The following is a 72,089-nucleotide window of genomic DNA, read 5'->3' on the forward strand; positions in this document are numbered from 1 at the left end:
TTTTCCAAAATTATATACTGTTTAGGAGGCGTTATTAAGATTGGAATGATCTGTTCCGGCTTATACCAATTTCTCCTCCTGAAAATGTGACCGGCTGCATATCTCAGAAGTAAGTTCCAGTAATTACATTTATCAGTTAGACATTTGAAACACTGAGAGAAAAAGCTACCCCATAACGCCACTCTCAAATTTGGTGTCTCTTTGCCACCTTTGTTTTTAACTTTCTGCATGATCTCTCTTTTAACTCTCTCTGCAGATGAGTTCCAAATAAACCTATATATGATTTTATTGAGCTGTCTCATTACCGTGTTTGTTGGGAAGACTAGGAGGAGTAATAACAACTGTGGCAACAATACAGATTTCGTGATCAATATTTTCCCTTCCAGGGTTAGCCTCCTTAATCTCCAAAAAGCTGTTTTTTGAGTTAGTTTGTTCTTAATTTTTTCCCAGCTTAAAGCTCCATTGTTATTCTCATCAAACATGACACCTAGTATTTTAATTACCTCCACCGTTTGGATCTTGATGTTGCCCTTGATCCATTTGCCTATTGTGAGGCACTCACATTTTTCCAGGTTGAGCTGGAAACCTGAACCCAAACAGAAAATTTTAGTTAATAACAGCATTTTGTTGATCTCAGCTTCTGATGTACATAACATGACCACGTCATCCATATACGCTGTGATTTTCGCTGCCACTCCACCTCCTCCTGGGAGAAAAACTCCTCTTACCGATTTGTTTCTCCTCACCAGTGCCAGTAGCGGTTCCAGGGAACAAACGAAAAGCAGAGGGGAGAGCGGGCAGCCCTGTTTGACCCCAGATCTCAAAGGGATCGGCTCTGACAGATAGCCATTTACCAATACTTGGCTGGTAGCCTGTTCGTAGAGAGAAAAGATATTTTTAACAAAATTAGCAGGTAGATTCATTTTTGTTAGTACGGTCCAGAGAAGATCATGAGAGACTCTGTCAAAAGCTTTTGAGAAGTCTAATGACAGGAGAGCAATTTTTTGATTTCTTTCTTTTTGATACCATATCAAATCCCTCAAAAAGTTTAGGTTATCCTGAGCGCTCCTACCCGGGACACCACAAGATTGACTGATGTGGATGATTTTTTTTGTCACTTCTTTCAATCTTTCCACTAGAATTTTGGCAAAAATTTTATAGTCACAATTTAGCAGTGTAATGGGTCTCCAATTTTCAAGTGACTCCAGATTACCTTTTTTTGGAATGAGTGTGACAATACCTCTCCTCCAAGAAGCAGGCAGCGTGTTCTTTTCTGCGACCAACTGAAAAACAGATAAGAAATCATCTTTTAACAGATACCAGAACTTCTCATAGTATTCTCTTGGAAGACCGTCATTCCCTGGACATTTATTCTTTTCACAGCTCTTGATAACTTTATAAATCTCTTTCTCCGTTATCTTACCTATTAAGATTTGTTGATCCTCTTTCCCCAAACCTAATTCCAAGTTTTCCAGACAATCTGCCATTATGTTTGAATCCACAGGTTTTTTACTGAATAGATTTTGATAGAAAAGATGCGCCAGGGCGATGCGTGGAGTGGACCGAGCAAGCTCTACTTCCATCTCCCAGTTCGAAAAATCCATTTAATATATGGTCCCCAGATCGGTGACGTATCAGATATTAAACTGATAAGAACAGATTTTTTTTTTTTTTATATTTTTATTAAGATACACAAGTCAAACCCTCAGCTCAGCTATGGGCAAACTTGCACTCATCATCATAAAAATTTTATTGATCAAATTGAAAATTTAGTAGTGATAAACCAAAAACAGTATGAGCAAAGCAGCAACCCCTAAAACACAGCAAAAGCACTTATGATAAGCCCACCAACCCCCTCACAATCAGAACAGAAAAGATGAAAAACTTATTCAATATTCAAGAGAATATTCTACATGGGAATATTCCACAACCGTTGTGCCATTTTCCGGCCCTTCCGCTTTTTGTCTCTGAAATAAAAAGGGATCATGAAGGTTAACGCCAATTTACAGACTGTTAACTCAGCCATCTCTTCCTGCTTAAAAGTCCAGATGTTTCTGCTTTTCCAAATTGCCAGTTTGAAACAATTTACAGCGATCCAGAAAACTGCCGCACGGTCACTCTCTTCAGGACTGCCCATGCCATAGAAAATGGTTTCATGAGACAAATGCCTAGCTCCAGTTACCGCTTTTAGAGCCACTCCACATATTTTCCATATCTTTTGAGCAAAAGCACAGTTCCAAAAGACATGTAAGGTAGTTTCCTCATTGCCGCATCCTGGTCTGGGGCACGTCGGAGTCCTTCCCAACCTTCTTGCATATTGAAAAGCTCGCGTAGGTATGCAGTCATGCACGGTCTGCCAAGCCAGGTCTTTCAACTCATTTGATAAGGCGCAGGAGTTCACGTTCTTCCAAATAGACAAGGACACTTCCTCAGTATAGTTTTGAACTCTACAGAGTAGCTTCTCATCTCTTTTCGCACGCTTAATCTTTTTGGGATCCAACAGCACATCCAAATCGTATCTTTCCAATTCAAACAAAACAATAGTTTTCTCTATGATAGCGTAATGGGCGGGTGGAGTCAAAACCCACGGTCTGTTCACTCTTCGGTCCAACCATCCCCTCCGTTGCAAACGATAACCAACAGAGTAGTGGAGAAAAAAGGACCAATCACAAGATGAAGATCTTGCCTTCCGTAACACATGGGTAAAGAAAAGGATCCATAGCTGCTCCTTTAGATCCGGCACATCCTTTCCTCCCTTCTCCAAGGGTTTGTGCAGAATAGAACGCTCTAGCTTCTCCGCCTTCGAGCCCCACACAAAGACAAAAAAAAGTCTTGTCAGCTTGCACAAGATCCTGTCACTTGGGGGATACACAAGGCTCAAAAAGGTCAGAATTGGCAAAAGAACATTTTTAATGATCAAAACTTTTCCAGTAATAGATAACTTCCGCAATTTCCAAAACTCCACTTTCTTCCTTGTCTTTGTTATGCATGCCTCCCAGCTGGCTCGCCCATCGTTAATTTCGTCAAAAAGTACACCCAAGATCTTTTGGGGGTCTCTCTGTGTTGGTATAGGCATGTCTTCATGGGCCCACTCACCGACAAGCAAGCATCCGCATTTCTGAACGTTAAGACTAAAACCAGTCCCCGTGCAGAACAGCTGCGTTCTCCAAACCGCCCTTTGTACCGCTCTGCTGGAATCACAGAGGATGGAAACATCATCCATGTACGCCAGGGTTTTGATTGTTTTCCCACCGCTGACAGGCAAAGGAATGCCGCTGATAACCTTATCCGACTTTAAGCTCCGTAACAAGGGCTCCAAAGCACAAATAAAAAGAAGTGGAGATAAAGGACAGCCCTGCTTAACACCAGACTGCAAGGGAATCGCCTTCGTGAGATTTCCATTCACACTTATCTTGCTAGATGCTCGTTCATACATTCCTTGGCAGCTGCGTAAAATCCTAGTTGGAAAACCCATTTGTCGCAGGACTGCCCACAACCAGACATGAGCCACTCTGTCGTAAGCTTTTTGGAAATCCAAAGAGACCACTGCTAACTTCTGTCCCCTACTGGACTGCCACCAGATCACATCCTTCAGTAGGTTAAGGTGGTCGTGAATGCTCCTCCCAGGTATTCCACAAACCTGATCCGGATAGATTAGTGTTTCTAAAATTTTCCTCAAACGGTTCACTAGCACTTTGGCGTAGACTTTATAATCCGCGTTCAGGAGAGTGATCGGCCTCCAATTATCTAGGGACTCCAGATCCCCTTTCTTCGGTAATAGGATAACGATCCCCATTTCCCAGGACTTGGGCATGCGACCATCCTTGAAAACTTCATTAAAGACTGCCACAAAATCTTCCTTCATCACCGCCCAAAAATGTTGGTACAGATCCACAGGGAGACCATCGTGTCCGGGTGTTTTATGTTTAGGGCAACTTCTTAAGGCCGACCAAACTTCCTCCTCAGAGATATCACGATCCAAAACCTCCCTATCCGCTTCACTCAGGGGGTTATCCAGAAACTCCAGGTGATCCCTCAGCACGCTGTAATCAACGTTTTTAACATCAAAAAGCTCTGCGTAATACTGTTCTGTCGCATGGATCATGCCCCGTTTATCAGTACAGCCTTGTAACTTTTTAATGTGTTGTTTGCATGCCAGGCCCTTTTTGAAAAAAAATCTCGAGCATTGCTCATCATGTTCCAAGCTTTCAACTTTAGCTCTGTTAATGATAGCTTTTCCTTTTGCAATAATACTTTTTGCCAAATCCTGCCTGGCTCTGGCTAGTTTGCTATCCACCATTACGCCACACTGTTTAAGTGACAAAAGCGCTTGAACTTTCATATGGAGCATCTTATACTCTCTTTTCCGGCGTAAGCCTTCCTGTTTGCCAAGTGCTTTGAAAGAAAAGCGCATTTCCGCTTTCATGTCGTCCCACCAATCCCGTATGGAGGCAAACAATCCTTGTTTGTGCTTTAGTGCTGTATATTTCCTCACAAATCTGTCTTCAAAAGACGGACCCAAAAACAATTTTGTGTTTAAACGCCACACACCAGGCCCTCTTTCCACTCCAGCTACTTGCACTTTTCCTTTGAGAAGTTTGTGGTCTGAAAAAAAGGAGTCTTCCAGCACCAGGTCTTTGGTGAGCAAAAAAAAGTCTATCCGTGATTGGCACTGGCTATTGGCCCAAGTGTAACCTGGATCCTCACCTCGCACTTGCCTCCAACCATCCGTTAAACCACAATCAGCCATAAACTCACTTAACAATTTTGAGGTCTTGTCATGGTGATAGTAAGTAGAGTGTCTAGTCTCCCCATGTAGAATACAATTAAAATCCCCCATTATAACAACAGGTTCCGAACCAGGAACAAACATTTTTACAGTGTCCAAAAAAACAGCTCGCTCCTGTTTCAGCACAGGGGCGTATATGTTCAGGATCCGTAGGTGCTTTCCACCCAACTCCAAGGTGGCCAGTAAGGCTCTGCCAGGGATTAAATCTTAAAAGGATAACAAAGTCAAATTTCCCCCCTTGAAAAGGATGCCAACTCCAGAGGCCTTGTTTTCATTGACTCCTGACCACAGAGATTGGCCATGAACCCAGTCCTTTGTCAAATAATTATAGTTGGGATGATAGTCTATCCCACACTCCTGTAGGCAAAACACATTGCAGTCAGTGGTAGCCAGAAAATCTAATATAGTAACTCTCCTTGCTGCCGATTTCAAGCTCCTCACATTTAAAGAGCAAATCCGCAGACATGCCATGCTTGTTATGGAGAGGGAACATTACTGCCCAAAACTTTGAAAGCATTGTAATAATCAATGGGGTTAGTCCCATAAGAAAAAAGTGGTGGTCTCACCCGACTGCCATCAGCGTGATTTCCTATCCCAGGTGACTCCAAAACATCCATATCATCCACAGCAACACTAACAGAGCCATGTCCAGATTTCCTTCTCTTCTTATTCCTCTTTGAGTCAATTTGCATAAACCCGTCCTCTCCTCCAACCACACACTCCACGACAGCAGGAGCAGGGAGCGCCTTATACAATGTAACAACTTCAGGGGGGCCCTCTGTCCCTCCTTCAACTGTCGGCTCAGCTTCCTCACAGCCATTGGGTGAATCATCCACACCTCCTTCTGCAGATGGCTCGGGGCTTTCAGGCACCTCCGTGATTTCAGCAGCCGGGGACACAGGCTGCTGATCCTCTTGAACTGTAGCAGGAAATACTGTGCCAACACTAGCTGATTCCCAGCTCAATTGCTCATCAATTTCCTCCTCCTTTTCTCTTGCAGCCTCAGCATAGGATTTCTGGCGAACAGGGCAATTCCAAAAAATATGTCCAATCCCTCCACAGCAATTGCATTCTTTCCCCTTAGGGCAGTCTCTAGCCATGTGCCCTGTTACACCACATCTTCTACAGCAATCTGCTCCCACCGTGCACCCCTCCCTGCTGTGTCCAAACTGACCACATTTTACACAGAACTTTGGCATCCCGTTGTAAAATAAAACTCCTTTATCCTTGCCAAGAAAAAAGTACTGAGGCAGGTGTTGTACCCCATCCCAGGATTCAGGATTGGGGCGCAGCTTGACTCGATACTTAAACTTCCCACTCCAAAGCCCCTCCGAATTAAAGATTTTGCCAATGAAATGCACTTTTTCACAGTATCTCCTCAGGAATAAGGTGACATCAAGGGAAGGGAAAAAGGGGTTGAACATATGCACTGTGACCACCACCTCTTCAAGGTCCATAAGTGGCATAAACCGCAGCCCACACAGATCCTCATTATGTAAATTCTGCCTCAATACACTCAAAAATTTAGCATATGGCAAGTATTCAAAGAAAGTTAAGAAATACTCATCTCTTCGGTTGTCTTTGCAGCACAGGATATCTTCTCTCTTTGCTTGCAGTGTTCCCAACAGCACATTCCTGACCATATAGCGCACATCAAATTTCTCAGCAACATCAGACTCCACAGAAATCTTAATTGAATTCTTAACTCTCGGCTCCAGCGGGCCAGGGCACACGATCCGGGGTCCAGGGGTCTCCATCAGTAAGGGGAAAAAAAACACCAACCTCTCCAAACGCGAGTCCAAGCAGTGATGATCGCTTCTAAAGGTTCATGGCTCCTATGGGTCACGATCCCTTCTCTACGCTTGATCTTAGCCAAAAGGCCGAGAAGCGATAACCCATTAAGGGCCCCAGTATGGGCCGGTTGTAGTGAGGGGAGAGGCCAGCCGGGCAGGCTGGCAGGTGCCCGCCTCCAAACGCCAGTCCAGCCGGGCACCGCCGCTCCAAGGAGAAGAGTCTTGGTGGGTTTAAAGCTGGGCTGGCTGCTTATGCTTCAAGCAAGCAGGGGAGGGAGGGCTTGCCTGCTGCCTGAAGCATTCCTCTGAGGTGGATCCCAAATCATAAGAGAGTTGTACCACTCCTTGAAGCACTGCAATACCAGGGCAATGTGTGGAGTGGACTGAACAAGCTCTACTTCCATCTCCCTGTCCTAAAAATCCATTTAATATATTGTCCCCAGATCGGGGACATATCAAATATTAAACTGATAAGACCAGATTTTTTTTTTTTAATTCTTTATTTAAAATCATATTAAAAAATATTTAAATTAAAATAACATTTCCATATATTCAAATCAACAAAAACAAAATCATCATAATTATATTTCACAATACATTTTTCCTAAAAACCTCTCCACATCCACCATCCCTTTTCCTCCATTCACACCCAACTTAACCACTTTCACCCTACTTAACTTTTCCATTTTCGCATTCCATAAAAAACTAAAAAGATCTTTTACTATCCTCTTTAACACTCTGTCAGGCGCTGGAAACACTAGAAACAAATACAGTAATATAGGCACTATCACAGCTTTTATCACCAACACTCTTCCTTCCATTGTCATATTTCTCATACTCCATAAACCCACTTTCTTCCTTACTTTTCCACTTACCTCACACCAACTCTCCCAACCATACAAATCATTATCAAATTTTACTCCTAGTACTTTGATACTTCCCTTACATTCTTTCCACCCACTACTCTCAAACCTTCTCCATATTCCAAACAACTTTCATTCACTCTTATCCATATCTTAAAACCACTTAAACTGCAAAAGATACTCGCTAGTAACCTTACCCTCCTCAAACTTTCCACATCTCTGCATATCACAGTAATATCATCCATATATCTTATCACCTTGAGACACCTTCCACTCCCCCCAGGAATCCCTACACCTCTCACACACTTATCACTCATTATCATCCTAATCAACGATTCTATCACACATATGAACAAAACAGGCGATAATGGACACCCTTGCCTTACCCCTGACTTAATCTTAATTTCTTTTGTTAACCATCCATTCGCCACCACTTTACATCCAATATCCTCATACAAACATTTAATCCAATTTAACACCACCCCAGGCACACCCATTTTTTCTAAAACCTTAAACATAAAAGCATGCGACACTCTATCATACGCTTTCTCAAAATCCACAGCCAGTACACTCACAGGAATCTTTCTATCCTTGCAAAACCATAACACATCTCTCAAAAGCACCAGACTTTCATTAATCTTTCTCCCAGGTACCACACACACCTGCTCTCCTCCCACCATTTTATCCACCACTTTCCTCATTCTCTCTGCAATCACTTTTGCCAAGACCTTGTAGTCTGTATTCAATAATGATATGGGTCTCCAATTCTTCAAGTCCATCCTCTCTCCCTTCTTATATAACAACACAATCACACTTTCATGCATAGTCTTTGACATCCTCCCACTTTTCAACACTTCACATATTACATCATACACCTCTTTTCCGATCACATCCCAAAAGACACAATAGAATTCACATGGTAATCCATCTTTCCCTGGTGTTTTCCCTTTCTTCATTCCTTTCATACATTTCTCTACTTCTTCCATGCACACTTCCCTACTCAGCCATTCACTCTCTTCTTTCTCCACAACATTATTCAAACTATTAAGCACATCATCCTCTATGCTTTCATCTCTTACACTTTTTGAAAACAAGTTTTCATAAAAACTTCTCACCACTTCACTCACCCTTATATTCCCTTCTATTTCATTTCCACTCCCATCCACTACTTTCACCATTTCCACCTTATTTTCAAAAATTTTCTTAAAAGAATTTTGTACATTTTTCATCTTCTTTTACAATTCTCCTTCTCTGCACCAAAATATCTCTCCCTCTTTGTTTTAAACACTTTTTCACAATTTCTCTTGCTTCCGCCAACTCACTTTCCACATTCACCCCCCACTCTCTTACTTCATTTAGATACATAACTCTTTTATGCCATAACTCATAAAACTCTCTTTCTCTCTTTACGCACTCACAACCTTTTTTTTATAAAAAACCTTTTACTCACACTCTTCAACCAATCCCACCATTCAGTAATACACTTAAAATCATTCTTCCTACATTTCCATTTCACCAGCGCGCTCCTATATTCCTCACATATCTTCTTATCTTTCAATAATTCCACATTAAATTTCCATACACCTTTACCATACACTCTATCAGATGTCATACTCACGATACATTCCAACCTTCCATGGTCCGTAAAGGGCTCCCGATGCACTTTAAAATCATGTTTTTCCCATCCTTTAGACAAAAAACAAAAATCAATGCGTGACTTACAATCCTCTTTATCACTAAAATATGTAAAACCTTTTTCCTCCCCCACATCAAATAATCCAAAAAATTTTAATAATGCTCCCAACTCCTTCCCCGACACATCAATCCCCACCATCATCCCCACTACAACCCACCCTGCACCTATCCCCATCTTTAATTATACAATTAAAATCCCCCACCATCACCATTAACTCTTTACCCCCCAAAAACAAACTTATCTTTTCCCATAACTCCAATCTTTCCCTCCTCTCAACCGATGCATACACACATATATAACCCTAAACACAATTCCCCCTTTCTCACACCACACAATAACTGCCCTCCCCACCTCTATTTCAACTTTTTTAATAACTTTAATATTTTTATTTCCACATAATACTCCTACTCCCTGATTTTTCCTCTTGTTTAAAGACCACACCGCTGTCCCCTTATTCCAGTCTTTTGGGTCATCTTCCAAATTACATTCTTGTAAACAGTGAATGTCCGCAGTATATGAGTCCAAAAGTCCTTCCCTTCCGAAACCGTATAAGACTACTTGATGATCTATACTGTCTAGACCAGTCAGAAATTTCAGCAAAGGTCCCACTTTCCTCCACATTTCTTGAGCAAAGTAACAATTCCACATTATGTAGACCGTTGTTTCCGTCTGTTGGCAGTTCTTCCTGGGACATTTGTTTTCCTTGCAATAACCTCTTCTATATTGAAAGTCTCGCGTTGGTAGGCATTCTTGTACTACCTGTCAGGCCATATCCTTAAGATCGTTAGGCAAATAACCAGCATTAACTTAACTCCAGTTATTTCTTCATTCTCCAACCTACTCCTCAACCTTTTTACACTTTCCACTTCTCCCTTTTTTAATCCTTGTATTTAAAGGTTCTGATACACTTCTCCAGCAAAGCATAATGTTTAGGGGGTACTAATAAAGTGGGCTTGTTTAAATCCAACTTTAACCATCCATATTTTCTGAACAGATGTCCAACGGCGTATCTCACAAAAAAAAAACTCCATGTATTTTGTTTCTCTATAGTGGTCAGACAGTTACAGAAGTAGTGTGTCCATATATATTTCAACACATTCGGTATCTCTTTTCCCCCTTTTAATTTTCCTTTGTACATTATTTCTCTCCTCACCTTCTCCGCTTTGGAGCTCCAGATGAAGGTGAATAATTTATGTTTAGAATTTCTTCAGGGTATACCATCCCCACATATAGCAACCTAGGCAACACAATGTTCTTAATTATCACCCTCTTTCCTTCCATTGTCAAGGACCTCAAGCTCCAGAGTTCTAATACTTTGGTAACTTTATCTTCTAGAGTTTCCCAGCTTCTTTTTCCTCTTATACTTTTGTCGAAATATATTCCTAGGATTTTAATCCTGTCGTCTTGTGTTTTACATTTAATTTCTGCTCCTTTCCAGATTCCTGTTATATATAACAGTCACATTTTTCTTTAGTTTGAAACCCGACCCTGCACAAAAGATTTCAGTTTGCCAAAGGGCTCAGATATTGTCCTTCTATCCTTGCTCCTAATACCACGGACATTCACCGATGAGATTTTTAGATTCATTTAAAAGTCTCTTAGGCTTTCCTTCCTTCATGACTTCTTTGTCGCTTTTCGTCTTCCTTTTAATCTTTTTGCCCTTGCGCTTCTTGTTTCTTGGGTCTTGGGTATTATTTCTTCGCCCTCAGCTTCAGCCACACTTACCTGAGGGATACCTAAATTTTCGCCTCCCTGCCCGCCTTCAGGCACACCGACATTTGTGGTACTGGTATTGTGGCCCATCACGCCCTTCATTGCTTCCACTCTCCCAGGGCTTACAAAGGCTTGTGCCACATCAGCCTCCGAAGATCTATCTGACTGAACAGATTCTGAGTCACTGGTGTACTGCTCAATCCGGCTTGTCAGAGAGGGAGAATCAACTGCCGCAATTTTGCGTTTTAAGGAGACAGGGTCTGTTTCCATCCCCTGCTCCTTTTCCGCACCTCTTCCCCTCTCATACTCCATTCTACAGACCCCAGACACCTCCCCCTCAGCGACTAGGTACTCAGGGGTAACGGTCATACTGATTCCCCCTTCATCTACACCTCCTGCCACGTCCACAGGGGAGGGATCTGGTCTTACATGGACTACAGGATCACACGCACCAGGCACCTCCCTTATTGTATCCGCCCTGGGGATTTTGCCGCCAGCCACATCAGCATATGATCTGACAGGGCCAGGATCTGTCTGTCCCATTCTTTCTTCCGACAAACCTTGCCTCAGCATTGGGCACTGACGGGCAATGTGGCCAACTTCCCCGCACATATACAAATGTTTGGCTTCTGTGCATTCTGCAGTCTGGTGACCTTGTCGTCTGCAATTTTTGCAGGTGACTTCTGCGTCACACTCGTCCTTGGTGTGCCCGAAAGCAAAGCATTTCCTACAATATCTGGGTTGTCCCGGGTACCACAGGTAACCCCTCTGGGTACCAATTGAAAAGGACTGAGGTGGGTGCTTAATATCCCCAACACTTCCTTCATGCCGTTTGAAAAGGACATAAAACTTACGTTGTCCATTAAAGGTCCCATACACATTCTTCATCTTCACTCCTTCAGAGACAAACTTACAATATATCGCCAGGAAAGCCCGTATCTCAGCGTCCGAAACAAAGGGGTTATACATATGAACCACCACCGGCACCTTTTGTTTAGACTCACTGCTGAAGAAAGTAACTCCCTCCAGCAGTTCGTCCTGGATTTTCTCGTTCTTTTGAGCAACACGTTTGCAGATCCTCCCTTGTCTGAAAGGTAACGTCATAACAACCAGACCTCGGGAAACACTGCACGCAAAAAATTCTCTCTCGCTCCATTCCAAACAGGCCCTCAATGATCTCCTGCTGCACCACACAGAACTCGAAATCCACCCTCCGAGGCTCGGCCATGGCCAGCCTCAAAGTATATGAAGCATCTGGTGCACCAAAAAATGCACCCTCGCTCATCCTCAGAAAAGCTTACCAAAATGCCGAAGCAAAATGGCTCGCTCGATCCCTTCTCACGCTTTCGGGTGGCGTCTACCCCAATAGCAGCATGGGAGGAACCCGCAGGAACCTCCCAAGGCCGAGGCAGCTGGCACCCTACTTGCTAGCACTCTCAACGCATTTACAAGCACACTTGATCTTAGCCAAGAGGCCGAGAAGTGATAACCCATTAAGGGGCCCAAGTGGGTCGTAGTGAGAGGAGAGGCTGGCTGTGTTTCCCAGACGCCCAGGCACACCTAGCTGGCAGGTGCCCGCCACAGCATCTGTCTGTTTTGCATGTCCCCCCCCTCCAAAACGCCAGTCCGCTCGGGCACCGCCGCCGCTCTAAGGAGAGCGCATTGGTGGGCTTAAACCTGGGCTTATATGCTTCAAGCAAGCAGGGGAGGGAGGGCTTGCCTGCCTGCCTGAAGCATTCCTCTGAGGTGGATCCCAAATCCCCAAGGCCAAAGGTTTGCCAGTCAGATGTGACATCTGACTGGCATTTGCAGCCATTTCTTGCCATTTGCAGCCATTTCTTGCCATTTGCAGCCATTTCTTGCCATTTCTTCCTGAGGATTTTGTCTTGTTCTGTCTTTGGAGTACCATATAAGAGAGTTGCACCATTCCTGGAAGCACTGCAATACCAGGGCGATGAGTGGAGTGGACCGAGCAAGCTCTACTTCCATCTCCCAGTTCTAAAAATCCATTTAATATATGGTCCCCAGATCGGGGACGTATCAGATATTAAACTGATAAGAACAGATTTTTTTTTTTTTTTTTATATTTTTATCAGAAATGCATGCTATCCCACAGCTCAGCTATAGGGTTAGATCATGCTTCATCATAAAAAATATAAAGGGTAAAAAAAGAAAACCAAAACACTAATTAGTAGGGAATAAACAAAACATTGTAACTTATTTTCTTCTTATTTCTTAATTAGGAAGTTCCAATTGGCTATATTCCACAAATTCTTTGCCATTCTTTCTCCTTTTCTTCTTACATCCCATTTGTAATAGGTATATATTAGGACCATTTTAATTCCATCATGTGTGCTAATCCCTTCTTCTTTAAACACGCAGATATTTCTCAATTTCCATAGCACAAGCTTCACACAGTTAATTATGACCCATTGCACTCTTTCCTTTTCGGGGCATTCAGCCCTCCTGAATCCATACAAGACGACTTGATGATTTATGTTGTCAAGGCCGGACAGAAATTTCAATAAAGGACCAATTTTTACCCACATCTCTTGTGCAAATTGGCAATTCCACATTATATGGACTGTTGTTTCCACTTGTTTGCAGTTTCTCCTAGGACACGTATTCTCTCTACTGTATCCTCTTCTATGTTGGAATTCCCTTGTTGGCAGGCATTCTTGTACTACCTGCCAAGCCATATCTTTTAAATCATTGGCAAGATAAGCGGCATTCACTTTGGTCCAGATTTCTTTGGATTGGTCTTCTGTAAACCATGCGACTCGGCTAATCAGCTCTTCGTTTTCCAACCTCATCCTTAGCCTTTTAGCGTTCTCAGCTTCTTCTTTTTTAAGGCCTTTAAGCTTAAACATCCTGATACATTTCTCTATCAGTATGTACTGTTTAGGTGGTACTAATAGCGAGGGTTTATTTGGCTCTACTTTAAACCAACCATACTTCCTAAATAGGTGACCCGTGGTATATCTTACAAAGAAACTCCATGCATTCTTCTTATCCAAAGTGGCAACACAGTTGCAGAAGAAGTGTAACCATATATATTTCCAGACGTTAGGTATTTCTTTTCCTCCTTTTAGTCTCCCTTTGAACATTATGTCTCTCCACTTTCTCTGCTTTGGAGTTCCAGATAAAGGTGAATAAGTTTTTTACAATCTTCCTTATGACTACGATTTCTTCGGGGAATACCATCCCAATATATAACAGCCTGGGCAGGATAATACTTTTAATTACGACTCTTTTTCCTTCTATTGTTAGGGATCTTAAATTCCAGAACTCCAAAATTTTGGATATTTTCTCCTCCAGAATCTCCCAGCTTCTTTTCCCATTTATATTTTTATCAAAGTATACTCCGAGTATTTTAATTCCTTCTTCCTGTGTTTTACACCTTATTTCTGCACCTTGCCAGTTTCCCATTTTGTAACAATCACATTTGTCTCTGTTCAACCTGAATCCCGAACTTGCACAAAATATTTCCGTTTGCAGAAGGGCTCTATTGACTGAGCTTGCTTCTGTACATAGGATATTTACGTCATCCATATAGGCGATATTTTTGATGGTCTTCCCGGATGATCCTGGAATTGGTACTCCTCTTATTATTTTATCTTTTCTTAATTTCTCTAGAAGAGGTTCTATTGCGCAAATAAACATTAGAGGGGAGAGCGGGCATCCTTGTTTGACTCCTGCCTCTAAGACCACTTTCTCGGTCAAAAAACCATTAACCAAAATTTGGCTTTGATTGCCCTTATATAATTTTTGTATTAGACTGATCAATTTTCCAGGCAATCCCATTTCGTTCAGCACTTTCCACAAAAACTTATGGTCAACTCTATCATATGCTTTGGAGAAGTCTAAAGACAGAACTGCCAGCCTTTGCCTTCTTTCCTCTTGGTACCAAAAGATATCTTTAATCAAACTTAAATAATCTTGGATCCTTCTTCCAGGTATTCCGCAGATTTGTTCTTCCCCTATGACTTCTGTTATCCGCATTTTGATTCTATTGGCCAAGATTTTCGCAAAAACCTTGTAGTCTACATTGAGCAAGGTTATCAGCCTCCAGTTTTCTAAGTTCGTCAGATCTTTTCTTTGGGAGTCGACCTTTCTTTGGGAGTAACGTCACTACTCCTTCCTTCCAGGATTTGGGAATGGAGTTATCTTTAAATACCTCGACATAGACTTCTATTAGATCTTCCTTTATGATATGCCAGTTCCTCTGGTAGAATTCTACGGGCAACCCGTCATTACCTGGAGTTTTCCCTTTCTTTCCTTCTTTGACGGCTTTTGTGACCTCTTCTTCGTTTATCAGAGCTTGCAATTCATTGCCACCTTCCACACTCAACCTTCTTTCCAGAATTTTAGCACACTCTTCTGCCGAGGATGCGTCTATTTCCTTTTTAGCAAACAGGTCTTGGTAAAAACTTCTTACTTCTTCTAGTTTTTCTTCAATCTTAGTTTTACCATTAATCTCTCTGATATCCTGTTTTTTAGATTGAGCTCTTTTAAAGAAGAATCTCGAGCATTTTTCATCTTGCTCTAATTTATCCACTTTGGCTTTGTATATTATTTCTTTTCCTTTCTTTTTGATCACATCTGCAATTTCTCCTTCAATTTGGTTTATGTGACTCTCCACCTCCATACCCCATGCTTCCAGTTTTCTTAAGGTTTGTAATTTGGTGTTCAGGTGTCTAAACCATCTCCTCCTCTTTTTCATTTCCATTTTCCCTGCTTTTATAAAGAATTCACGAATTTCAACTTTAACCCATTCCCACCAGTTGGTTACTTTTGTAAATTTGTTTTTCTGTCTTTTTAAGTATCCATAGAGGCTTTCAAACTTTCCTTGTATCTCCTGGTCTTCAAGTAAGGAAGTATTTAGTCTCCATACACCCTTACCTCTCTCTTCACCAGGCAAGTCCAATCCAATTTTGATCATCTTATGGTCCGAGAACACATTCTCTATAATCTCAGTTTCCAAGATCTTGAGGTTTTCTGAGCAGAAACAGAAGTCTATTCTGGACTCATTATCTTTGTTTGCCCACGTATATCCGGGTTCATCTTTCCGAATCACTCTCCAGGCATCCACAAGATTGCAAACTTTTACTATATTGGACAGAATTCTACTTGTTCTATCCTTATTGCTGCTACTAATGCTTTTCCTCTCTTCATTTTCCAAAACAGTATTGAAGTCTCCAACTACTAATATTGGTGTTGATCCTTGTATATAATACTGTAATTCTTCAAAGAACATCGCTCTTTCTTGCTTATTTGCAGGGGCATAAGTGTTCAATACCCTGAACTCTTTCCCTGCTCGTCTGAAATGAGCCATTAGTGTCCTCCCTGGCACCAGCTCCTCAAAAGCTTTAACTTCTATGTCTTGACCTTTGATCAAGATTGCAACGCCAGTTGCTTTGTTCTGGTTATCTCCTGACCACAAGGACTCACCGAAAGGCCAATCCTTTTTCAAAACTTCGTATTCTTGTTCATGTTCAATGCCACATTCCTGCATGCAGCAAATTTCAAAATTTTGTAAACCTAAAAAATAAAAAAAAGCCACCCTTCTTTCAGGGCCTTTAATGCTTCTCACGTTAAGTGAGATAACCTTTAATTTGCTCATGATGCGCTGTCTGAATATTCAGAAATGCCTTGGTCTGATGACAACCCGCTTAAAGCCGGTTGTAGACCTCTTAATTCATGGCACGGTACATCATCACCTGGGGCAAACTTGGTTGTTTGTCTTTTGGCATTTACCTCTTCCTCCACTTCTTCTCCCCTGGCCCTTTTTGCTTCAGGGACAAGGTTTTCCCTATCGGCTACCGCGGACGGCCTTGGGGTTTCTTCTGCTACTTCCATCTCTTCCACACCTTCATTTGAACCACTTGGTACTCCTACGTTACCCTTAGGAGGACCTGGATCCTGTTCTTTCAATACATTTGGATCATTTGTATTTTCACTGCTCCGCCCCTCCTGCTGCACCTCCTGATTATGTGGAGTCTTCTGTTTTTTATTGGACCCTTCTTTTGGGACCTCCTTCTTTTCAGTATCCTTTCCAATATTCTTTTTGACTGCATTTGCATAAGACTGCCGCACTGGGCAGCCACCATACTTATGCCCATCCCTTCTACAAAAGCTGCAGACCAAGTTTCTTTCACATTCATTGATTTCGTGACCGGTTTGGTCGCACTTTTTGCAATATTTCTTCTGACAATTCTCTTGTAGATGCGAATATTGTTTGCATCGCTTACAAAATTCAGGCATTCCATTGAAAAATAGGAAGCCTCTATCTCTCCCTAAGTCGAAACTCGATGGAGGGTATTTTCATTCATGAACCCCGCCGGGGTCAGCTTTGAACTTAACCACAAACTGATATTTTCCGTTCCATATTCCTGGCACGGTTTTTAGTTTTTTCACAAACCGAACCAAGGAACAATATTTTGCCAGAAAACACTCAATATCCAACAACTTTGCAAAAGGATTATAAATGTGGACAACTAGAAGGACCTCCGTTTCTGCATACAAAACATGGACAGAAATCCCTTTGTATCTTTCATCATTTGTTCTTTCCTTCAACTTTTGCAACAAATCTCGACTTCTCGATTTCATCCCATCCAAAGTAAGAATAAGGTCACCAACCTTGTGATCCACAAAATTCTGCACCCGGAGCTCGGACCTCCTCTCTTCCGCAAAGGAAAACCGGAAAGAATTCCTCAAAGCTTCGGTTTTGGGTCCAGGATAGATGATTTCCACTCCGGTGCCAGGTTCCACGATTCCCATCGCTATCTCCAAAATTTCGTCCAGGTAAACTGCTCCAAGAAGAAAAACCTCCTTCGCAGCGATCGCTCTCCGTTCAGAAGAATCAAAACGGCTCACCCTCTCAGCACACTTGATATTTGCCAAAAGGCCGAGAAGCGATAACCCATTAAGGGCCCAAGTGGGCGTGCCCCCTTGGCCCCAGTATGGGCCGGTCGTAGTAAGAGGAGAGGCCAGCTGTGTTTCCCAGATGCCCGGGCACACCCGGCTGGCAGGTGCCCGCCTCAGCATCTGCCTGTTTTGCATGTCCCCGCCTCCAGACGCCAGTCCGGCCGGGCACCGCCGCTCCAAGGAGAAGAGCCTTGGTGGGCTTAAAGCTGGGCTGGCTGCTTATGCTTCAAGCAAGCAGGGGAGGGAGGGCTTGCCTGCCTGAAGCATTCCTCTGAGGTGGATCCCAAGGCCAAAGGTTTGCCAGTCAGATGTGACTGACACCTGACTCTGGCATTTGCAGCCATTTCTGGCCATTTCTTCCTTGCTGAGGAGGAGGATTTTGTCTTGTTCTGTCTTTGGAGTACCAGATAAGAGAGTTGCACCGCTCCTGGAAGCACTGCAATACCAGGGCGATGCGTGGAGTGGACCGAGCAAGCTCTCCTTCCATCTCCCAGTTCTAAAAATCCATTTAATATATGGTCCCCAGATCGGGGACGTATCAGATATTAAACTGATAAGAACAGATTTTTTTTTTTTTTTTTTTTTTTTATTTTTAAGATTTCCACATTTACCTTCAGCTCAGCTGATGGTCATACGTGTTTATCATCATCATAAAAATCAAAATAATTTATTTTTTTATTTTTTATAAAACAATTATTTTACAATTAACTTTTAAATTTCTTTTCTTTTTAGGTTTCGTTTTGGACTGTCCAACTCAAACAAAGGAAACTTCCTAGGTAAGTATGATTCTTCTTCTCACACTTTCTCCAATAAACCAATATTCCACATTTTCAATCCCCATATTTTATTTGCTTCTTTCTTTCCTTTCTTCTTCTTTTCTCTTAAGTAAAAGGGAGTTATCTCAGCAATTGCTAGTTTGCAACAATTTAATACGTCCACTTCTTCTTTTTTAAATACACAGATGTTTCTTGATTTCCAAATTGCCATTTTCAGGCAATTAATCATAATCCATCCTGTTTCTCTTTTCTCATCGCTTTTTGGCCCGCCCAGACCATATAATATCGTATCTTGAGTTATCCTTTTATATTCTGTTAGAAACTGAATTATAGGGCCACACATACTCCAAATTTTCTTTACATAATTGCAACTCCAAAACGCATGGAGTATGTTTTCCTCCTGTCCACATCCATGCCGCGGGCATATTGGACTCTTGCCCATCTTCCTTTTGTACTGAAAAGATCTGGTTGGAAGGCATTCATGAACAATTTTCCAGGCCAGGTCTTTTAGCTCGTTTGACAAACTTCTCATATTTACATTTTCCCATATATTCCTGGTTATGTCTTCAGAAAAAGATCTTATAGCACATATTGTATCTTCTTTCTCCTTCCTTTCTTTAATCTTTTTTACGTTTAAAGGCAATTCCTCGATTTTATCCCCAAAACTTTTTATTACTTTTTCGATGACATTATAATGTCTTGGTGTTTCTGAACACCACGGAGCATTCTTTCGCAATTTGTACCATCCTTTCCTTTGGAAGGTATAGCTAATTTCATACTGTAACATGAAGGACCAATCGTTATCTCCTCTTAAAACTGTTTTTAGACATAGTACAAAAAAGTGTGACCACAAAAACTCTTTCAGGTTTGGAACCCCTTTTCCGCCTTTTAGTATTGATTTTTCCATTTTAATCCTTTTCAGTTTTTCAACTCTTGAATTCCAAAGAAAAGTGTATATTCTCCTTGTCAGTTTTTTTAAAATCCTTTCATTTGGCGGATAGACCAAGCTAAGAAACATCAAAATTGGCAAGATGATGCTTTTAATTACTAAGACCTTTCCAGTCATGGTTAGATCTCTTAGTGACCAAAACTCAAACTTTTTCTTCACTCGCTCCAAAAGCTCTTCCCAGCTTTTCCTACCATCATTGGTCTCTTCGAATTTCACGCCCAAAATTTTCAGAGGATCTCTCTGTGTCTTGATTTTTATCTCAGCATGCCGCCATTCACCAATGATGAGACAACCACATTTGTCCAGGTTTAATTTAAAACAGGAGCCTCCACAAAAAAGTTCAGTTTCCCATAGCGCTCTCCTAATTGCATGTTCCGTTGTACATAGTATAGTCACGTCATCCATGTAGGATATTACTTTTGCTTCGGTTCCACTGCTCCCAGGCAGTATTACTCCTTTTATTACTTTGTCTCTCCTGATCATGTTCATAAGTGGCTCTAGCGCACAAATGAACAAAAAAGGTGACAAGGGGCACCCTTGTTTCACTCCCGACATCATTGAAACTTCCTCTGTTAAAAATCCATTCACTAGGATTCTACTTGTTGATCCTAGGTATAAACTTTGTATTCGACTTATTGTTTCTCCAGAAAAACCCATTGTCTTCAGTGTACTCCACAGGTATTCATGTGAAACCTTGTCAAATGCCTTCTGGAAATCTAATGTTACCAAGGCAACATTTTGTCCTCTTTCAGATATCCACGCAATTACGTCCTTTAATAAGTTAAGGTGTTCATGTATGTTTCGGTCAGGGACTCCACAAACTTGGTTCCTGTGGATCACTTTACTGATTATTTTTTTAAACCTATTAACCAAGAGCTTTGCGTATATTTTATAATCTGTATTTAACAGGGTAATGGGTCGCCAATTCTTTAGATCATTCAAATTGCCTTTCTTGGGAAGCAGTGTTATGATACCTTTCCCCCAAGTGAGCGGTATTTTACAAGTTTCAAAGACGTTCCTAATTATTTCTATTAGGTCTTCTCCCAAGACGTCCCAAAATTTTAAGTAGACCTCTACGGGAATGCCATCACACCCTGGCGTTTTGTTTTTCCTGCATTCTTTTATTGCAGTCAGAATTTCTTCTTTAGTTATCTTGACATCCAACTTGGTTTCTTCTTCTTTCCTCAATTTCATATCCAGATATGCTAGATTTCCTTTCATTATGTCTGTTTCAATCTTTTTCTTCTCAAACAGTTGCCCGTAGTATTCTTTGACTGTTTTTAAAATTTTCCTCATTTCTGTCTGTCCGTTCAAACTGTTAATAGTTTGTTTGGATGATACACACTTTTTAAAGAAAAATCTTGAACATTTTTCTCCTTGTTCCAATTTTTCCAGTTTAATTCTATTTATAATTTCTTTCCCTTTTTCATACACCTCTCTCTTTATCTTATTTTCAACTTCTGTCAGAAGTTCTTCTACCTCCGTTCCGCATTGTCTCAGATTTATCAATGCTTGTTTCTTAGTATTTAAAGTTTTAAGCCACCTCTTTTTTCTTATTCCTTCTTTTCTCCCTTTCTCTAGGAAAAACTCTTTTATTCTTGTCTTTGTCCAATCCCACCATTCATTTTTGTCAGTATAATCACTTTGTTTTCTTTTCCATTTTTTATATTCATTAATAAATTCATCTTCTATTTCAGGTAATTCGAGGAGTTTCACACTCAATCTCCAGACCCCCGGACCTCTGCTGGCCCCAGGTAAGTAAAGACTTCCTTTTAGCGTCTTGTGATCTGATAACATATTCTCCTCAAGTGTTATGTCTTTTACTTTAGTTTCGTTCCCGACTAGGAAAAAATCAATTCTAGACTTACATTCTCGAGCTGTCCAAGTATATCCCGGTTTTTTCCCATACTTGTATCTCCAAGCATCCTTTAAAGAAAGGTCTTGTATCATTTCTTCTAGTGTCTGTGATGACTTATCGTGTTGACTTTTTTTCAGAGATTCTCTTTCCTCTCCTTTTGTTATGCAATTAAAGTCGCCTATTACTATAATTCTCCCTGCTCCAGGGATATATGTTTTGATCTTTTCAATAAAGGTCACTCTTTCTTTCTTCTTGGCTGGTGCGTATATTACAAAGATCCGTAAGAGGTCATTCCCTACCTCTACATTCACAATTAGAGCTCTTCCTGGCTCTATTTCCATAAAGGACTTGACAATGGTTTCTGTTCCTTTGAATAAAACGCCAATACCCGTAGTCTTATTCTTATTGTCTCCAGACCATATGGATTTACCTAACTTCCATTCTTTTCTTAAATCCTCATAGTCCCATTGGAAGTCAATACCGCATTCTTGTATGCAAAACACATCCCATTCTGTGCTTTTTGCATATTCAAAAAAAACTGCCCTTTTCTCTGTGGATTTAATACTTTTTACATTGAGAGTATTAATTCTTAAAACCTTCATTTCACATCTTCTTTTGAAAAAAAGACTTCAACAAAAAAGCTCATCACTAGGGGTCTAATACTTCTTGCTTTTAAGAAGCTAACTCTTAGAAACCCCATTTCATATATATCATGAATACGCCATTCCTTCTTCATCTGTTCCAGTACTGTATGCAGATATGAGACACTCTTCTTCCTTTTTTTTCACCGCCGTTCCCTCCGATGATGAGGAGAAATCCATGATTATCTCCATCTTTTTCTTCTTCTGGGCGCTTTCCTTTTTTGGTCTCCTCCTCTTTATCTTCCACTTTTAACTTTTTCGATTTTGTTTTACTAGGTCTCATACTCTCCATTCTCCGGTTTCCTGATCTTTTTTCTTCTGCCACTTTCCTAAGTGACGGGCTAGCCTCCTGTCTTAGACTTACGGTTTCTTCCTCCGTTACAGGGCTTTCCCCCAAGTTCTCTACTTCATTTTCTCTCAAAATTTCTTTTCTCCCAACAGGTATCAACTCTTCGTCCGCTGGGTCTGCCTTCTGGTCCAATACTGTAGCCGCTGCTCTGGCCGAAGGTAAATTTTGAGCGGACCCTACTCCAGGTAAGTTTTTGTTAAAGGTTATATTCTCACTTTCACTTGTTTTTTGCGCATATGATTTTTTCATTAGCTCTTTGAACGGACATTTCCTAAAGGGGTGTCCACTTTTCCCACACCCGTTGCACAATATTGTTTTATCACATTCTGCCGCCAAGTGGCCAAATTCTCCACACTTCCTGCAGGTTTGTCTGGTTTCTTCACAGGTTTCCTTTGAATGATAGAACTCCCCACATTTAGTACAGTATTCAGGCATTCCACTGTAGTACAATACTCCTCTATCTCTACCCAAGAAGAATACTGGGGGGGGGAAGGGTTAATTTCCCTTCGGAGTATTGTAGTTTGACTTGAAATTTATATTTGCCATTCCAAATCCCTTCTGAGTTGTTCATTTTGCCTTTGGGGCTTATTTCCGTACAATATCTTCTCAAAAAAAGAAAAATGTCTGATTCTGGCACAAAAGGATTGTACATGTTTACGATCACCAAAACATCATCAACCTCATTCAACACCCGAAAGGTCAAACCTTCTAGATCTTCATTATTTGAATTTCGCCTAAGGTTCCTTATAAATTTATTATAACCTTCAAATTTGAGAAAGGACAAAAATAATTCACTTTTCTTATGATCTTTTAGGCAAAAAATTTCTTCCCTTGTAACTTTTAGAATCTTAATGCAAATTTCATTCAAGAGAAATTTCAGAGTGAATTTATCCACAAAAGAAGGTCTTACTTCAATAATCTGTGTTTTTTACCCTCGTCTCCGCAGAGCCAGGGCCAGTAATCCTTGGACCAAGGATCATTTTTCCTCCAGCTTTCCTGCTTTTAATCCAAGAAAACCAAGACCGCTCTTACACAAAAAAGAACTACGGGGATCGCTTCTCCATCCTCCATCCATCCGGAATCCAGCTCTCAAATGAAGAAAAAAATCCGATCATCCACCACCACCCTCTGATCTTCAGCCAAAAGGCCGAGAAGCGATAACCCATTAAGGGCCCCAAGTGGGCCTGCCCCCTTGGCCCCAGTATGGGCCGGTCGTAGTAAGAGGAGAGGCCAGCTGTGTTTCCCAGATGCCCGGGCACACCCGGCTGGCAGGTGCCCGCCTCAGCATCTGCCTGTTTTGCATGTCCCCGCCTCCAGACGCCAGTCCGGCCGGGCACCGCCGCTCCAAGGAGAAGAGCCTTGGTAGGCTTAAAGCTGGGCTGGCTGCTTATGCTTCAAGCAAGCAGGGGAGGGAGGGCTTGCCTGCCTGAAGCATTCCTCTGAGGTGGATCCCAAATCCCCCAAGGCCACAGGTTTGCCAGTCAGATGTGACTGACACCTGACTCTGGCATTTGCAGGCCATTTCTTAGCATTTGCAGCCATTTCTTGCCATTTCTTCCTTCCTGAGGAGGAGGATTTTGTCTTGTTCTGCCTTTGGAGTACCAGATAAGAGAGTTGCACCGCTCCTGGAAGCACTGCAATACCAGGGCGATGCGTGGAGTGGACCGAGCAAGCTCTACTTCCATCTCCCAGTTCTAAAAATCCATTTAATATATGGTCCCCAGATCAGGGACGTATCGGATATTAAAATAAGAACAGATTTTTTTTTTTACATTTTTATTAAGACCACACGGTTATCCTCAGCTCAGCCAAAGGACAGCACATACATTATCATCATCATAAAAACATTTTATGTGGGATTTAATTAATTAAATTATTAAAGTATTCAAAGAATCAACTTTTCCAGGTTCTTCTATTTCCCAATTCGGACATCTACATCAGGTAAGTATCCTTTTCTTTTCTTCTTCTTTTCATGTCAAAAAAGCATTCCACATTTGAAAATTCCATAATCTATACGCTTTACCTCTTTCTTCTTGTCTAACTGATAAAAAGGTGCCATTTCTGCAACTGCTACCCTGCAACAGTCCATCACTTTTATCTCCTCTCCTTTATATATACAGATATTCCTTATCTTCCATATAGCCATTTTAATACAATTTATCATGATCCAACAGACCTCCTCCTGTTTCCCTTTTTTTGGTCCTCCTAGACCATATAGGACCCTTCCGTTATTTTTCCACATCCTGTCAAAAATTGAATAATAGGTTTGCATACTTTCCATACTTCCTTCGCGAAATTGCAGCTCCAGAAGATGTGTACTACCGATTCTTCATTCCCACATCTTTTTCTTGGACATGTAGGGCTTTTCCCCATTTTCCTTTTATACTGGAATAATCTTGTCGGTAGACATTCATGTGCAATTTGCCATACCAAATCTTTTATTTCATTCGACAAATTTGGCGCATTTACCTTTGCCCAAATCTCTCCAGACACTTCTTCCGAAAAATTTTTAACTATGCATGTCCTTTCTTCTTCTTCCTTCTTTTTCTTAAATTTCTTCATGTCTAATAATAATTCTATTTCCATATTTTTTAAACCAATTTCTTCTATTGTCTTCTCTATTATTTTATAATGCCTTGGAGGATTCAAACACCATGGTACGTTCTTTTCTAATCTATACCATCCTCTTTTTTGAAATGTATATCCAATCTCATACTTCAAGAAGAAACCCCAATCATTTTCTTCTTTTCTAACTGTCTTTAAACACTGGACCAAAAAATGCATCCAAAAATATTCTTTTAAATCCGGCATTCCTTTGCCACCTTTTTGTACCGATCTTTGTACACTTGTCCTTTTAAGTTTTTCCGCCTTAGAATTCCACAAAAAGACAAATAATTTCCTTGTCACTTTCCTTATTATTCTATCTCCAGGTGGGTACACCTTCCCCAGGAACATTACTGTAGGCAGAATCACACTATTACTACGATCTTTCCGGTCATCCAATTTTTTCTTGACCTTTTCAAGTAGTTCCTCCCAGCTTTTCCTTCCGTCATTTATTTCATCAAAATCTACACCCAGAATCTTTAGCGGCTCTCTCTGTGTTTTTATTTTGATTTCTGTGTGCAACCAATCTCCAATTATTAAACATCTCCACTTATCTGTATTTAAATTAAAGCCGGAACCCGTACAAAAATTTTCCGCAATCCATACCGCTCTGTTTATAGCACGATCTATTGTACATAAAACTGTCATATCATCCATATAGGCTATTGTTTTACCTTCTATTCCTCCACTTCCAGGTAACATTGTTCCTCTTATCACTTTATCCTTCCTTATAATATTCATTAATGGCTCTAATGTGCAAATAAATAAAATAGGCGACAATGGACAACCTTGTTTTACTCCTGATAGCACTTTCACTTCTTGTGTCAAGAACCCGTTTACCAATATTTTGCTCATTGTTTCACTATAAATTTCTTTTAACCGATCCACTGTTTTAATTGTAAAGCCCATTTCTCATAGTACAGCCCATAAATATTCTTGCAAAATTTTATCAAAGGCTTTCTGAAAATCTAATGTCAGTAACGCCAAATTTTGTCTTCTGCTTGAATACCATGCTATAACATCTTTAATTAAATTTAGATGATCTTGGATGCTCCTTTTAGGTATTCCACATACTTGATTTCTATGTATCAGTTTACCAATAATTCCTTTGAATCTGTTGACTAATATCCTGCATATATCTAATAGTCAGTATTAAGCAATGTTATAGGTCTCCAATTCTTTAAGTTTTCTAAGTACCCTTTTTTTGGTAACAACGTCACTATCCCTTCTTTCTAAGAAGCCGGCATCTTATTCAACCTAAAGACTTCCTTAATTACATCCACAAAGTCTTCTCCAATTAAAGTCCAAAACTCTTGATATACTTCTACAGGAAGTCCATCATTACCTGGGGTTTTATTTTTTTGGCATTCCCTTAATGCTCTCCAGATTTCTTCATCTCTTAAATCCTCATCCAATTTTTCTCCATCCTGTCTTTCCAGTTTCTTATCCAAAACTTTTAAATTTTCCAGCAACATGCTCTGGTCCACTTTTTTCCTTTTAAAAAGCTCCATATAATATCCATGTACTTCCTTAATTATTTGGGCATTCCCTGTGTACCCGTTCAGTTTCTTTATTTGTTTATATACCCCACTTTTCTTGAAAAAAAAAATCTGGAGCATTTTTCTCCCTCCTCCAACTTTTCCATCTTGACTCTATTTATTATCTCTTTCCCTTTTTCTTGAATAGCCTTTTTAATCTTTTGCTCAATTCCTTCTAGCAAATCCTCCACTTCCACACCACATTGTCTTAAATTAAGCAACGCCTGTTTTTTAATATTCAAAACTTTGAACCATTTCTTCTTTCTTTCACCCTCCTTCTTTCCTTCTTCCATGAAAAATTCTTTAACCTTTTTCTTCATCCATTCCCACCAATCCATTTTGTTCTTATAGTAAACTTTCCTCTCTTTTATTTCCTGATATCTTTTATTAAATCTTTCTTTTATTTCAGATATTTGCAACAACCTAGTATTCAGTCTCCAAATTCCCGGTCCTCTTTTGACTCCAGGTAAGTAGATATTCCCTTTCAGCATTCTATGGTCTGAAAATATACTTTCCTCCAATTTCATTCCTTTTATCTTTATTTCTTTATCTACAAAAAGAAAATCAATTCTCTATTCACACCCTTTCATTGCCCACGTATATCCATGTTTTTTCTTATTGCACTCCTTCCATCCATCTTTCAGCGATGAATCCTTTATCAACTCTTCTAGAATGCTTGCCGACTTGTCTGACTGTTTCCCTTTTGTAGTTTTTCTTTCTTCCTTTGGAATAACACAATTGAAATCTCCAACCATTACTAATCGCTCTGTGCCAGGTATAAACATTTTGATTTTCTCAAAAAAGTCCACCCGTTCTTGCTTTTTTGCCGGCGCATATATGACAAAGCATCTTAACGATACATCGTTAATTGTCAAAGTAGCCAAAAGCGCTCTTCCAGGTACCACTTCCTGAAAAGATTTCAACTTTATTCCCGATCCTTTGATCAGCAACCCCACACCAGATGCTTTGTTCTTGTTATCTCCAGACCATATCGATTGCCCTAGTTTCCATTCTTTCCTTAAGAAGTTATAATTCGTATGAAAGTCCGATCCACATTCTTGTAGACAAAAATTATCTCAAAAATTATCTAATAAAGCTGCCCTTTAATTCGGAGACTTTATACTCCTGACTTTTGATTAAATAATCTTTAACATTCCCATTTCTTTTTATATTAAGGTGAATATACTATTTCGTCTCCTGTCTCTGTCTCATATGACGATGTATCTCTTTCTTGCTCCTATTTCAATCCTTTTACTTCTGATGTGCCTTCTGATTCTGATGTAATTTCCATAATCTCCTCCTCCTCCGAAATCTCCGATCTCCATTTCCCTCCTCTTCTTTCTTCTAGCTTCTTTTTCTTCCTCCCCGACTCTTCTGGATCCAACTTCTCTGTTCCTCCTATCCCTCCTCCTTCTACTTTCCTTGAGAAAGTGTCCACTTTTCTCCCGATTGCCGGGCTTTCCACAACTTCTATGCTCTCACTGACAAAATCTTTTTCTTTTGCAGATTTTTGCTCCAGCTGCCGAGCTCCACCCCCTCCGGACTTCTCCACCTCTGGGGACGCCGACTCCGCCTCCTGGCCCGCCATCTCCACCGCTGTTTCAGCTGCAGGTATAGTTTCTCCCGCCATTTTTCCCCGGGCTGCATCGGCAGTTTTAACTTTATATGGACAATTTCTAAAAAGGTGACCCTCCTCTCCACATCCATTACAGCGTTTTTCTTTTTGACACTCAGTTTCATTATGGTCTAAGCCCCCACATCTTCTGCAACACGGTCTGTCCACCGGACACTCATTCCTCGTATGAAAAAATTTTCCACATCTTGTGCAGTATCCTGGCATACCGTTATAAAAGAGGACTCCTCTATCCCCAGAAAAAAAACTTGGGGGAGATGTTTTATTTCTCCTTCTTGACACTGTAGTTTGACACGGAATCTATATTTTCCGTTCCAAAAACCCTCCGTATTTTGTACCTTACTAATGAACTCCACTGCTTCACTTCTCCTTTTTAAAAACAGCTCAATGTCCGGTAAGGCAACGTACGGGTTAAACATATGTACGGTAACATACACATTCTCAGCCTCATTTAGCATACAGAAAGTTAGTCCAGACAGTTCCTTATTTTCTATATTTGCCTTCAGATTCCTATAAAATTATTATATTGCTCTGCTCTTTGGAAAACCAAGAAGAATTCTCCTTTTTTATGATCTTTTTTATGATCTTTTAAACACAGTACTTCCTTTCTTTCTACTTTCGGAATCCTGAAGCATATTTGATGTACAAAAAATTTTAAATTGCAAGACTCCGCACGGACAGCACTTTCACTAATACAGCATTCCTCACCCTCGCCTCCACTGCGGCAGGGCACGTAATTTCTGGACCTTCAGAAGCCATTTTCTTCTTGGATCCAAATTTCCTCCAAACCACCGATCCTTCAGAAGTTCCTTCCTGTCACGGCCATCGCTTCTTCGTCCATCCTACAGGAATCCAGATGTTTAATGAAGATCCTAAGATTCTTTCCACCTCCTCTTCCACTCCTTGATCTTAGCCAAAAGCTGAGAAGAGATAACCCATTAAGGGGCCCAAGTGGGCCTGCCCCCGTGGGCCCAGTATGGGCCGGTCGTAGTGAGAGGAGAGGCCGGCTGTGTTTCCCAGACGCCCAGGCACACCTGGCTGGCAGGTGCCCGCCTCAGCATCTGTCTGTTTTGCATGTCCCCACCTCCAAAACGCCAGTCCGCTCGGGCACCGCCACCGCTCTAAGGAGAGAGCATTGGTGGGCTTAAACCTGGGGTGATATCAAGCAAGCAGGGGAGGGAGGGCTTGCCTGCCTGCCTGAAGCATTCCTCTGAGGTGGATCCCAAATCCCCAAGGCCAAAGGTTTGCCAGTCAGATGTGACATCTGACTGGCATTTGCAGCCATTTCTTGCCATTTGCAGCCTCTTCCGGCCATTTCTCCCTGAGGATTTTGTCTTGTTCTGTCTTTGGAGTACCATATAAGAGAGTTGCACCACTCCTGGAAGCACTGCAATACCAGGGCGATGCGTGGAGTGGACCGAGCAAGCTCTACTTCCATCTCCCAGTTCTAAAAATCCATTTAATATATGGTCCCCAGATCGGGGACGTATCAGATATTAAACTGATAAGAACAGATTTTTTTTTTTTTTTGTTTATCTTCAGTAAGAATCTTAAGAATCATTACACCACTTCACCTAGGAACCTAGGAGCTATATGGTCTTGGATCCAAGAATTCAAAAGCCATCATTAGATAAACAATAAAATAAAATAAAAAGGAGCCTAGTGCTCCCAAAGATCTAACTTCCAATTGTTTCTGGCACTACAATCTCCAAGAGTAATTCTATCTTGCCAGAAAAGAACATATAAAAGGCTGTAACTTATATTAATGAATTCTTGGATTTTTAGGGTTTCTTTTTTAAGAACCAAGATGCACCTGGCCTTCCATAGGGCCATTTTGATAGAATTGACAAGAGGCCAAGCAAATTTAAACTTAGCAGGGTCGATCCCTTCCCCATAGAGGACAACTTCATGATTTAGGAAGTAGATACCCCCAAGCTCCTTGAGAATTCTAGAAGTTTTTTTCCATACTCTTCTGGCGAAGGCACAGTTCCAAAAGATATGCAAGGGGGTCTCCTCCCCCCCGCAAGAAGCTCTGGGGCATTGTGCGGATCTGATCAAACCCCTCCTGTGCTGGAAACTCCTGGTTGGCAGGCAGTCTCTCAAGCTGCTGCAGACAAGGTCCACTTGATCATTTGGCAGACTAGAGAAGAAAACTCTTTTCCAGATGTCCTTGGATTTGGTACTTGAGAAGTTAATTTATTAAAACTACATGGTCTTCAGATTTAATCTGAGTTAGGATTTTTCTATGATCTTTCAAGATATCTATTCCCAAGGGGCCCAGGCTAAAATCCTGGACATACTTTACAGCGGGGATGTAATGTTCCGGTGGGGTCCATCTGTAAGGTTTGGTTTTGGATATAGGAAACCAGTTTAATCTTCTGGCGAAGAAGCCCAGTTGATACGTCATGAAGTTGGAAAGCTTGGTATGTTCTCCACTGATCAGTTTTCCCACTATGTATGTGACATATTTAGCGCCGATGAAGCGTTTTATATCTGGGAGGTTCCTTCCGCCCAACAATTTTCCTTTATACATTTCGCTTCTTCTTAGTTTGTCCATTTTTGAACCCCAGAGGAAAAAGAAACATAACTTATTGATTTTTGTCATGATATTCTTTGGTGGGGAGAATATCATGGCAATGTAGAGGATGATTGGGATGATGACCTGTTTGATGATGAGCACCTTTCCTTCAAGAGTTAGAGTTCTGCTCTTCCATAAGTCAAATTTTTTTTGGACTCGCTCCAAGAGGGACTCCCAATTCTTGAAATTGGAGCAGTTTCCGGAAAACCATACTCCAAGAATCTTTAAATCCGGACTTTTGACAAGGGAAATTTTGGGATCCACATAAAAGTCGCCTATCAGAAGTAATGTGGATTTTTCTGGGTTGATCTTGAAATTGAAATCTTGGTCACCTTCGCTTCCTGGTGTAAAGAAGCCACTCACCACCTTATCTTTTCTCAGGGCGCAAAGAAGCAGCTCAATCACGCAGACAAAGAGGATGGGGGACAAGGGGCAGCCTTGTTTCACTCCACTTTTAACTTTAAAACATTCCGTGAGACTCCCATTTACAGAGACTTTGCTGGTGCAGTTTTGATATAGACATGCAATTTGGTTTCTAACTTTTGCCGGACAACCCATTTTTTCCAGGGTCTTGAAAAGGAAGGTGTGTGACACCCTATCAAAAGCCTTTTCGAAGTCTACGGACAAAAGGGCTAGGCTCTGGCCTCTATCTTTGGTGTCCCAGATTATATCCCTTACTAGGATAAGGGAGTCTGTAATTTGCCGCCCTGGAACAGCGCAGGACTGGTCCGGGTGAATCACAGAGGATATAACTTTCTTTAGCCGATTTTGCGATTGTTTTCGCAAAGATTTTATAAACAACATTGAGGAGTGTGATAGGTCTCCCAGTTTCTGATCTCTTCCTTGTTTACTTTTTTATAAAGAAGGGATATCACACCCTCATTCCAAGATGGTGGAAGTTGAAAATTGGTGGCAGCTGAGTTAAATATATCCATAAGATCATCTTTTAGGATAGGCCAACAGACTTTGTAGAAATCGGCTGGAAGTCCATTTTCACCTGGAGTTTTTAGGTTTTCACAGCTCAAAAGTGCATCTCTCACTTCCTGTTCCAAGAGGGGGCGCTCCAAGAAAGCCTTCTCCTCCTGAGAGAAGGTTTTATCCAGCTGATTCAGAAAGAAATTGGACAAGGAAGAGTCCACTGGTTTTTCACTATATAGGTTTTCAAAAAAGTCCCGGATCACGCTCTTCTTATCTTCCGTACCTTCCATACCTTCCATTCTTCGGATGAGGTTTTTCTTGCCTCTGATTTTTTTAAAGAAAAAATTGGAACATTTTTCATCCTGCTCGAGAAATTTTACCCGGGAGTTGAAAATAATTTGCCTTCCTTTTTCCTCCAAGATCTTCTTGACCTCCTTTCTGGTATTCCTGATTTCATGGTCTGTTTTGATCCCATGTTTTTCTAGGAGAAAAAGAGACTGCAACTTTCTATTGAGTTGTAGATAGAATTCTTTTAAATCTTTGCTTTTTTCTTTGCCTTTCCTGATGAAGAATTTTTTAAAGAAGGCTTTCATTTTGTCCCAACGTTCACCAGGATTGTTGACATTGGAGAGCTTTCTCTTCCACTTCTTGTAATTTTCTTTGAAGGACTCAGCAACTCCTTTCTACTCTAAGAGTTGGGTGTTCAATTTCCAATAAGTGGCCTCCTCTTCTCCACTCCTTTCCACTCAAATTGGCAGCAAATAACCTTGTGGTCAGAGAAGGCACTATCTTCAGTTTCAAAGGAGACAATTCCTAGGGACTTGGATAGGAACAGATGGTCAATACGGGAAGACGCACGGCTGCTGGACCAGGTGGTAAAAGACCCTGGATCATTTCTGCAGGCCGCCCAAGCATCAATTAATTCTGTGGCATCCATCATTTTTCGGAAGATCGTGGCGGAGTCATCTTTCTTTTTTTCCGAAAGGATCTCACAATTAAGGTCTCCCCCCAAGACTATGGGGAGGTCCCCGGTAAGGAACATTTGGATTTCTTTGAAAAGTTCTTTTCTTTCATGTTTTCTGACGGGTGCATAAATATTAATATATTTCATTTTTTCCTCTTCTTTTTCCAAAATGGCCATCAAGGCTCTTCCTGGATGTATGTCCGTTATTTCAAGAACGGACCAGCCTTCTTTGCAAAGAATGATGACTCCATCGTTTTTGTTTTCGTTCCCACCTGAGAGGACAACCTCGCCTTTCCACAAATCTTTCCATCCTGGGTAATTTAGCTTGAAACCGAACTGACATTCTTGCAAAAAAATATCATCTTTTCTTGTTTCAAAAAAATTATACAGAGCAGCTCTTTTCCGAGGGTCACTCAGACTCCGGACATTAAAAGATGCGACTTTAGCCATCACACACCTAGTCGTTGGATCATGGGGCTTTCCCCTCCACCCTCTTCTTGTGAACTATCCACGTCAGGGATATGTAGCCCCCCTGACTCTTCGGATGAGGAAATATCTCCCAGAATCAATTGGCTGGTATCGTTTTGGGGGCCGTGCTTCTTAGACCCTCCGTTTTCCTCCTCGTTTGTCTTTTTTCCTTTTGAGTCTCGGAAGCTCCAGCTCCATCTCCTCACCTCCCTGCTGTGGGGGGCTAGGAATAGCCTCTAAAGGGGTTTCGGTAACTTCCTTCACACTCAAGGTTTCCACAGAATCCTCAGCATTATCTTTAGTAGGTTCCCCTTCCACCTCTGGGAGGGGGGGGGGGTTTCTTTTTTGGATTTCTTCCCTTTTTTGGAGGGAGTGGTAGTATGGGGGGCAGAAGCCGCTTTCGCCTCCTCCGTAGATTTGCTGAGCTCTGGGAAAACCTCTTCTGAGGGCCCCGGTTCATCTCTATTTATAGGACAATCTTTGGCATCATGATTGGCCCTGGGGCTACTTCTGCAGATCGAGCAAGCCTCCGTTCTGTGGCCATACTTTTGACATAGTTTGCAGTAACCTGGCATCCCCCTGAAGAAAAGGTAGCCCTGGTTACCGTTAACAGAAAAAATTGGGGGGGTCTCAGTACCCCACCATAATCATCAGCTTTCTTTTTGAACAAAACGCGGAATTTCCGCTTGCCATTCCAGGCACCAATGGAGCCTTTCATATCAGCGATGAACTTCACCTCCTTACAGTACTGGTACAGAAAGGATTCTGTTTCCAGGCGGGTGACAAAAGGGTTGTAAATGTGCACCACCAACTCAGTATAGCCATTTTTTTGATTGAATAAATTGCTTTATTAATCAGTTTTTTCAAAAACAATACAATCAGGGTACATACATACATGGAATTGCGACGCAGCGCATAACACTACATTACAATCCCCCACAACACACTCGCAAATAAATACATACATCCCTATATACTGCCGCTTTGTGCCGCAAACCACCCCAACAGATTGTCAATCCACATCTTAAACATTTCTGTAACCATCCCTAGAGCTCCCCCAGGCCCGAAGCTTTATTGAGCTCTTACACAACTAATTTTCACACTTTAAACCTTTCTGAAGTGAACTTGGGGGGGAGTGGGAAGGGGGGCCTTTTCAGACGTCCTCTTCTTCTCCCCGAGAATCCATGAGGTTATAGTCTCTGATCAGACTGAGGACCAGTCTGCGGCAGTCCTCAATGGACATCCTCTCCCTCCGGAGGATAAGGCGCTTCCTGGCGCACCAGACTAAGAACGGTCTGTCTTCTGACGGGGTCTCTTATGCTCCTAACATTGATGGAGAAGATTGATAGCCATAATGATTTGGAGAGAAGTGACTCATCAGTCGGAGACCGTTCGACTTACACCATGAGGGGGGGAAGCTCCCTCCTCCTCAATCATTTCCCATAACTCACTGTCTTCCTCCGTGGGGGGGGGTAGTAGGCTGGGGTCGTGTGGCATGTTGGCCAGATACTCGACGACCTCGGCGAGGTCCTCGGTGATCTGGGTGGGGTGGAGGAGGGGAGTTTCCTCCTCCTTGGCCTGCCTCTTTAAGGACAATTCCTTGTCCGGGACAGGACTCTGGGGGAGTTTCCTCTTTCCCCTCGTGAGGGCACCTGAGGTGTCCATCTCGACGGGAGGAGGAAGTGAGGGGAATGCCTCTTCTGAGGAGAGGTCAGGGGGAGGTGGTGGTGGGGGGGTTGGGGGATGTTGGTGTTGGGGATGGGCTTGTGGTGTTGGGTTAGGGGGTGGGTTCTGGGGCGGCTGGGGAAGGGGTTTGGGTTTCTGGGGTGGTGGCGGACTGTGGGTCCGCCGGTTGGGGGGGAGCTTGTTGCTCCGGGTTGGTTTGGGGGGTTGGGTTTTGGGTTTGTGATGGGGAGGTTTCTGGGGGTTGGGTCTGGGTTGGTGGGGAGGAGGATTGGGTTTGGGTTGTGGGTGGGTTGGGGTTTGGAGCCAGGTCCAGTGGATCTGGGAGAGGTTTTTGGCCGGGTGGCCTGGGTGTGGTCCTGGGGGTTGGTGGGGGTGGTTTTGGAGGGTGGTCTGGTAGCGATTGGTAGGGGGGTGGGCTGCCCTCGAGTATCTGGGGGTCTGTACTCACCTCCGGTGGATTGTCCCCCTCGGTTGTCACGTCCTGTGTTGCTGCTTCCTGTGCCTCTAACTTCCCCGGCATAGGACCTGGTTCTTTTGGGGCATTCCCGGTAAAGGTGGTCTGTTCCTCCGCAGAGGTTACAGACCTTAGTCCGCGGGCAGTCCTTGGACTCGTGTCCTGTGACTCGGCAGAGTCTACAGAACACTGCGGGGCAATCCTTCCCTACGTGGCCTTCTGCCCCGCACCTTCTGCAGGTCCGGGGCATATCCTCGTAATGGAGGATTCCGGGGCATGGGCCGAGGTTAATGCACTGGGGCAAGTGCAAGAGGTCCCCCGTGGTGGGGTCTCTCCTGAGTTTGCAAGTGAGGGTCCACTTACCAGTCCAGAAGCCGTTGGCGTCCAGGATCCGGGTTGGCTCTCTCAGCACCGTGCAGAACCTCTTCAAGAAAGTCGCAATGTCTTGTCCTGGGATGTGAGGGCTTCGCATTGACACCGTGACTCTTCTTTCTTCCCGTTAAATGGGCGAATTTGCAACGAAGTTGCTGAAAGGAGATCCGGGTTCTGCCGCCTTCACTTTCTCCCAGTATCTTCTACAGACTTGTAGGGACACAAATGTCACGTAGAAGATTCCTCTGACGAAGGCTTGGATGGAGAGAGGGTCTCCGCCTTGGCGAAGCCTTGGTCGATGACCATCTTCTTCCCAAACACCTCCGCTGTCATGTCCGGTATCTTCCCATTCACTTCCTTCAATTGGAGGACCACCGTCTGCTTCATCCAGGGTTCCAAGGCTGGAACCCCGTCCATTGTCTGGCGTCTTCCGCTTGCCTCTGCTCCTGCTCCTGCAGCTGCAGCTGGGGCTGGTCTTGCTGGGGCGGAGGGTCTTTCTTCGTGCACCTGGTTGGCCAGGTGCTTCTTCTTTTCCTGTTGCTTCTTTAGGGCCATCTCTGCTTCCCTCTGGAACACTTCGGGCTTCTGCTGCAGCTTCGGCTTCAGGCTTCTGCTTCGGCTTCCTCGGTGTCTTGCTGGTCGGCTTCGGTGGCTCCTCAGGATCTCTTCGCTCTTTTGCCTTTGTAAAGGCAGTTGGGTGTCCACTACCGGGGTAGTGACACAAGGGTGGGGGTAGAGGATCGCAAGCTCGTTCCTGGCAAGGGCTAAGCCTCTAACCCAATAGCAGCAAGTAGGTGAAGCCAAATTTAATCGACGATCCTACAGGGCCGAGTAGAGGGTACCTCACCAGGACCAAATGGCTGGGATAGACCAAGCGAGATCCACCGTATCAACTTTAAAAAGTCTCAACACCCCTAAGGGCAAAGGTAGATACTACACTTGATCTTAGCCAAAAGGCCGAGAAGAGATATATATATATATATAGATATAGATATATATAGATATAGATATATATATATATAGATATAGATATAGATATAGATATAGATATAGATATATATATAGATATAGATATAGATATATATCTATCTATATATCTATCTATATATCTATCTATATATCTATCTATATATCTATCTATATATCTATCTATCTATATCTATCTATCTATCTATCTATCTATCTATCTATATAGAGATATAGATATATATATAGATAATCTATATCTATCTATCTATCTATCTATCTATCTCTATATAGCCATTTTTTTTTTTTTTATTAGAAAATACGTTTTAGAGAACCCTCAGCAAAGCCAAAAGGTATCTCTTATACTTTTCATCATTTAAAAATAATTTAACTTAGGAATTAACGCTTTTAATTTAACTTAATATTTTACAAATTAGTTTATACGTAGTTTTATCAATATGTTTTCCAAATTCAATAATTACAATCAATCTTAACAAAATATGGTTAACATCACCAGGCTAAACATCACACTACATTTGCATAAACAAAAATTCACGAAAATCTCGTGCTATAATACCTCCCCAAAAGCTTCCAATCTGGGGTTTCACCAAAATATTTCAATATCTTTCTTATTCCCTCTTGAAAAACATAATAAACAAGAAGCAATCTCCAATCATACTCCTCTTCTAACTCTCTATTTTTAAACTGCCTTCTCAACCAAGATGGAGCCGAAAAGTCGTTCAATATTCCTTCATCCATTTTAATCATATCCATTTTTCCTACCCAATAATTCAAGGTTGTTTCATTTGCACTAGCATAAAACCTTTTTAACTCTTTCCTCAGATATATTTTCTCTTCCTCTTCAGGTTCCCCCTTAGCTATTAAATTAGCAAATCTAAAGGGGTCCTCTACTAAATCTATCCCTATTTTACCTCTTTCCTCACGTCTAGGACTTTCCTTTTTATCCTGTGCCACTTTTTCCTTGGCCATTTCACCTAATAGCTGATCTAATTCTTGGAGCAAATCTCCTGTTGTATCCATTTCTACTACTTTTATAGATCCCTCTCTTTCCTTAATTTTCCCACCTTCCTTGACAACTATTTTCCTTTTTAACTTCTGGGTTTCCTCTTCCACTTTTCACTTTTCACTTTTCACTTCCACTTCTGGTTTCTGTTCAAACCCACTTTTATCTTTCTTCTTTGGACAGTTTGCATACAGATGATCTGTACCTGAGCAAAGATTACACTTTTTCCCTATTGAGCACTGGTCACCTTTGTGATCTACCCCACCACACAAAGAGCATACCTGTTCTTTACAATCCTCTTTTTTATGCCCATACCTCTTACAATTTTTACAGAAAAAACCCATCCCATTGAAATATAACTCCCCATTTACATTCCCTAACTTAAATTTAGCGGGAGGCCTTTCCCCCTTTTTAAATTTAACACAAAAACGCCATTTTCCTGACCAGATCCCAAATCGATTCAAAATTTTTCCTAAATTTTTACCAGATGTACAAAATTGTTTCAAAAAAACAATAATTTCGTCAACCAAAATATACGGAGAAAACATTCTCACTACAACAATAGTCTCGTCATCGTGGTGAGCCACGATTTTGATTCCTTCCACATATTGGTCTTCCTTCTTTTTCTCCCAACCAGCCAAGAAATCTTTTAGAATCACCTCGGATGAAAACACAACATCATAAATAGACCTCTTAGGAAACTCATAGAGAGCTATCATCTCTCTCACCTGCACTCCGCAGAGGCCCCTCAAAACTGTCTCCACCAGGTACTGCAACTGATCCTTTTCTCCAACTCTTCTGAAAAACACCCTTACGGCGTTTACAATACGAGCATATTCCGGTACTGCATCCTCCTCCTCCGAATTACTTCCTGGTAGAGCCTTAGGTCCCTTCGCCTTCATCTCCTCCGGCTTCCCCATGGACTTAGCCATGTTCGCCTAAATTTGCATATGAACCACTAATGCAAATCGACATCCAAAAGAAAACTCCACTGGGAAACCCAGCGAGTTGATCACTCCTCCCTTCTTTTCTCTCGGCGTAGGACCCTATAGCTGCAACCTGGGAACCCGAAGGAACCCAGGAAGGCCGAGTCTAACTGGCGAGATACTCCAAAGATACCCTTCAGCTCACGGTCCAAAACAGGATCGCAAGCCAAAAGGCCTAGAAGCGATAACCCATTAAGGGCCCCAAGTGGGCCCGGCCCCTTGGCTCCAGTATGGGCCGGTCGTAGTGAGGGGAGAGGCCAGCCGTGTTTCCCAGATGCCCGGGCGCACACCCGGCCGGCAGGTGCCCGCCTTAGCATCTGCCTGTTTTGCATGTCCCCGCCTCCAAACGCCAGTCCGGCCGGAGCCTTGGTGGGCTTAAAGCTGGGCTGGCTGCTTCTGCTTCAAGCAAGCAGGGGAGGGAGGGCTTGCCTGCTGCCTGAAGCATTCCTCTGAGGTGGATCCCAAATCCCCAAGGCCAAAGGTTTGCCAGTCAGATGTGACTGACACCTGACTGACTGGCATTTGCAGCCATTTTCTTAGCATTTGCAGCCATTTCTTCCTTCCTGAGGAGGAGGATTTTGTCTTGTTCTGTCTTTGGAGTACCAGATAAGAGAGTTGCACCGCTCCTGGAAGCACTGCAATACCAGGNCGATGCGTGGAGTGGACCGAGCAAGCTCTACTTCCATCTCCCAGTTCGAAAAATCCATTTAATATATGGTCCCCAGATCGGGGACGTATCAGATATCAAACTGATAAGAACAGATTTTTTTTTTTTTCCTCAGTTTAGATATCATAGAAGCAAAACCAAAAAATTCATACTTCCGATATTCTTACATCACTGGAAAGAAAATTTGGAAAAAACAAAACCTATAATAAAGAGCTTTAAGAATATACTTTCCATTTGTTGATCTGCCATAGATCCACAGCCTTTTGTGGCCCCAACGAGGACCGGTCCCGCCAATAGTAAGTATATAAGGACCCAAGGCCTAACTTTACACACTCTTGTGCGTTGATGAAATTGTTTTTAAGCACGAGGATGCCCCGTACCTTCCAGATAGCAGATTTCATAGTGTTTAGGAAGCACCAAACAACTTTAAAATTTTCTCTTGACAGGCCCTCTCCAAATAAGACTAGTTCAAAGCAAAGGCGTCCTGTCCAACCCATGTCCTTGAGAATTAAAGCAACTCTCCTCCAAACATTCTGCGCAAAGCCGCAATTCCACATAACGTGGAGGACCGACTCTTCTCCTCCACAACCCAGTCTGGGACATCGAGATGATTTAACAAGCCCTCTTCTATACTGGAAGGAGCGGGTCGGAAGACACTCACTCACACAAGCCCAGGCCAGATCAACTTGCTCGTTAGCGAGCCATGGGGCAAAAATTCTTGCCCACACCTCCTTGGCTTTTTCCTCAGAAAAATTGCTTACGTTGGACACGGTATCAGATTCTTTGATCTTAGCTAATACAGCTCTATGGTTCCCCAAAATATGGAGGTCTGACTCTTGCAAGCCGTGTTGTCTAATAAAGACCTCTAATGCAATGTAAAATTTAGGCGGGGTCCACCTATAAGGTTTCTTCAGATCTAATTGAAACCACCGGTACCTCCTAGCGAAGTAGCCACATTGGTATCTCACAAAATACCCAAGTTTTGTATGGTTACTTTCCACTAAATTCTGTATTACCAATGCTAAATATTTGGCCCCTAGAAAATTCCGAAGGTCCGGGACACCTCTCCCACCTTTTGCTTTGGTTTTGTACATATCGGACCTCTTAAGTCTGTCCATTTTGGAACCCCATAAGAAATGGAAGATTAATTTAACAAGTCTTTTAACAACTAAAACCGGAGGGTAGAAGGTCATTGCATGATATAAAATTAAAGGTAAGATCACTTGTTTGAGGACCACTATCTTGCCTTCCAGGGTCAGAGACCTCAGTTTCCAAAAGTCCACCTTCTTTTTCACCCTTTCCAGCAAAGACTCCCAATTTTTGTGACACACAACGTTATTAGAAAACCAAATACCTAAAATTTTACATTGGGTCACTAATTGCAATTCTGTACCAAAATCTAAATGAGAGCATCCAATGGGTAAAATACATGATTTTTTAAAATTAACTTTCAAACCAGAAGCGCCACAAAACCACTCTAAAATTCTAGAGGTTCTTTTAAAACTTCTCTCGTCTGTTATTACAACCGAGATATCGTCCATGTAGGACACACACTTCACTTGTTGGCCGCCACTCCCGGGAATAAAAAAACCTCTGATTACTTTGTCCTTCCTAAGAGCCACTAGCAGAGGCTCAATCGCACAGATAAAAAGGATCGGGGACAAGGGGCAGCCTTGCTTTACACCGCATCTGATTTTAAAAGAAGGGGTCAAGTTTCCATTTATTGAAACTTTACTGTTGCAACCATTATACAAGACTTGAACCCGCTTAACAAAATTCTTAGGGCATTGCATCCTCTCGAGAACATCCCACAGGAATGTATGAGCCACTCTGTCGTAAGCCTTTTCAAAATCGAAAGAAGCTATAGCAAGATCTTGCCCTCTATCCCGACAATCATGGATCATGTCCCTCAATAAACAAAGGGCATCGGTAATTTTCCTGCCAGGGACCGAGCAATATTGATCATCCCCAACTACAGATGTTATTACCTTTTTGAATCTGTTTGCTAACACTTTTGCGTATAGTTTATAGTCGACATTCAACAAAGTGATAGGGCGCCAGTTCTCCAGGTTCTCTTTATCTCCCTTCTTAAAAATTAAAGAGATCACCCCTTCCCTCCATGACTGGGGGAGTCTATCATCTTTCCCAACTACAGAGATAACTTTCATCAAGTCTCCTTTTAAGACATTCCAAAACCTTCTGTAGAATTCTACAGGAAGGCCATCGTTGCCCGGGGTTTTTGCGCCGGAGCATTCACGGACAACCTGCCAAACCTCCGATTCCTCCACATCGGCTTCTAAAGAGACTCTATCTGAATTAGAGACATGGTTGTCAATATTCCCCACAAAAAAGAGTTTGAGGTCATCATCTAAAACCTTTTCAGAGTATAATTGCTCATAAAAAGAGACCACCTTCTCTGATATTTTGTCATCCTCAGTTTCACCGTCAATGACGTCTAAAGTATCTCGATTGCTTCTAATTTTTTTGAAGAAAAACCGAGAACATTTCTCATCCGGTTCCAGGACTTTAACTCGGCTATTGAATATGATTTGTTTGCCCTTATCATTCAAAATTCTCCTAATATCCTTTCTGACTTCCGCAATGTCACTCTCCATCTCCATGCCTAAATTCTTTAAAAGAAAACATAGTTGCAATCTTTCATTAAGGGTTTGGTAAAAACTTCTTTTTGCTCTGCTCTTTTCTTTACTCTTTTCAATAAAGAAATTTTTAAAACAACTTTTTAATTCGTCCCACCACTGACAAGTATCAAAGACGTGCACATCCTAATTTCCAGGCGGGGTAACGTTCTATAAACTCCCGGCAAATATCCTTATCATCCAGCAAAGAAACGTTCAGTTTCCAGTAACTGGAGACTTTTTTACCACCTGAGACAGGGCACACTGTGCACTCAACGCTTTTGTGATCCCAAAACCCGTTGCATCTACTATTAAAGTGACTCAGTTTCAGCTCTGGAGAAGCAAAAATATAGTCCAACCGGGACTCCACATGACCATTGGACCAGGTCCAAAAATGCTGCATATCCTCCCCACAGGTTGCCCATGCATCTACTAGACCATATGACATCAGGATCTCTTTTAGGACTGTGGCCGATCCGTCAAGCTTCCTCCCCCCTCCTATTCTAGCTAAGGGTTTGGTGGCAGAGCCAACCTTCTGACTACCTTTACCTATGCTGACTTCTGTTGTGGTGGCAGCGCCAACCTTCTGCCTATCTAAGCCCAGCTCACAATTTAGATCGCCACATAGGATTAGCGGGTCACTTCCTGTCAGGAAAAGACTGAGATCTTTAAAGAAATCCGTTCTTTCTTCTTTCATTGTGGATGCGTAAACACATAAAATACGGATCACAAAATCACCCTGCTTTAATTTAACAAGTATTGCCCTTCCCGGGACAATCTCTATGTCTTCGAGCTTTTGCCAGTTTCTATTCCATAAAATCCCAACACCTGTATTTTTGTTTTCATTTCCACCGGAAAAAAGGCAATCAAATGCCCATGGATATTTAAATTCTGAATAATCTAAACAGTAGCCAATTTGGCACTCTTGTAAGCATATTACATCAAAATTTTCACCATCAAAAAAATCATAAAGCGCTGCGCGCTTCCTCATGTCATTTATGCCTCTAACATTTAGGGATATGATCTTAAACAGCAGCCTGCCTCTGGGGACCCGGACTGTTCCCATCTTCCCCGTCAGCTGGCGTAAACGAACCAATCACTTGAGAGGGCTGCATGACATATGTACTCCCCGAATTCTCCTCTATTACGAAGGAGTCGGAGTCATCAGAGGACGACAGCACCCCAATTATTGGGCTACTCAAGTCCACAATGCATTCACCCAAATCAGGACCACTTTTCTTTTTACTACTTTCACCCTCCATCTCTTCCATTCTGCGTTTCTTACTTTGAGGATCAACCTCCATCTCCTCTCCACTTCCCTCTCCTTTCTCCAGGGGAGGCACAACTCTATGTACCCCATCACATTCAACATCTATTAAGTTTGCGCTCGGCAGCTCCCCTACCAGGGTCTTTAGAGCGCCTAAAGCGTCAGGGATATCCCTGCCGCTTTCTACAACTTGCTCCCTCAAGTTGTCATTCTCCACTATGGAAGCCTCCTGATTAACACTCTCCACTCTCTCCTCTCCACTAGGAGCTCCCCCACAGCTTTGCTCTTCCATACATGCAAGCATTTCTTTCACTTTGGTAACCGGGCAGTCTCTTTTCTGATGGATTGTATCAACACAATCCCGGCACCTATCACACTCGTTGGTCCTATGCCCATTCTGTCTGCAACTCTTGCAGTAATCAGGCATACCGTTGAAGAACAAGAAACCCCGTTTCCTTCCGATGGAGAAAACAGGGGGAGGGGTCACAATGCCTCCTTCCTCGTTCTCATCTTTTTTAAAGGAGACAAGGAACTTCCTCTTCCCATTCCAAATTCCCAGCTCCCCCATCACCTCACCCTTGTACTCCACTCGATCACAATATTTAAACAAAAAGGATTCTATATCATCCTCCGGGACGAAGGGGTCGTACATGTGAACAACCACCATTCGGAGCCCGAACTGGAAAAGCGGACAAAACCTAATACCCTTAAAAGCAGGGTCATGTTTCTTTAACTCGTACCTCTTAAAGGCATTAGTACAAGCTAACACATTATTGAAGGTAAAATCATATAGCCCCTTGCCCCTAAAGGCCTGGGCACAGCGTATGTGGTCTTTACTGACCCCACAGATTTCCAACATAAGCTTTGAAAACACAAACTTAATATCTTTGGATTCTCTTACAGAGGGATCCACTAAGATTCTTATCGTGTCCTTAATCCATTGTTGCTCAAAATTGGTAGAGTCTTCCATTGTACCTGCAAGCAAAGGATAAGGCAAAAAAAGGCAAAAAAAAGGCAAAAAAAAGGCAAAAAAAAGGCAAAAAAAAACCAAGAAAATTCCTGGTTTAAATCACGCGACCAGTGTCAAACAAAATTTTGAAGGGGAGAGCCTACCCAGCACTCTCCCAGTCAGCTTAGGGAGATGATCCCAAAAAAAGAAAAAAAGGTTCAGTCCTCCAGGACTCCAGGCTCGATTAGCCTAGTATGCAAATTCTCCAAGAAAGAAAGGTTCAGTCCTCCAGGACTCAGGCTCGATTAGCCTAGTATGCAAATCCTCCAAGAAAAAGGGTAGGTCCAGGAATCCTCGTCCAACCACTGCAAGGAAATTATGCAGTCGACATCCACAAAACCTTTCCTGACCGAAGTCAGTACTGGGTTTGATCGCACCTCCTCCCCTTTCGTCCGGCGTAGACCCCAAAAGCAGCAGGTTGAGAACCCTCGGGAACCCAACAAGGCCAAGGTTACTGGCGGACTACTAGGATCACTCCTCTCAGCTCAAAATCCAATTAAGGATCGTAAGCCAAAAGGCCGAGAAGCGATAACCCATTAAGGGCCCCAAGTGGGCCCGGCCCCTTGGCCCCAGTATGGGCCGGTCGTAGTGAGGGGAGAGGCCAGCCGTGTTTCCTAGATGCCCGGGCGCACACCCGGCCGGCAGGTGCCCGCCTCCAAACGCCAGTCCGGCCGGGCACCGCCGCTCCAAGGAGAAGAGCCTTGGTGGGCTTAAAGCTGGGCTGGCTGCTTCTGCTTCAAGCAAGCAGGGGAGGGAGGGCTTGCCTGCTGCCTGAAGCATTCCTCTGAGGTGGATCCCAAATACCCAAGGCCAAAGGTTTGCCAGTCAGATGTGACTGACACCTGACTGACTGGCATTTGCAACCATTTTCTTAGCATTTGCAGCCATTTCTTAGCATTTGCAGCCATTTCTTCCTTCCTGAGGAGGAGGATTTTGTCTTGTTCTGTCTTTGGAGTACCAGATAAGAGAGTTGCACTGCAATACCAGGGCGATGCGTGGAGTGGACCGAGCAAGCTCTACTTCCATCTCCCAGTTCGAAAAATCCATTTAATATATGGTCCCCAGATCGGGGACGTATCAGATATTAAACTGATAAGAACAGATTTTTTTTTTTTTTTTTTTTAAATTTTTATTAGAAAAGTACGTTTTGAAATGTACGTTTGTAGAGCGCCCTCAGCTTAGCCAAAGGTCAACTCTACATTTTCGTCATTTAAAAATGATTTAACTTAAACATTTTTACATTCCCACAAGGGATTTTTGATTCCCACAAGGGGGTTTACAAAAGGTCATAACAAAGAAATTTTTCAAATGATTTCCTAACTCAAACCCTAACACAATTTCACTATAACCAAAACACAAAACTATTCAATGGTTAAGTTCACCAAAAACACAGTTTATCAAAAAAGATTCATTTCAAAAAATTATTTTTCTCTTTCTTTAGATACTGTTTTCTCCATATAAAATTTTAACATGTGTGTCCAAACCATACCTGCTTCCTGAAAAAAAAGTCTATCTAACCAAGTTGGTATCCCAAAAAGCTTTGACAAAAAACCCCACCTATTACCAGTCTTCCTCTGAAAACTATTCCCCCTCACCCGCAACTCTTCTTCATTCCTATATTTTGTTTCAAAAAAGGCTTTTAGCCATTCTAACTCTACCCTACTTGAAATACCACCCTGTGAGATGATTTTCCATGCCCTTTCTTCTTTTTTTAATTCCTCCTGTTTACTTTTTTCCTCTAATCTATTGATTTCAGGTTTTACACTAGAAGCCTCGGGTTGCACATTCCTTAAACTTTCTTGTTTTTCCTCCCTCTTTATCTTCGTAGCCTGTTCTTCTTTTCCCTTTTCACTTTCTGTCCCAACTCTTTTTAATTTACCTACCTCCGTTTTCCTATCTGTCTCTCCTGAAGTCTGTACCCCGACCTCCATCTCTTCTTCCCTGACTTCTATCTGTCTTTGCTGCCTTTGTTTCTCCCTATCTTCCTTCCTCTTCTTACAGTCTGCATATAAATGGTCTATTCCATTACAAAAATTACATTTTCTTTCCCTTGTACACTCTGTTTCCACATGATCTTGACTTCCACATTTCCCACAGCACTGTACAACACAATCTTCACTTAAATGACCATATTTTTTACATTTCTTGCAGAAATCTCCCATACCAGGGAAATATAACTCTCCGTTGACCTTTCCCAGCCTAAATCTGGCTGGAGGTCTTTCATCACCATGGAACTTAACACCAAACCTCCACTTCCCTGTCCAGATCCCAAGCTTATTTAGGATCTTCCCTTTAACCTTCACGCTCTCACAAAATAACCTCAAAATATCATCCACAGAAAAAAAAGGGGAAAACATCCTAACCACAACAATAATTTCTTCTTCTACATGTGGTATAATTTTTATACCGTCTAAATCTTTCATCTGCTTATTTTTCTTCCAATTAACCAAAAAATCACTGTAAATTACTCCAGAACCAAAAACAACATCATAAGTACCTCTTCTTGGGAATTCATACACCGCAATAATTTCCTTCTTCTGGATCCCGAAAATTTCTCCAAGGATTTTCTCCGCCAAAACAACAAGACAGTCCATGTCCGACTTCTTTTCGAAAATAAATCGCACCGTATTTTCTATACGGGCATAAAAAGGCACCTTCTCGTCTCCTCCAGGCTCCATCATGGGCTCCGCCATGCTCACCTATAAAACCTTCACCGACCTTGGCCGGCAAGGCGACCGCACTCTGGGCTTTCGAAGAGCGCCTACCCCAATAGCAGCAATGTATGAACCCTCAGGAACATACAAGGGCCGAGGCGGCTGGTCTTCTACTCACTAACCTCTTGGCTGCAACCCGGTTACCCGGATTTTAGCCAAAAGGCCGAGAAGCGATAACCCATTAAGGGCCCCAAGTGGGCCCGGCCCCTTGGCCCCAGTATGGGCCGGTCATAGTGAGGGGAGAGGCCAGCCGTGTTTCCCAGATGCCCGGGCGCACACCCGGCCGGCAGGTGCCCGCCTCAGCATCTGCCTGTTTTGCATGTCCCCGCCTCCAAACGCCAGTCTGGCCGGGCACCGCCGCTCCAAGGAAAAGAGCCTTGGTGGGCTTAAAGCTGGGCTGGCTGCTTCTGCTTCAAGCAAGCAGGGGAGGGAGGGCTTGCCTGCTGCCTGAAGCATTCCTCTGAGGTGGATCCCAAATCCCCAAGGCCAAAGGTTTGCCAGTCAGATGTGACTGACACCTGACTGACTGGCATTTGCAGCCATTTCTTAGCATTTGCAGCCATTTCTTCCTTCCTGAGGAGGAGGATTTTGTCTTGTTCTGTCTTTGGAGTACCAGATAAGAGAGTTGCACCGCTCCTGGAAGCACTGCAATACCAGGGCGATGCGTGGAGTGGACCGAGCAAGCTCTACTTCCATCTCCCAGTTCGAAAAATCCATTTAATATATGGTCCCCAGATCGGGGACGTATCAGATATTAAACTGATAAGAACAGATTTTTTTTTTTATATTTTTATTAGAAAAACGAAAAAACGTTTGGAGCCACCCTCAGCAAAGCCAAAGGGTGAATCTCCATATTTCATCATTTAAAAACTTTCAATTTTAACTTTCAATTTAACTTATTTATTTTTAAACAAAACATATTTTCAACCCATACGGTTCTAATTAACTAACATAAACATAAGTTTCCTCACTAACATAAACTCCTCTTTGTTATGAAATATGAGTAAACAATTAAAGTCTTTTAGATCAGCTCCAAAAACTTCTTTCACCATCTCTTGGTTTTCTACTCGAATCAAGATAAACAAAACATATAAGAATCCAGTTTTTTGCTTCTTAATTTTTACTTTTAGCCATTCTGGCACTCCAAATTTTTCTTTAAGAGTCTCAGGATTTTCTATCATAGCTTTATATATCCGCTCCTTCCAATTAGCCAACAAAAGTGCATCCATCCCATTAAATCTCGTGGTCAATAATTTCTGTAGAAAGGCAAGATCTTCAGCACCAGGAAAACCTCTTTTCACCACTTCCTCTGCTCTTGCATCTTCTTCAAGATCAGCCCAACTTTTCCCTTTGGGTTGACTTGCCACTTCCATTTCCTCCACTTCTCCCTTAGACTGTGAATTTTCTTTCTCAACCAATTTCTCTAAAACTTGTAAGACCTCCACGGTTGAATCTACTTTTTTCCTTTTCCCAGAGGGTATCTGATCTTCATCTAAGGGTCTTGAGATTTCCTTTTTTCCCACCACTTCTGCTTCTTCTTGTTCATTAACGTTTGCCTTCCCTTCCTCTTTATTTGCAGCTCCAACCTCCTCTCTCCGGAATGGACATGATGTATATAAATGATCCTTTCCATCACATAAGTTACATTTCTTAGGCTCTGCGCAGGTGGCCAAATCATGGTCAAGTGATCCACATCTAACACACACAGGAACAGAGCATCCATCTTTTTCATGACCAAAACCTTTGCATTTGTTACAAAATTTCGGCATGCCTGCATAATACAATTCACCGTTTACTCGACCCAGCCTGAACCTTGCTGGGGGTCTTTGATCTCCTTTAAACCGCACAGACAACCTGTATTTCCCGGTCCAGATGCCATATTCATTGTTAATTTTTCCCAATACTTTCCCTTGCTCAAAATATCTTCTTAAAAAGAAAATAATTTCACCCACAGGTACAAAGGGAGAAAACATCCTGACCACAACGATTGTATCATCCAAAAAATGAGGGATAATTTTAATCTTCACCAACCTTGGATCTTTCTTTCTCCTTTCCATGGTCACCAAAAAATCTCTGTAGACTCCTTCCGTTGTGAAGGCAACATCGAAAAATCTTCTTTTATGGTTCTCATAAATTGCAGCCACTTCCTTCAATTGAATTCCAGCCAAGTCCATAAGAATCTGCTCCACCACAACTTTAAGCATAGAAACATCTATTTCCTCTTCAAAAAAGATTCTCACAGCGTTCTTAATCCGTGCATATGGCGGGACTCTGCCCCCATCACCATCAATCGGCTCCCCCATAGCAAAAGCCATGTTAGCCAAAAATCAACATATGCAAATTATATGCAAATGTAAAAAACGCCCTCCGTACCTTCCACACATGCAAAAAACATGCAAATACCAGGAACGCCCACCGAGCCTCCACTGACCAGAAATCAGTGAGGTGATTGCTTCTCTTCGCTTTCGGGTGGCGCCTACCCCTATAGCAGCATGGGAGGAACCCGCAGGAACCTCCCAAGGCCGAGGCGGCTGGCAACCTACTCACTAGCACAATTTTTGATTGAATAAATTTCTTTATTAATCACTTTTTTCGAAAAACAATACAATTAGGGTTCATACATACATGGAGTTGCGACGCAGCGCAGAACACTACATTACAATCCCCCACAACACACTCGCAAATAAATACATACATCCCTCCATACTGCGGCTTTGTGCCTAGTACATAACAAAACAAAGTTACGTCGTCAGAATGTTATACATTCCCAAGATAATTTTTTATCAGCTGTTGTTCACAAACATTACGTTTTCAGATAACAATGCACTGCATCACATATTTTTGCTGTTTGATGTTCATAGCACAAAGAATTTTTCACCAAGGAACAAAAAGGATCCTCCTTTTTTTGCAGTTAATACTCATAGTTTTTTTAACACCACTCAATGGAACCCTTTATACTTTTAGCAGATAGTGCTCTTAGCGATATACCTCGAAGAAAGCATTGACAATGTGTCAGCAGTTTGTACTCATAGTGGCTCATAACAAAACAGATGACAAAGGGTTAATGCTTCAAGACATTAGACCATACTTCCCTCCTGCCGGAGGTAGTATAGACCAACCCTGCTTGAAGGTATTGTATTTTTAGAGGCAGAGACCGAAGGGGTTTTTCACAGGGTCTTACATTATGCCCTGCTAGACCCTGGCCTATATATAGAAAGATATTAAGTACACATGGTAGAGAGACAGAAAGTTTTGACATATTAGCATCATGTTCAGAAGGGTACAGGTAAGTATATTGTTTTATGCAACTTCCATGAAAGAAAGGTTGATTATGACCCCTAAAGAAAAGATTTTTAATATCCAAAAAAATTTTCCCTTAGATGGCACCAGAAAGAAGCACATAGGTTGGCGATGAAAAAGACCAAATACTTCATTGCCCCAGATCTTCCTGGGAATGTATCCCCCAAGATGCTCCACAAGATGTCAGACAAGGTACGCAACCAGACAAGATACCATTTTTCCTTTAGAAACATACGAAGGAACCATATTTCAGAGAAAAACCAACATCCCCTACCTGGCAACACAACCTGACCAGAGGTCACAAGAAATTTGACGTAGATTTTTTTATATGTAGCCCTATTTAAACCATGGTCTTCCTATACACAAGAGAGCTTTGTGGACACACTTGGAATTCCATTTTGTTTGAAAGGAAAGAAAGATGTTTTAACCATATTTTGTTTTCCCAGGTATTTGTTTTGCCCTTTCCAGGGCCGGAGAAACAAGAGAGGCACAGGTAAGTACCCTACCTACGACCATACTAGGGAGAAGGAGTCCCCTTCTTCTAAATTATGAAAACCTTTTAAATAAATTTTCCAAACCAAACACAAAGTTTTTTGTTTTACAGATGCAGAAGGAAACATAAACCAGGTAAGTTTTCAACCTTGTTTTCCTAATAAGCTAAACCCTACCTAAGCCGGCATTCTCTCTTTTTTTTTTTTTTTTTTATACCAAGGGAAAAAGAAAAGGTAAGTATTAGCATTACACATCATGCAAAAACTCCACCATAACCTGTTAAACATAAAGTTGTTCTGTCTTTGGAGTACCAGATAAGAGAGTTGCACCGCTCCTGGAAGCACTGCAATACCAGGGCGATGCGTGGAGTGGACCGAGCAAGCTCTACTTCCATCTCCCAGTTCTAAAAATCCATTTAATATATGGTCCCTAGATCGGGGACATATCAGATATTAAACTAAGAACAGATTTTTTTTTTTTCCTCAGTTTTAGATATCCTAAAAGTCATAACCATGTTGTAGACAATCAGGTATTCACACATCACAGGAAAAAAACTGAAAAGAAATAATAACTTTTAAGAAAGTACATTTCTCGACTTGCCAAATTTCCGAAGCCTTCTGTGGACCCAACACAATTCGGTCTCGCCAGTAATAAGTATACAGGGAGCTAAGCCCCAACTTAACACAATCTCATACACTAATATCGTCACTTTTGAACACTAGGATTCCCCGCGCTTTCCAAATAGCCGACTTCATGGCACTCAGGAAACACCACACAATTTTAAAGTCCTTCTGGGACAGACCTTCCCCAAATAGAATTAACTCATTGCAGAAATAGCCAGCCCAACCCATATCTTTAAGGATTTTTGCCACCTTTCTCCAGACATCCTGGGCAAAAGCACAGTTCCACATAACGTGCATGACAGTCTCCTCCTCTCCACATCCGGCTCTAGGGCACCGGGGAGACCTGACTAACCCTCTTCTATGTTGAAATGAGCGCGTTGGGAGGCACTCATTAACACACGCCCAAGCAAGGTCCATTTGGTTGTTAGCCAACCATGGGACAAAAACTCTTTTCCACACCTCCCTGGCTTTCCCTTCGGGGAAGTTACTCACATTACAAACGGTGTCACCTTCACAAATTTGGGCCAGCACGGCCTTGTGTCTGCCCAGTATGTGGTAATCCATATGCTGTAAACAATATTGTTGTACAAACTTCTCTATGACGATATAAAATGTTGACGGGATCAATCTATATGGTTTCCTTAAGACCAGATGAAACCATTTATATTTTCGGGCAAAAAAACCACACTGATTTAACAAAGTCACTGAATTTTGAATGGTTGCACCCACTCAGATTGCCAATTACAAAAGCTAGGTATTTGGCACCAAGGAACTTCCGGAGGTCCGGGACTCCCCTTCCACCATTGGCCTTGGATTTATACATATCGACTCTTTTGAGCCTTTCCATTTTTGATTCCCATAAAAAATAAAATATTTAATAGGCTTCTTAAAAACCAAAACAGGTGGATAAAAAACCATTGCAAGGTATAAAATCAGTTGTAAAATAACGTGCTTAAAAACCACGATTTTCCCTTCCAAAGATAGAGATCTTAGTTTCCAAAAATCTAACTATTTTTTGACTCTCTCCAGCAACAATTCCCAATTTTTGTGGCACACCACATTGTTTGAAAACCAGATTCCCAAAACTTTACATTCAGCAATGATCTGCAGCTCCGTGCTTGACTCCATATAAAAACTCCCAATAGACATTATGCATGATTTCTTAAAATTTACTTTAAAACCCGAGGCACAACAAAACCACTCCAAAGTCCTAAAGACTCTTTTTAGACTCCTTTCTTCTTTTATCACTACAGAAACGTCATCCATATAGGAAAAACATTTTACTTGCTGGCCTCCACTCCCTGGTATGAAGAAACCATTTATGACCTTAAATGTTGGATGTTGGAAATGTTGGATGCTCAATTACAAGGAGACACCCTGATTACCCGCTTTTGGCAGCAATGGTACCGTTGGTACCAGCTCAGAATGCACGTCAATTCTTGAACCATTCTACTTGGTACATCACTAATATTTCTGACTCATAATCCATAGTTTATTATTATGGACTCCACTGGCTGATTTTTTTTTTGTTTAAAATGGTATAAGTGTTTCTCCCTCCCCCCTTTTTTGTGTCATGTTACCCTACTGGTTTTGTTTGTTTACTTGTCTCTGTATATTTGAAAAATTTAATAAAAACATTTTGAAAAAAAAAAAATGATTTGTTTTCCTTTCTCAATCTCCCTTTTGGTCTCAGCGATTTCTCCCTCCACCTCTCTACGCCTATGCCTTTCAAAAGGTAACAAGATTGAAGTCTAGCGTTAAGGTCATGATAGAAGGCCTTTCTCGCTCTGCTCTTCTCCTTACTTTTCTTACCTATGAAAAAATTCTTAAAGCAACATTTGAGCTCATCCCACCACTGGACTATGTCAGATACATGCCTGCATTCAGCCTTCCACACAGGGTATGAATTTCTAAAGTCACGGCATACATCCTCCTCACATAAAAGCAGGGTATTCAGTTTCCAGTAGCTAGAAACTTTATCACTGGAACCCGGGCACACGATACATTCAACACTTTTATGGTCCGAAAAGCCATTTACCTTACTCTTTAAATGGCTTAACTTCAGCCCCCAGGAAAAACAAATAGTCTAAACGGGACTCAACATGCCCGTTTGACCACGTCCAGAAATGTTGTTCATCCTCACCACAGACCGCCCACGCATCCTCTAGACCATTAGACATCAGGATCTCTCTAATTATTTTGGCAGACCCATCAAGTTTCCTCCCACCACCTGTTCTAACTTGGGGTTTGGTGGCAGCGCCAACCTTCTGTCTATCTACCCCTAGACTACCTTGTGTTGTGGTGGCAAAGCCAACCTTCTGACTATCTACCACCACCCCACAGTTCAGGTCGCCACCCAAAATCAAAGGGTCACTTTCCACAAGGAAGAGACTGAGATCCGCAAACAAATCCATTCTCTCATCTTTTTTGGTTGATGCATAGACACACAACACTCTGATCACAACATCATTTTTTTGCAGTTTCACTAGTAAAGCCCTTCCAGGATGTATCTCTATTTCATCAAGTTTCTGCCAGTCCATACCCCACAATATTCCTACTCCAGTGTTTTTATTTTCGTTCCCACCAGAGAAAATGCAACCATATTTCTACGGATACTTAAAATCCACATAATCCAGGCTAAAACCAATCTGACACTCTTGTAAGCAAATAATGTCAAACTTCTCACATTTGAAAAAAATCGTACAGCGCCGTGCGCTTTCTCACGTCATTTATCTCTCTGACATTAAAAGATACAATTTTAAACTGCAGCCTGCCTCAGAGGACCCGGACTATTCCCATCGTCCCCTGCGGCTGGCGTGTAGGTATCTATTATTTCGGAAGGCCGTTTCCGAAAAAATCTTCCGTTTTTTGAATCGACATCCATCTGTTCAACTCTTTCCCCTTCCACAACCAGGGAAGACACAACTCCACTTTTCTCACCACCATCAGTTTCCATATAACAACTTGTTGTTCTGCCGAAATCACATTCGCCATTTCAGGAACCACCTGTCTAGCATTCCCCACCTCCTCCTCCCCACTGGGCGCCCTCACACAGGCTTCAACATGGCTCTGCTCCACCACCCCCTCAATTACTTCTCTCACCTTTCTCACTGGACAATCCTTTCTCTGGTGAATCGAGACCACGCAGTCGCGGCATCTATCACAATCTCCAGTTCTGTGGCCATTTTGCCTGCAGCTCTTACAATAATCAGACATTCCATTAAAGAAAAGAAAACAATGCTTTCTCCCAATAGAAAAAACAGGGGGATGGGTTACAATGCCCCCTTCCTCATTGTCATCCTTTTTAAAAGAAACTAAAAATTTCCTTTTCCCATTCCAAATGCCTAATTCTCCAAGAACCTCGACTTTGTCACAGAATTTGAACAGAAAATCTTCAATATCCTCTTCAGGCACGAAGGGGTCGTACATATGCACCACCACCATACGTAACCCAAACTGGAACAACGGGCACAATCTGATGCCCTTAAAGGCAGGATCACTCCTCCTAGCCTCATATCTTTTAAAGGCATTGGTACACGCCGAAATATTATTGAATGTGAAATCATAAAGCCCTCCACCTTTGAAGGCTTGGGCACAGCGTATATTTTCCTTGCTGACCCCGCAAATTTCTAACAATAATTTTTGAAAAACAAATCTGATGTCTTTTACCTCTCTCACCGAGGGGTCCACCAGTACTCTAATGGTGTCCTTGATCCACTGAAAAACCCAAGAAAAATCCTGGTGAAAGCACCAGACCTGGTGTAAAAAAAAAAGTGGAAAAGAGAGAGTCCTCCCTGACTCTCTCACTGGGCAGCATAGGGAGATCACCCAGGCAAAAAAACTCCTGTCCAAAAAAAGCTTCAATTCATTTTGCATAGGATGCAAATTACAGGAATCCAGGAACTCCTCCAGGAACTGCAACCGAAAAGTTGTGCAGTGGATATCCAATAGTACTCTTACTGACCAAAGCCAGAAAAGAGCCGATCACCCTCACACCGTTCAGCCAGCTCTGTCCCCAATAGCAGCAACCAATACACCCGAAGAAAACACCGGAAGGCCAAGGACAGTCGGTAGCCTACTGAGTTAGCCCTTCAGCATAAATCTGTAAACAGATCTTTGCCAAAAGGCCAAGAAGCGATAACCCATTAAGGGGCCCAAGTGGGCCTGCCCCCGTGGGCCCAGTATGGGCCGGTCGTAGTGAGAGGAGAGGCCGGCTGTGTTTCCCAGATGCCCAGGCACACCTGGCTGGCAGGTGCCCGCATCAGCATCTGTCTGTTTTGCATGTCCCCGCCTCCAAACGCCAGTTCGCTCGGGCACCGCCGCTCTAAGGAGAAGCCTCGGTGGGCTTAAACCTGGGCTGATATGCTTCAAGCAAGCAGGGGAGGGCGGATCCCAAATCCTCAAGGCCAAAGGTTTGCCAGTCAGATGTGACATCTTGCCATTTGCAGCCATTTCTTGCCATTTGCAGCCATTTCTTGCCATTTGCAGCCATTTCTTCCTGAGGATTTTGTCTTGTTCTGTCTTTGGAGTACCATATTTTTTTTTTTTTTTTTACATTTTTATTAAGACCACACGGTTATCCTCAGCCCAGCCAAAGGACAGCATGTGCATTATCATCATCATAAAAACATTTATTTTATTTATATTAAAACCTCAGGTAAGTATTCATAACAAAAATAAGCTTTTAAACTTTTCTGTTTCCTTTTTTTTTCTTCTATTAGTTCAACTGAGACATCCACTTCAGGTAAGTTCTTCTTCGTCTTCTTTCTTCTTCATGCCAAAAATGGCATTCCACATTTGGAAATTCCATAATCTGCATGCTTTTATCTTCCCTTCTTTCTTTTTTTCTAATTGATAAAATGGTGCCATTTCTGCTACTGCCATTTTGCAACAATCTATTACTTTAATCTCGTCTCCCTTATATATGTAAATATTCCTTATCTTCCAAATGGACATCTTGACACAATTTACCATAATCCAGCAGACCTCCTCCTGCTTTTTCTTCTTTGGACCACCCAAACTATACAAAACCATGTCTTGTGTTATTCAATTCTTGACAGAGTGTGGAAGAAACGGGGCCACAAACTTTCCATTTTTTCTTCGCAAAACTGCAGCCCCAGAAAACATGCAATACAGATTCCTCATTCCCACATCCTTCCCTTGGACATATAGGACGTTTCCCCATTTTCCTTTTATATTGAAATAATCTTGTCGGTAAACAGTCATGTACAATTTGCCACGTCAAATCATTTAGTTCATTCGATAAACACGACATGTTTACTTTTGCCCAAATCTCTTCTGACACTCCTTCTGAAAAATTATTTACTATACATGTCTGCTCTTCTTCCTTCTTTTTCTTAAATTTTTTTCATATCCAATAATAGCTCCAATTCCAGGTCTTTTAACTCAAAAGTCTCTATTGTTTTCTCAATTATTTTATAATGTCCTGGAGGATTCAGACACCACGGTACATTCTTTTCTATTCTGTACCCACCCTCTTTTTTTGAAACAAATATCCAATCTGGTATCTCAAAAGGAAACCCCAATCATTGTCTCTTTTTTTACTGTCTTCAGACACTGGACCAAGAAATGCATCCATAAAAATTCTTTTAAATTTGGCATTCCTTTGCCACCTTTCCGTACCGATCTTTGCACACTTGACCTTTTTAATTTTTCTGCCTTTGAGTTCCAAAGAAAAACAAATAATTTCCTTGTCATTTTCCTCACTACTCTGTCCCCAGGTGGCTATACCATTCCTAGAAACATTATAGTAGGAAGAATCACACTTTTTATTACTAGAATCTTTCCAGTCATTGTCAGTTTCTTTAGAGCCCAAAAGTCCAAATTTTTCTTAACTTTCTCAAGCAATTCTTCCCAACTTTTTCTTCCATCATCTATTTCATCAAATTTTACACCTAAAATTTTCAACGGCTCTCTTTGCGTTTTAATTTTAATTTCTGCGTGTAACCAGTCTACAATTAATAGGCATCCGCACTTATCCGTGTTTAATTTAAAACCAGAACCCGTACAAAAGTTTTCTGTTATCCATACTGCTCTATATATTGCCCAATCAGTAGTACATAAAACTGTCACATCGTCCATATAAGCTATTGTTTTAATTTCTGTTTCGCTTCTTCCAGGTAACATCATCCCCCTTATTACTTTATCTTTGCTTATAGCATTCATTAGCGGTTCCAGTGCGCATATAAACAAAATAGGTGACAGAGGACAACCTTGCTTTACCCCTGATGACATTATCACTTCTTCTGTCAAAAATCCATTTATTAATATTTTGCTTGTTGTTTTTCTATATAATTCTTTTACCGGTCCACTGTTTTTATTGTGAACCCCATTTCCTTTAAAACAGCCCATAAATATTCATGCAAAATTTTATCAAAGGCTTTCTGAAAGTCCAATGTCACCAACGCCAAATTCTGTCCTCTACTTGAGCACCATGCTATAACATTTTTAAAGAAAATTTAAATGATCCTGAATACTCCTTTTTGGTATTCCACACACTTGGTTTCTATGTATCAATTTCCCAATCATTGCTTTAAATCTATTTACTAATATTCTTGCATAGATCTTATAGTCCATGTTCAACAACGTTATGGGCCTCCAATTCTTTAGATTTTCCAAATCCCCTTTTTTGGGTAGCAATGTCACTACCCCCTTTTTCCAAGAAACTGGCATTTTATTCAACATAAAGACCTTCTTGATTACCTCCACAAGATCTTCTCCCATTAAAGTCCAACAGTCCTGATATACTTCCGCAGGAAGCCCATCACAACCTGGAGTTTTATTCTTTTTACATTCTTTTAATGCTCTCCAAACTTCGTCACCTCTTATATTGGCATCTATTTCTTCTCTATCTTGTCTTTCAAGTTTCTTGTACAAGAATTTTAAATTTTCCATCAACATACTTCGATCAACTTTGTTCCTTCTGAAAAGCTCTGTATAATACTCATATACCTCTTTAATTATTTGAGCTTTTCCTGTATGTCCATTCAATTTCTTTATTATTTGTTTATTCAGCCTCCAGATTCCCGGACCTCTTCTGGATCCAGGTAAGTGGATACTTCCTTTCAGCATTTTATGATCTGAAAAAATACACCATTCCAATGTTATTCCTTTTATGCTTATTTCCTTATCCACAAATAGAAAGTCAATCCTCGACTCACATCCTTTCACTGACCACGTATAGCCATGCTTTTTCTTATTACAATCCTTCCATCCGTCCTTCAATGATGAATCGTTTATGAATTCCTCCCAAATTCTTGCCGATTTATCTGACTGCATTTTCTTTGCAGTTTTCCTCTCGTCCCCTGGCATAACACAAATAAAATTTCCAACCATTAATAAATGTTCTGTGCCAGAAATAAACATCTTGATTTTCTCAAAAAATTCCACACGCTCTTGTTTCTTTGCCGGCCCGTATGTAACAAAACATTGCAACAGCTCATCTCCGAATTGCAAGATTACCAAGAGCGCTCTGCCCGGTACCACTTCTTGGAAAGATTTAAGCGTTACCTCCGGACCTTTAATCAGTAAACCCACAGCAGATGCTTTATTACTATTGTCCCCAGACCACACTGATTGACCCAATTTCCACTCTTTCCTCAGAAATTTATAGTCTGTATGAAAATCCAAGCCGCATTCTTGAAGACAAAAAATATCCCCTTCCATGCCTTCCAAATATTCAAAGAGAGCTGCTCTTTTTCCCCAGAGACTTAATTCTCCTAACATTTAATGAACTGATCTTTAGCACTCCCATTTTCCTTATTTTAAGGTGAATACCTTCATCGCCCGTCTCTGTTTCATACCAGGATTTATCTCACTCTTCATCTTTCCTTCCTTTTAGTTCTGGTGTGCCATCTGACCCTGAAGTGTATTTCATTATCTCTTCCTCCTCTGAGATCTCCGACCTCCATTCACCTCCTTTTCTCTCTTCCACCTTTTATTTTTTCTTTCTCCCAGGTTCACTTGGATCCAAAATATCCATTGTCCTCGGAAGTGTATCCACCTTACTCCCGATCGCCGGACTAGCAACATCTTCTATACTTTAACATAATCTTTTTCTTCCACAGATCTTTGTTCCAGCTGCAGGGTACCGCCCCCTCCAGACCTGTCCACCCCCACCGCTGGCAACACCAACTCCGCCTCCTGATCCGCCATCATCTCCGTTTTTTCAACTACAGGTACCATTTCTCCCGCCAGTTTTTCCCGGGCTACTTCAGCATATGTTTTAGTTTTATATGGACAATTTCTGAACAAATGACCTTCTTCTCCACATCCATTAAAACGCCTTTCTTTTTGACATTCAATCTCATTGTGGTCTAAATCCCCACATTTTCTACAACACAACAAGTCTATCTGCCGGACACTCATTTTTAGTATGAAAAAACCCGTTCACATTTTGTGCAATAACTCGGCATTCCGTTGTAGAAAGAATTCCTCTGTCCCTCCCCAAAAAAAAAGACTTAGAGAAGATGTTTTATTTCTCCAGCCTGGAGTTGTAATTTAACAAGAAATGTATATTTCCCGTTCCAAATACCTTCTGAATTTAGTATCTTGCTCCCAGAACCCACTGTTACACATCTCCTTCTTAGAAACAGTTCAATGTCAGATAAAGCAACAAAAGGGTTAAACATATGCACAATTACATACACATCTCCTGCTTCACTCAACATGCAGAAAGTTAGCCCAGACAATTCCTCATTATCCACATATTCCTTAAGATTCCTGTAAAACTTATTATAATAATTCAATTTTTGGAAGGACAGAAAAAAATCTTCTTTTCTATGATCTTTTAATTATAATACTTCCTCTCTCTTTACTTTCAGGATCCTGAAGCATTCTTGGTGCACGAAAAATTTTAAATTACAGGTCTCCACATGGAGAGAACTTACTTTTACCAGCACCGAATTTTTCACCCTCGCCTCCGTTGAGGCAGGGCTCATAATTTGTGGACCTCCAGAAGCCATCACTTTACCTTCCTGGATCCAAATCGCACATCCAAAACACCGATCTCAGAAGCTCCCTCCTGTCACGGCCATCGCTTCGCCACCTTCCATCCCTCCGGAATCCAGTTCTCATTTGAAGAAAATTCCTCTTTCCATCTCCACCACGACCTGATGTTGCCAAAAGGCCGAGAAGCGATAACCCATTAAGGCGCCCAAGTGGGCCTGCCCCCGTGGGCCCAGTATGGGCCGGTCGTAGTGAGAGGAGAGGCCAGCTGTGTTTCCCAGATACCCAGGCACACCTGGCTGGCAGGTGACCGCATCAGCATCTGTCTGTTTTGCATGTCCCCGCCTCCAAACGCCAGTCCGCTCGGACACCGCCGCCGCCCTGAGGAAAAAGCATTGGTGGGCTTAAACCTGGGGTGATATGCTTCAAGCAAGCAGGGGAGGATGGGCTTGCTTGAAGCATTCCTCTGAGGTGGATCCCAAATCCCCAAGGCCAAAGGTTTGCAAGTCAGATGTGACATCTGGGCATTTGCAGTCATTTCTTCCTGAGGATTTTGTCTTGTTCTGTCTTTGGAGTACCAAATAAGGGAGTTGCACCATTCCTGGAAGCACTGCAATACCAGGACGATGCGTGGAGCGGACCAAGTAAGCTACTCAAACTCATACTAATATATGGTACCCAGATCGGGGACGTATCAGATATTAAACTGATAAAGAATTAAAAAAAAAATCTGTTCCTAAAATTCAAATAATAAAAATTAAAATTAAAATATATATTAAAACTTCAATAATCAAACATAACACTCGTACATATCAAAAAACAGGAAAAAAAAGTCCATAAGTATCAGAGGGAAAACATAAATTTGCATAAACCCACCCCAAAACACCCTCCTCTTATCTCCCACCCTTTATTACAAAACAAATACTTTATTTACATAAATAATTCCATTCATATTATAGGCACAAAACAAAAAAAAAAAATCCATATCCCACCCATATAACAACAATAACAGAAAAACGAAAAACATTAATGATTACTTCCATATTTGGAAAAAAAAAAAAAAAATATATATATATATATATATATATATATATATATATATATATATAATGAAATCAAAATACAAAACGTTTTTTTACATACAAAATTTCACATAATAATTTTGTTTTTATTTTTTTTTCTCCTAAAAAAAAAGAACAAAGATCAAAAAATGAATACATAACAAAAAAACAACAAAACATATCCCACCACCACCTACACCCAATCCCTCCATTTATGGAACATCCATTTTTCTTTTACAAAATCATCCCATTTTTTCTTCAAATCCCAAAACCCATAAACATAAATTCTTTTGAATTTATCACAGTTTTTTTAAAAATCAAGATGTTCCTCACATCCCAGAGTCTCCTTCATACAGTTTTCAATCATCCACAAAATTTTTCTTTCATCCTTATTTAAACCACGCAAACCATATGTCATCATTTCAAAACCTAAATTATCCTCACCAAACATTTAATAATTTTTCCCAGGTACATTCGCACTTCCTTCACAAAAGCACACTCCCACATCACATGCTCCATACTTTCAACCTTCCCACATCCTTCCCAGGACACACCTCACTATCTACACATCTCCTTCTTTGAAACTCTCTCGTCGGCAGGCACCTATGCACACACATCCACGCAATGTCTTTCTGTCTATTTACGATTTCTTTATCACAAACATTCTTCCACACTTCCTCACAATCTTCCACTCTAATCCCACCAATCATTTCTTCCATTCCCATAATCCTCCTCATTACCTTCCTCCTACAACACCATTCATCTCCAGACACATCCTGCAATCCAAACCTTCTAATATCTCTCAACTTTCTCAACATAAAACCATGGAGCTACAAAACAAGCAGGCCTTCCTACTTGATTTTTACATACTCTACATCTTCTCAACACACTTCCACCAACATATCTCACCATACATCTCTCAATTCCTCTTATCCATGTTTAGCTTAAAACCACTTGCACTACAAAAAAGATTCATCAACAATCTCACTCTTCTTAAACTCATTACATCCCTAGCTACAACCGTAAATTAGAATGCTAGGGGGGTTAATGAAACAATAAACTTCAACATTTTAGGGTGAATTTATAAGTAAAGCTCTTAGGCTGTATCCAGAATGGTGGTAAAAACTGTGGGTTTTCCAATCCTGGGTGCCTATTGCCTATAGGTAGGTGCCTGTGAGCAATCTGTTTTATTCAGCCATTTGCAAATGTTAGTAGAGGCTAAAAAGCTAAATGGGGGGGGGGGAATATCTGAGGACCCCTAATATTAAAAACAGACTGTTCAACAGACTTAGATCTGAATGAGAAATCGGAACATAGGAACATTAGGAATCGTCCTCCCCTCTTGTATTACTGTCTGTATTAGTCTGTCATTTGCAATCCCTATTTAATGTACAGCGCTGAGTAATATGTTGGCGCTATATAAATCCTGTTTAATAATAATAATCAAGCATGTGTCCCCATTTCTATCTATAAAAAGTCCTTTTGATTTTCACAGAAAAGAAGGATGCAAAGAGAGTGTAGCCCCCTTCCTTTTGGTTAAAACCAGATCTCTGGCTGGCCCAAATGGTGGCATTGGCCTTTTTTGGTGGGGAAAGGACCCCTTTGTTTTGAGGGTCTGCAAGTGGGGAAACTGTTTGGAATCCTGAAGACTCCAAGAACAACACCACCCTGGAGAATGAGTACAGGTGTACATATTACCCCTTACCTATTTCCAGAAAAGGTTGAAGATGTCCTAAAAATAAATACACCCCACCATTTATTAAAAAAAATCCTTACATGTTTTTGTTTTTACCTAATACATTTTCAGAATCATGCAATGACGCTCTATCCATGCATCCATTGATCCATTGATGGTACCTTTCCTGCTGCTCTCTTCATCTTATCACATGAGCTGTGTTTTCAGTAATCATCTTGTTCAACTGGGCTGTCCTTTTCTGCCCAATGTCACATGTTTAACCCTATCTAGAATTATTTAGGGGTATTATGTACCCCCATACTCCTGATTCCAATTTTGATTACCATCCAAGCAGAATAATGTATTTGTAAATGGTGAACAGTCTGGAATAAACTTGTAGATATAGATTTTGACTTGATATCAAAATGTCCTCATTACATGACCAACTATAACTATATAGTTGTTAGCACTGCAGGCCGTGCCGGCGCCGCTGCTCCTAATCGCAGGCACGGGTGCCGGGTCCTATCTCTCAGGTAACCCACTACCTATGTTCCATGTCAGTGTTTCTATCATGCTGAGACTTGTTCTGGTGTGTGAGCTGGCGTGGGTGTGACTCTGAGGTAACACACACACGCCCTCTGTTTCCTACAGCCTATTGCTGATGTCCTGCAGGTATTTAAAGGCACTCCTATTACGGGAAGTTGCCTGAGCAATCTCTGGCTTACCCTGCGTTACTCTCAGTGCTAATTTCTTTGTTTTGCTTTGCTGTGTACAGGACCTTGTCTTCGTCTTTGGACTCTGCCTGTTTGCTGCTTGACCCTGACCTCGGATTACGTTTTGGACTTTGCCTGATTGCCTTCTGGTCCTGTATCCTTGTCTCCTGACTCCTGTGGTCAGCTGCCACTGCCACTGGCCTGGGGGTTGCTCTGGAGTGGCACCTGGCAGCTACCCCGCAGCCCAAGCCTATCCTCACCATCAGAGGCTCTAGCGAAGACCTGGTAGCTGCTTAGTCATGCCCCTCTGGAGTATACCCAGTCAGTGGCACAGTGGGTCCACACCCACTTGCATAACAATAGTACTCATACTTTATGGATTAGGATACAAATATCTAGTCTTAGAACCAATTAAAGGATCTCAGCTCTTCATACTTAACATCCACAAATTATGTTTTAATCTTTCATGTAAACACCACCAGGATCAGACCACTTAGCCTTATTGTTAACAAAAAACCAAGAGAAATATATTAAATTACTGCCTTCAAATCCTTAGACGCAAAAGCAACACTGATTGCTTTTTAGACCACTTTGTATGTTTTTGACGCAAAAAAAATCCCTTTCGGCGTTTGGACTTACATTTACTAATATTTCCATTGTAAAAGAGAGGCAGGCATGATAAGATTAGTCAGTTATAAAAGAACACAACATCTAAGTATAGATAGGCAGATATGAATTAAATTTTTGTTGCTGGGTTTAGTCATTCTTTTAATGGAAACTCCTCAGTGGCTTCAGAAAGTATTATTATTAAAATAAATAAACAGGGTTTATATAGTACCAGCATATAACGTAGAGCTTGCAATCTAGAAGGAGGGGGAAGTAACACACAATAGAAAGGACGATATTTAGTGGTGGGAAGTTGTGGGGGTTCAAAAAGACAGAAGATGTGTAGGCAAGATTGAAAAAAATGAGCAGAAAGTAGAAGCAAGCCAAATAGGACAAGGAAGAGCATTCCAGAGTGTTAGGGCAGCTCTAGAAAAGTCTTGGAGCCGTGTGTGTGATGAGTTTATGAGTGAGAAAGTCATTAGTAAGTCATTGGAGGAGTAAAGAGTGGCTAGGGGGGTGTTTTTCTATCAGGTCAGAAAGGTAAGTGGGACAATAAGTGTGGAGGGATTTGAAGACAAAGCACAGGAGCTTGAATTTAAATGAAAGGGTTAATGGAAGCCAATGAAGAGAACTACAAAGAGAACCAGCAGGAGTGGAGCAGTGGGAAGGATGGATAAGTCTGGCTGCATCATTCATAATAGATTGTAGAGGAGAGAGTCAGGTTTGTGGAATATCAGAGAGGAGGTGGTTACAGTAGTCCAGATGAGAGATGATCAGAGCGCGTACAAGGAGTTTGGTGGTCCCCGGGGAAAGGTAGGGGTGGATTTTGGAGATTTTCCATAGATGAAAGTGACAGGACCTAGAAAGGTTCTGAATATGAGGGGTAAATGAAAGGGCAGAATCGAAAGTTGAAGACCAGACAAATAACAGTGTTGTTAACAGTTAGGAATATGTCTGGGGGAGATTTGGATGCGTCAAAATATGTGTGTGTGTGTATATTATGAATTAATTTCATTTATTGAGAAAGGAAACTTTCCTGCAAGATTTGACTTGATTAATTACTTTATTATTATTATTTTATAATTATAAAATTATAAAAGAAAAACAAGTCGGGTACTTTTTCGAGTTGGACGGCTGTGACCAGTTTCTGATAAATGACAGTGAAATTTATTGGAATCCAAAATATGTGAAGGTGACTTCTGACAAAATAAAATCACAAATTGTCATTTGCCACACATGCATTTCTCTATTTTTCTGCTAGTAAAGAAAAATATCTGATGATATACCAGAAATCCAGAGAGCTCCTAACTTCCTGTTTGAGCTTTGGCATAGAGGTAGGTAGGAAATAGAAAAAAGAAGGGCAAAGAAGATACTGTGCCCACTACAGAGACAAGGGAGGATACCGGGACGACGTGGGACCCGATCCAGGAAACCTCTAGAGGGATCAACGGATCTGGGAAGGTAAAAGTGAGTAATTTTTGTTTTCAGTTTACTTAAGCTTTAATGAGGGAGTTGTGGCTCTGCTGACTTCAACCATTCAACATGTGTGAAACAAAAATTCACTGCATGAATTGTGAACTATCACCACATTTACTAAGCTAAATGAATTATCTTTTGCTAAGTGATACATTTCCTTGGTAGGTGAACAACCTATATTTCTTTAACGCCCCTAGCATTCTAGTTCCGTCCAACATTGAAGGCTAAAATTTTACATTGTAGGATACAATTCTTAGGTATACCTCACTGAAATATATCCAATATTTTAGAAAATTAAATAATCTTTAACACAAAAATCTGTTAAAGTTAAACATGTAATGTATGTGTACAGTAGGATTTATAATAGATTTATAATATAACTATATATTTATTATATGAAAATTTCTGTGTATTGGACTCAATACAGCTATTTGGTATTGTATCCAATACAAAATTACTTACACTTCCTGCTGATCCAGCCACCCGCACAGACGCATTCACCGTGGTCACCGGGAAACCCCAGAGATCGTTTCTGCATTGCACAGCTGGAGATCGAAGAAGAAGGACTCTGGGACCTGTGAGGACCAACAGGACAATGGGGGACTACAACGGAGCAAAGGTAAGTGGGTTTTTTTTCAAGCTAAAGCTACCCTGAGTGTGATTCGGGATTACGGCTATTTGCAGGTAAAATCCACCCCGAGTCACACTCAGGAATACCGCTAGGGGGTTAATAAATCACCCCAGTGTCTCTGGTGCACTGAAATTGCAAACAGTGTACCAGCAATCCAGTGGTACGCTGGACTACAACTGAACGTGAAACTTATAATTAAAGATTAATCTGTTTATAGTTACATAGCTAGGTTGAAAAGAGACAATCAGGTTCAACCAGTAGAAAAATAAACCAATTCTACATTTGCACAGATCCTACTTTGAGGAACCCCTTCATTATGTGGAAATTAAACTTCTTCTCCAGACACAAAGACTGCCCCCTTGTTATCCTAAAGTGAATTATTGGGACGATAATTCTTTATATGAACAATTTAAATATTCATACAGGGCGATCATATCCCTCCTTAAATGTCTCCTATAAAGGGAGAATAGATTAAGTTCAGCTAATCTCCCCTCATAGCTGAGCTCCTCCATTCCTTTTATTAATGTTATCCTTTTCTGCATTATCTTCAATTCCACAATGTCGTTTTTGTGAACTGGTGCCCAAAACTTGACAACATATTTCAGTTGTAGTCTGACCAATGCTTTGTACAGGGGCAGGATTATGTTTCCATCTCTGCAGTCTATTCCCTACCTACTACAAGAAATGACTTTGCTAGCTTTAGATATTCCAGCTTGGCATTGGATGTTATTGTTTTTTGTCTTCCATGGTTCCCTCTCAACCACAATACATGCTAATGAATGTATTTAATAAATACAAATGAGTTGATAGGGGACCCCATTCTGGGGTCGGTTTAAAACAAAAAAGAACTGTGCAGTGATATCAAAATAAACAATATAATAACAATATATAAGTACAGGAGAGGAGGCTGTTCAGCTGTGCAAAACTGAAGGGAAGACCGGAGGGCAGTTTTAGGGAGTAAACATTTCATCTGATTTTCTTCAGAAGAGTGAGTGTATCAAATATATTGTTGTGAAAGTGTTTTTTTACTCATAATCAGGTTCAAATCACAGCAGTTATAGAGTAATGCTAGTGATATAGTAATGAATCCTGCATTATAGTCACCATCATTCACAGTTTGAGACCCACACCAATTGGACAATATAATATTGTATATATTGAATACATGCAGGGTAGTAAGCAAAATCAGGCAAAACCAAGGTGTAGCGTCCAGCAGTTGGTGACTATATTGCAGGATCCATTACTCTCTTACCTGTTATGATTTTAACCTGATTATGTTTATAAAAAATCCCTTCACAACAATATATTTGATTCACTGATACACTCACCCTCCTGAAGAAGATTAGAAGAAAGATTAGTGTCAAGCAGTGAGAATGAACCTTGTTCTATTACAATTTCAGTTTATAATCTACTGCCCATAGATTGTTGAGTGTTGACATGTTTAGCAACAGGGTTGGTTATTACATTATTCTTTTTAAATGTGCTTTTGGTTCTGTATTTAAATACATTTTACATTTTGACATTATAGGGTGTAATTATGAGGTTTCTGTACAGTTAAAAAGTCCCGTTTCGCTTATTCAAGACATTACACTTTATAGAATGTGGTCAGCTTATTACAAATTTATCAATTTAGTTTGTCATTGAACATAATCCAACTAAATTTGTTCTGGTTAAATAAAGGGGGGGGGGAGGTAAGGGAAGCCTTTCAGTGTCAAGCAATAATGATGCATGTTAATAATAAGATAAATTGATTAAATCGGGTGTGCAATCTGTTTGGGAGCGGAGGAATCCCATTTAGGGAAAAAAAGCATTTTCTACTTTCCTCAGATGATTAAATTGGGTTACCAAATAAATAGGATCTAGAAGCCTAAAAGTGCCCAATAAGGGGGCATTTCCACAATTTTCGCTTGTCTGTTCCCAACTAAAGACATCCACAGAAGCAAAGGTGATAAGTAGAAAGGCAATAATAGCCACCAAAACAAAAAGAAAGAGTAAAACTCCTCAGAGGGTATAAAGACAGCAATACCCACAAATGGTAACACTCCCTATATCTACATTCCCAATATATTTCCATTCCAGTCTAGTCATGTGTAATTTATCTCATATTTCCAGACTCCACGGTCGGTCTGCAGTGAGAGCTGCCTCCCTGGATACAGGAAAGTCCCCCAGGAAGTGCAGCAACGGTGCTGTTATGACTGTGTGCCCTGTGCAGAAGACGAGATCTCCAACCAGGCCGGTCAGTGATATTTAATTAAGGACTGTTTTGCTAAGTTCTAAAGTGATTTCTAGTACTCAATCCAGGTATTTCTGAGTTTGTCTACAGGAAAAAGGGGTTTTGTGGCAAAACATCATATTTATACATATTCATATTAATACAAAGATCCAAAGTTAGCTTATAATAAAAAGTTTCCCATTGCAAAAACGGTATTTTGTGAGTCCATAATTATACCAAATTAGATCAGAATGAATAGTCTTGCCAATTGCGCGTTTCGCCCATATAGGGCTTACTCAGGGGAGATTATAGGTGGGGACACATTACACAGAAACTCACACTGATGTTTTTTTAGGGATTGTGAAAACCTAAAAGGTTTGCTCAGAAATTTGAAGATGGGACAACCATAAGTTGGTGTATGGGCCATTCTGCATAAAAAATAATTGTGAATTGTAAAAACTGTAAATTGTAAAAACTGTATAATAAAACAATTGTACACACAAAAAGTTGTGACAAAAAATGATACAATATTGAAGTAATAATCGCCTTTTACAACTATATAAGTGATATAACTATAAACATACATACTACACAAAAAGTTAAATCGCCTTTGTAGAATTGTACAAATTGTAGTTACAATCATATGCATTCTGAGTTGTCTCATTTTATTTTGCTTTTTATAAGAAGACAAGAGTGAAAATGGCAGTGAAATTGTGACAATTGACAAAATTTTGAAAAAACAGTCCCTTTTTATATATTGTGGGGGTCAGCTCAATAGTGGCAGGCACACCAGTCAGAGACAGTGGCCCTGATTTATGAAAGCTCTTCAAGGTTGGAGAGAATACACTTTCATCAGTGAAGCTGGGTGGTCCAGCAAATCTGGAATGGATCTGTGACACAATGGCACAGTTCACACAGGGATTTGCCTGTTTTCTTTATTTTCATCCACAAACAAAATATAATATATATTGCCTTTACATACAGGCAAAAACACAAAATAAATTCCTGCTCGGCTGAGCACTAACTAAACACAAGATCACTCTTTCTATATGGGTGGCTTACTACCAGCCACACGACATAACTCAAAATAAACGTACAGTGTCCTTTTTGTCATTTTAGCAGACTTGCAATGTTGAAAGCCAGCCTGTTCAACCAGTCCCCCACATATACATGCTCATAGTGCAGACCTTTATAGCCCAGAAATGAGCTGATCTCCATCACCTGGCTGAGAGCTATATAGGAAACCTGTTTTGGACAGGAAGGGAATGAGGAGCCCCACAACACCATTTACCAAAGTTTTCAGCAAACAATGTTTTGCTAAGGAAACCCATCTTTCCTGGATTTCTGATATCTCACCCAGCGTTTCCTAGTTAAGATATCACCTTCCTGTAGCCTAGTACATTGTATTTGAAACAAACTTAGGCTAAATAAAATGATTTTCTACTACTTTTCCAGTAACTGTCTCACTATATATATATATATATATATATATATATATGTATTTTAGTGTACACTGTATATATATATATATATATATATATATATACACAAGGTACCACTCCCAGTCCGCAGTAAATATCCCTCTACAGTTTTTGATCCCTGGTCCTGAATTGTTCTGTATAATTGGGTATCTCAATCAGCATGGATGCTGAAACATCTGCTGCTTTCTGCCTACTTTTTGGTGTACCAGGTCATGATGGGATATCCTGATAACCTTAAAGTTTCATCATAAAAAAGGAGGACTAATTGTATAGTATTTGAAAATACTTGGTAGTGCCAAGCCTGATAGTATAATTGTAGAATAGGTGAAAGGAAGAAGAGTAGCCTTTTTAAGGCACCTTGTTTAGATAGTTAAAATAAACTTTATTCAAGAAAATGTTGGTGATAATACAAATTGTTGTGATGCAAAATAAACATAAATTTATTTCCTAGTGTCAAATATGGCCTAGATTGCAATTTGTTATGGTCATACAATAAAACAAATCAGTAAATTGGACATGCTGGGTGGTTCGTTTGTTCAGCATGGGAAGTCTCCTTACCAACACATTTCATCTGTTTTGCAGCATTTTTGCATATTAGAGAGGGTTAACCAAGGAATAAAAGTATTGTACCACTAATTGAGGATTGAGGTGAAAACCATGTGTGAAAGGGAAAAGATCCCAGCTGGTGGCTGGTTGCGGACAGGTCTGCTTGTTTCACTCATCACTAACACAGTATAAAGTGTACCTCTCTTTGGCTCTACCTTCTTACACAGATCTCACTCAATTATACCCTGTGTGATTGTTTACCCAGAGAAATAATGGTTCATTACTTTTCATTGCTTTCATTGCAACATCACAAATCAATCAATAGACTATCCCTCATATTAACGAGAGATTCCTCTCAACAAGACCAAAATTGGGACCTTTTGCCTCTCACTCATGGTTTTCACCCATTAGTGGTGAAACTGTTAATTATTAATTAATTAATTAATAATAACAAATTTCAATCTACTATTTAGTTTCATACTAGGAATTTTTATATGATCAACAACATTTTCTTGAGTTCGTTTTTACTGTCCAAACAAGGTGCATTAAAAAATCCTCTCTTCTACTCTTCTCCCTTTTACCTAACAAAGTTTCAACAATATTGGGTTTATTTGGTTTGTCTGGTTTATTTGGTAGAACCGAGCTGAAGTCGGATGTTTTGGTGGATTTTGCCCTCAACCTGAACCCAAACAGCAATACTATGCAAAAAAAATGTTTTACATAGTGAACATAGTCAATTGGATCTCTAAAATACTATTACCCTCTGGTTGAAAGAGCAAACCTGGGGTGAGGTGAGAAAAGAAATGTGAATTTTACTTGATCATTGGTTATCTCTGCAGATATGGAATATTGTTTGAAATGCCCAGAAGATTATTGGCCAAATGAGAGAAGAGATCTCTGTATCCCAAAAATAATTGAATTTCTGTCTTATGGAGATACATTGGGATCATCACTTGCTGTCATTGTAGTGTTATTTTGTTTGGTGACCATGGCCGTGTTTGGTGTATTTATCAAATACAGAAGGACTGTGATAATAAAAGCTAATAACCAGACACTCAGCTTTATCCTTCTCTCACTGATCCTCTCCTATCTTTGTTCTTTGATGTTCATTGGACGTCCCACCAGGATCTTCTGTCCCCTCAGACAAGTGACTTTTGGAAACTTTTTTAATGTTGTTGTTTCTTCAGTTTTGGCCAAAACAGTCACCGTTATCTTGGCCTTTAGGGCCACCAAACCAAATATTGCATTGAGGAGATGGCTGGGAAAATATTTCTCCACCTCTTTTCTGATTATCTGCTCTGTTGGACAGCTTATAATTTGTATATTTTGGTTGAGCTTCTGCCCACCATTCCCAGATTATGACCCCCAGGTAGAGGTGGGGAAGATAATTTTGCAATGCAACGAGGGCTCTGTCACTGCTTTCTACATTGTGATTGGCTACATGGGATGTCTGGCTGTGTTCAGCTTT

At 41.2% G+C, this 72,089-nt stretch overlaps 1 protein-coding gene, 7 non-coding genes and 5 pseudogenes across 8 annotated transcripts in view; 1 reads left to right on the plus strand and 12 right to left on the minus strand.

Annotated features, from left to right (window-relative positions):
• Positions 1 to 1,530: 1,530 nt before the first annotated feature.
• On the minus strand, positions 1,531 to 1,690 carry LOC140330284 (U2 spliceosomal RNA; annotated as a pseudogene).
• Positions 1,691 to 6,910: 5,220 nt separating this feature from the next.
• Positions 6,911 to 7,107, minus strand: LOC140330274 (U2 spliceosomal RNA; annotated as a pseudogene).
• A 5,660-nt stretch (positions 7,108 to 12,767) lies between these two features.
• Positions 12,768 to 12,958, minus strand: LOC140330249 (U2 spliceosomal RNA). The gene has a single exon (XR_011920716.1). It is a non-coding gene; the product is annotated as a U2 spliceosomal RNA (small nuclear RNA).
• A 5,234-nt stretch (positions 12,959 to 18,192) lies between these two features.
• LOC140330222 (U2 spliceosomal RNA) lies at positions 18,193 to 18,382 on the minus strand. Its single transcript, XR_011920691.1, has one exon. It is a non-coding gene; the product is annotated as a U2 spliceosomal RNA (small nuclear RNA).
• A 5,581-nt stretch (positions 18,383 to 23,963) lies between these two features.
• Positions 23,964 to 24,151, minus strand: LOC140330271 (U2 spliceosomal RNA). Its single transcript, XR_011920729.1, has one exon. It is a non-coding gene; the product is annotated as a U2 spliceosomal RNA (small nuclear RNA).
• A 5,340-nt stretch (positions 24,152 to 29,491) lies between these two features.
• On the minus strand, positions 29,492 to 29,678 carry LOC140330245 (U2 spliceosomal RNA). The gene has a single exon (XR_011920712.1). It is a non-coding gene; the product is annotated as a U2 spliceosomal RNA (small nuclear RNA).
• A 6,724-nt stretch (positions 29,679 to 36,402) lies between these two features.
• Positions 36,403 to 36,538, minus strand: LOC140330188 (U2 spliceosomal RNA; annotated as a pseudogene).
• A 2,617-nt stretch (positions 36,539 to 39,155) lies between these two features.
• On the minus strand, positions 39,156 to 39,348 carry LOC140330283 (U2 spliceosomal RNA). The gene has a single exon (XR_011920736.1). It is a non-coding gene; the product is annotated as a U2 spliceosomal RNA (small nuclear RNA).
• A 5,723-nt stretch (positions 39,349 to 45,071) lies between these two features.
• On the minus strand, positions 45,072 to 45,269 carry LOC140330276 (U2 spliceosomal RNA; annotated as a pseudogene).
• Positions 45,270 to 47,458: 2,189 nt separating this feature from the next.
• LOC140330248 (U2 spliceosomal RNA) lies at positions 47,459 to 47,644 on the minus strand. Its single transcript, XR_011920715.1, has one exon. It is a non-coding gene; the product is annotated as a U2 spliceosomal RNA (small nuclear RNA).
• Positions 47,645 to 50,948: 3,304 nt separating this feature from the next.
• LOC140330265 (U2 spliceosomal RNA) lies at positions 50,949 to 51,138 on the minus strand. Its single transcript, XR_011920728.1, has one exon. It is a non-coding gene; the product is annotated as a U2 spliceosomal RNA (small nuclear RNA).
• A 9,667-nt stretch (positions 51,139 to 60,805) lies between these two features.
• LOC140330183 (U2 spliceosomal RNA) lies at positions 60,806 to 60,954 on the minus strand (annotated as a pseudogene).
• Positions 60,955 to 66,346: 5,392 nt separating this feature from the next.
• LOC140329565 (vomeronasal type-2 receptor 26-like) overlaps positions 66,347 to 72,089 on the plus strand; it is a 6,031-nt gene continuing 288 nt past the window's right edge. Inside the window, exons 1-3 of the mRNA XM_072409917.1 lie at positions 66,347 to 66,370; positions 68,495 to 68,618; positions 71,461 to 72,089. The exon at positions 71,461 to 72,089 is cut by the window's right edge and continues 288 nt beyond it. Of these exons, the coding sequence (XP_072266018.1) occupies positions 66,347 to 66,370; positions 68,495 to 68,618; positions 71,461 to 72,089 (777 nt within the window). The remainder of the gene's footprint in view (positions 66,371 to 68,494; positions 68,619 to 71,460) is intronic.

Source organism: Pyxicephalus adspersus, chromosome 4, assembly GCF_032062135.1.
Source record: "Pyxicephalus adspersus chromosome 4, UCB_Pads_2.0, whole genome shotgun sequence".
Lineage (NCBI taxonomy): Eukaryota > Metazoa > Chordata > Amphibia > Anura > Pyxicephalidae > Pyxicephalus > Pyxicephalus adspersus.